The 72,089-nt window shown below is 34.9% G+C and overlaps 1 long non-coding RNA gene across 1 annotated transcript; it reads right to left on the bottom strand.

The window, feature by feature from the left end:
* Positions 1–23,718: 23,718 nt before the first annotated feature.
* On the bottom strand, positions 23,719–55,667 carry LOC139362591 (uncharacterized). The gene is made up of 3 exons (XR_011621740.1): positions 55,062–55,667; positions 25,477–25,577; positions 23,719–23,845 (listed from the first exon to the last, which is right to left on the bottom strand). It is a non-coding gene; the product is annotated as an uncharacterized lncRNA (long non-coding RNA).
* Positions 55,668–72,089: the final 16,422 nt, after the last annotated feature.

The raw sequence follows: 72,089 nt of genomic DNA, 5'->3' as shown, positions 1-72,089 counted from the left end.
CGTGTGGGTTTTGTTTTAGTTGTTTTTATGCAATGGATAACATTTATTGTTTTGTACGTGTTGAACCACACTTGCATCCCAGGGATAAAGCCTACTTGATCATGGTGGATTGGCTTTTTGGTGTGTTCCTGGATTTGGCTTGCTAGTATTTTGTTGAGGATTTTTTGAATCTATGTTTATCAAGGATATTTGCCTGAAATTTTCTTTTTTTGTTGTTGTGCCTCTGCCAGGTGTTGGTATCAGAATGATGCTGGCCTCATAGAATGAGTTAGGGAGGAGTCCTTCATCTTCAAGTTTTTGGAATACTTTCTGTAGGAATGGCACCTGCTCTTCTTTTAAATCTGGTGAAATTCAGTTGTGAATCTGTGTGGTCCTGGGCCTTTTCTGGTTAGTGTGCTTTTTGCTACTGGATCAGTTTTATAACTCATTCAATCCCTTTTCAGGGATTCAGTGTCTCCTGTTTCAGTCTTAGGAGGTTGTATATTTCCAGGAACTTATGCATTTCTTCTAGGTTTTCTAGATTATATGCATAGAGGTGTTCATAGTAGTCTTTGAGGTGTTTTTTATTTCTATGAAGTCATCTTTGACATTTCTGATTTTGTTTATTTGGATCTTCTCTCTTTTCTTTATTATTCTAGTGGTCTATCAATCTTATTTATACTTTTAAAAAACAGCCTGGATTTTTTTTATTTTTGGTTGTTTTTTAGATCTCAGTTTCATTCAGTTGAGCTCTGATGCTTTGTTATTCCTTGTCTTCTCATAGCTTTGGGGTGGGTTTGCTTTTGTTTCTCTAGTTCTACTAGGTGTCATGTTAGGCTGTTAATTTGATATGTTTCTAACTTTTTGATGTGAGCTTTTAGTGCTAAAAACTTTTCTCTTAACCCTGCTTTAGCTGTATCCTGGTAAGTTGTATTTTTGTTCTCATTAGTTTCAAAGAATTTCTTGTTTTCTATCTTAATTTCATTGTTTACACCAAAGTCATTAAGGAACAGGTTGTTTAATTTCGTGTAATTGTATGGTTTTGATGTTCTTAGTATTCCTTCTATTTCTATTGTGCTGTGATCTGAGTGGGTGGTTGGTATGTTTTTTGTTTTTTTTTTTAATTTGCTGAGAATTGTTTCATGGCCAATTGTGTGGTCGATTTCAGAGTATGTATTATGTGAACATGAGAAGACTATATATTCTGCTGTTCTTAGGTGGAGAGTTCTATATGTGTATGTTAAGTACATTTGGTCAAGTGCTGAGTTCAGCTTCCAAATATCTTTGACAGTTTTCTGCCTCAGTGATCTAAGACTGTAACTGCAATGTTGAAGAGCATGATCATCTTCTTTTGTTCTTTCATGGATGGATTCTTTGCATTTCTTCTACGTGCTAGATAATTTTAAATTTTCATATTTATAATATATTTAAAGAATTTGTATTATGCTTAACATAATCCACTTTGAACAAACAATCTATTATTGAATTAATTTTCTTTTACTATCATTGCATTATATTTAATGGAGTTTGATTCCCTCTAGTTACAGGTTGACAGTTTTATTTACTTTTCTGTAGCCTGAATGTTGTGAGTAACTCAACTATATTTGTGTCAATACTTCTTGGAATATTTTGCTACTGTTCCTCATCTGTTAATTTGTTACATTTCCTTCACAAAGCGTCTTTTTTATCCAGATAGTAGAGAAATATTTGTATGCCTTTTTTCTTCAGATTTTTTCCCTGTTTACATGAAATCCTGGTGTGTTTTTCTTGCTCTGTCTCTATTCTTTCAGTTTCAGCAGTAAATCATTCCACCCAATTATCAGAAGAGGAAAAAGACACCCCCTGACAAAAAAACAAAACAAACAAATAAAAAGTTCCCTGAGGTTAGCAACAGATTTGAGGATAGTAGTGAATCCTTGAAATCTGTTGAACTCATCAGTGGATCCCATTTTAATGTCATGTGTCAGGAGTCTTTTGTAATAGTCATTCTGGATTTCGTCTTCCCCTCTTTTGTCCGATTTATCACTGCTTTTTATTTTATTCACATTAAAGTTGATTTTCTGCTGATCATTAAAAAATTGCTTACCTGTATTCATGTAACTTTACTTGGGTATCCATGTATCACTTTTGAGATTAAGAAAATAATAAAATTAACACACAAGTAACCATGTCTATGATAAGTACTAGATAGATGTTAACTGCCTTATTTTTAGTGGAAATGCATAAAAGCAAAAATTACACTTCTTACAATTTTGATTATCTATTTATCCTAAGGATAAGGTTTTCATAAAAAACTAAAAATAAATGTATTATTTTTACAATATTGAGCATTCCATATGATAAACTTTAGATTTAAATGTCAATGCAAATTCATGCAAAGTTTAGAATTTAGAATTCACACACAAAAGTAAAAAAATTTCAATTTATACCACTATTAAAGTATGCATACACAATACATATATAAATCATTAATTTGAGATTAAAAACTGTCATTCCAGAACAAAACTGTGCAATTTCTTCTATTAAAGCTTAGTTATTCATTATGATAACTAAATGTGAGTTCCAAAAACACCTACTTAAACTAATTATAGAAAAAAAATAAAATCTTAAATCAGGATTAACTTGAAAGAAAATTGAAATAAAACTCACTTTTTAAATTCAAATGTTATAATTGGCTGAGTTATCCTTGGCAACATGGAGTCTTTTCCCATTAATCAGAAAAGCTCAACTATCCAGTAGAAAGAGCCAATGAAACTTTAAACTGTTAATGATATTGAATTATTCAAATAACAACTTGCAAGAGGCATTTCTAGGTCACAATATATTCACCAATGTTTCATTACTCATTTTCATTGCAAAATGAAAGACAGAAATTTATAATCATAACCTAGTATCTTCTGAATATTCACTGATATATGAAAAAATACATTTATTTATAAATTCTTATTTGCATTGCAATTATTTAAAATTAGAGGTATGTGTGCTACAGATACTGTCTCTATTAGAATATTTAATTATTAGAATATATACTTAGTCAAATATTGTAGAGGAACTGAACAAAGAACATGAGAAATTTGAGCACCATAACCTATTGACTTTATTCCTGTAGTAATAAGCTGAATTTCTGACAAATATAGTAGATGTTTAATTAATGTTGCTCAAGGCTGGGCATGGTGGCTCATCCCTGTAATCCCAGCACTTTGGGAAGCCAAGGTGGGTGGATCAACTGAGGTCAGGAGTTCAACATGATGAAACCCCGTCTCCACCAAAATACAGGAATTAGCCGAGCGTGGTGGTGAGTGCCTGTAGTCCCAGCTACTCGGGTGGCTGAGGCAAGAGAATTGCTTGAAACTGGGAGGTAGAGGTTGCAGTGAGCGGAGATCACGCCATTGCACTCCAGACTGGGCAACAAGAGCGAGACTCCATTTCAACAAATAAATAAATAAATACATACATAAATAAATAAATGTCACTCAATAGATGCTAGTTAATGACACCTTCAACTAACAAAGACTTAAAAGTAATAAACTAGTAATAACTGTAGCAACTATGTATTAAATTCATATGATACTCTAAACTCTAGCTAAGGGTTATAAATACGAACTATGTTTTTAATCTATCATCTATTACCTATGATATATGTTCTGCTACCAATCTTGAGAGAATGTTATAATCCATATTTTTAAATGAAAAAAATGAGGCTCAAAGAGGTTAAGTTAATGCTACATGACCCCACATTTTTATGTATTAGAATCAGATATCTAATTCAGATCTATTTGATCACAATGTGTATATTCTTCCTGTGCGCTATCTTATATTTATTTCTAATTGCTCTTATGTTTCCTGGTAATCTTAGTAGAGAGTTTATTTATTATTAATGCTACCATTTGTTAGTAAATGCTGTAGTTGTTTTACTTATTAAGATGCATACTCTCTAAAAATTATGAAAAATACGAAATCCAGTTTCTGAGGGGTTAAAATATAAACATATGCACACACTCATGCATACATATACTTGTATATATACATTATACTGGTTGACTTTGAGTAACTCTTCTCTTTAGTTCTAGATGCCGGGCTATGTAATTATCACTCTAGTTAGACTGTGATTTGAATATGAAGTGGACACTGGGTTATGTAATTATCACTCTAGTTAGATTGTGATTTGAATATGAAGTGAAATTCAACTCTGTAATCCTAATCTTAAATGCATTATATTGCCACAGCATGCTATGTTGAAAGCGCTGCTGTATTGAAATTTTAGGCACTTCATCTTTCTGGTTTTCAAAGTGAACTTTCTTGTTGTCAAACAAACGTTTGGCTAAAAAAAGAAAAAAAAGTTTCACATCAACAAAAATCTTCATGCTAACCTTCAAACTCAAATTCATGATTAGGTTTTAGAATAGGTTAGCAGAAAAAAGTTAAACATGTCAAGATAGATGATATTTATGAATTACATATAAATGTATATACACACATGCACACGCATATTTGGGTTTTTATAAAGTATTCAGAATAGTTATAAAAATAATAATCAATGAGATAAAATGACATTCCATCTCAAATTACAGTTTCAATAAAGCAGAGAAATAAGTAATGCTGATTTTTCTTTCGAGCAAGCATGGATGAAAACAAATTAAACCCAAAGATAGTAGGCTTGTATCATTCAGAGAAGTATACTGTTATGATTCGTGGTATGAAGTATACATTTAATTCCCAAATATTAATTTTAAACATTAATAAGCTATAGTCATGCACTACATAAGGATGCTTTGGTCAACAATAGACCACATATATGACAGTGATCCCACAAGATTATAGTATTGTATTTTACTGTACCTTTTCTATGTTCAGATATGTTTAGATGCAAAAATACTTACCAGTGTGCTACAATTGCTTGAGAATTTAGTACGATAACAAGCCGTCAAGGTCTGTAACCTAGGAGCGGTAAGTTGTACCATACAGCCTAAGTGTGTAGTAAGCTATATTATCTTGTTTTGTGTAAGCACACTCTGTGATGTTCACACAATGATGAAGTCCTCTACTGACACATTTCTTTGAACATATCTCCATTTTTAAACAATGCATGGCTGCATATCTAAAACAAATGTATATATATGTGAACTTGGCAACAAAATTACTCTCATATCTCTTATCAAAGATATATGAAGAAAATATCTACTTCATCTGGTTCCCCAGATCTAGCTTGATCATTCAGCCTGCTGCCATACACAATGTTTTCATCCTTAAAGGAACAAAGAATATTAATAATGGTGTAACTTTGGGAAAAGCTAGTAGGCCACACCCCCTCTCTCCTTCTGGTAGTTTTGGAGTCTTGTTCACACTGAGTGATAATAATCACATATACATCACCCTGTGAAGAACTGCCTGAAATACTTCTCCTTGTTTATCATCAAGGATTTTCATGATCATGGTCTCTTCCCTCTGGTTTGCTATTCATCTCTAAATACATTCAAATTAGTGCAGTGTTCTTTTCTTTTCTTTTTATTAACTTACAAACTGTCACACTGCCTCATATCTATAGTGATTGCTACAACATTCATAAAATTTGGAAATAATAAAATTTTAGAAAAATTTTCTAAGAATGAGTGCTTGTTTCTTTTAGTATTATAAATACTTCTGGAATAGTAGAGGGAACAACAGGAGATCTAATCCATAGCTTTTCATCGGTCTGGTTTCTTTGGTAGAGAATGGCTTCAGTATTATATTATACATTTTAAGGCACCTAGAATCAAATGTCACATATCAGTAAAATAACACCTTTAAAATACAGATCACTGGATAATGTAGAATTTCCAGTTGTTCATATTTTAAATGATAAAGCAATAATTAATAAAACATTGAAGTTTTGAATCAAATGTGAATTTCATTTCAACGACTTTGAATTCTTTTCTTAATGTGACTTGCATAGCTACAGGCCTACTGACAGTGACTAATTTTTTAAAAGTTCACATATATTTGGTCTAGATAATGTTTCTTGAACTTTTCCTGCAGCCTCTGTTTTGCTAAGATGTTACCATCATGTTTAGCCAAAATCAGGTTGTAATTTTTTTTAGCACATATCATATATGATATAGGTTAAAATATGGAAACTAATCTATTTCTTGCAGTGAGAGCAGTGATCAACTTGAATAACACCTTTAGATTATTATTATTATTATTTATTTAACTATTTATTTATTTATTTTTGAGACCATCTCTCTGTCACCCAGGTTGGAGAGTAGTGGTGCAATCTCAACTCACTGCAACCTCCACCTTTGGGTTCAAGCAGTTCTCCAGCCTCAGCTTCCTGAGTAGCTGGGACTACAGGCATCTGCTACCACGCCTGGATAATTTTTGTATTTTTCGTACAGCCAGGATCTCGCCATATTGGCCAGGCTGGTCTCCAACTCTGGACCTTGTGATCCACTTGCCTTGGCCTCCCAAAGTTTTGGGATTGCAGGTGTGAGCCACCACGCCTGGCCCACCTTAGATTATTGTATCCAACTTATTAATTAAAATATTTGATGACAACCTTTGCAGTACAAGAAAAGTGAATACATTTAAGCGAGTTTCTTGATAACATTTTGCATAATAAGCACTTTTCTTTTACAGAAGGGTTTGCTAGAAATTTTTGAATAAAATGTCAAGCATTTAGCAACCTCATACTTTTTAGTTCTTCATTTTAATTTTCATCTAAGGAAATGACTAACATTAATAAAATTCAAGTATCCTAAAACCAATTCTATATTTATATATCACCATAAATCTAAAAAAATACTACAACATAATTACACATTTTTTAGAAAAATATATTTTGAACAAAACGAGTAATATTTACCCAGATACTTTATTTGTGTCTTGCAGGTGAAGTGAAACAAGGAAAGAAAATGATATCTTTTTTTCCCCATTTCCTACAACTTTCTTTACAAACTTTCAGAATAACTAAATGCAACTGCTTGGACACTATGCACAGGACTAGGAGGTAGGACTAAGTCTCACAGGAAATAAATGAGAGAAAAGCGTAAAGAAGGCAATTCAGTGGACAGGATACAATAGTGTGCATAGCATTCTGAAGCAGTTTTTTACTCTCTGAAAAACTGGAAGGAAATAAATCTTACCAGAAAAGAACTAAAATGCTTTCTCCCTATATTCTACTTTATATCAAACCCTGATTTGATTCATCATTCTCTTTGTCCACTGTTCTTCAGCCAACTGTCGCTTTCACTCAGAAGCAGAATTCTAGGTCTGTAACTTTCAGATATCCAGCCAGCTTTATAATGTAATATTTCCAGCATCACATGGATGTCAGCTCTTCACTGTGTTTGTTCTTTCCCCTTTTATCACTAGAACAGCTCAGATGCTGACTTTACCAGCAGAAATGCAATGCATACACCATGTGTTCAGTCCTGATAATGACTATCAATGTTTAATTATATTTTAAATTCATAATGGAAAGAAATTATTAATGAATTGTGATCAACATGCTATGTAAAATCTGTAACAACTTGGTGCTGACAAGTTTGTTGAATTTTATGACAAAGTTACCAGATTGAAAATCAGTCATGCATGCCCAGAAAATTTACACAGTTCTTTGCCCAACATAAAAGAGGTTAGTCATTTTTTCACATTTGCATATGATTCCTTGCTCTGCCCTAGATTAGCTTCCTGACCTTGTTCAAGTCATTTATCTTCTCTAGAACCTCAGTTTTCTGTTTTAAAATTAATATAAGATTAGATTGTATGATTTCTAAAGTGTCTTTGAAGTGTATTATCATGTGTTTCTATGACTGAATAAAGATACATCCTTCAGAAGGGTGTGATGAAACAGACATAAAATAGACACGCTATACACATGTCAATATTTGACATAAATGTCTTTGTTTTACTACTGATCTTAAGTGTTTATAGGCCAAATTTGTATAAGGGATCACTGTGAGGATTACAAATAACAATAAATGGGAGATTTATGCAAGGCACAATGTGTCATAAAATACTCCTTTTATTATTGACAGGCATATTTTCAATAAAGAACAGTGAGAAAATTTGCCCTGTGTTTGCTATTTCTTCAAATCTTCATTTTAATTGAAAAAATTGACTTCCAAAACTCTTATTGCCACTAATTAAATTTAAAATCTGATTTATCTCTGATATCAAAAAGTGGAAAATGTAATACTGAATAGAAACCGTAATTTAATTTTTCATGATTATAATGCAATTAATAATTGCATACTCTATGGTAATTTCTGTTTTTAACAGTTGCATTTAGAAAGTTTATTTGTGTTTTTCTGATACTTTATGCATTTGTTCAAAATAAACTGAGTATGTAAACTAATATGTTCTTAAAATAGCAATATCACAATGATTTAAATGATGGTTGGCCCTAATGGAATTATGTATTCTAAATTTCAAGATAAACACTGATAAAATACATTTATTCAGTCAACAAATGCTTAGTTAGCACATCTAAGACCTCTTACTAAGAAAAATAATTACATTACTGTCATTACTGTCTTGTTTAGCAAAATAATTCAAAGCAATATGTAATTATTTTATATTCAAATAATCCTGAAACCAGTCCCCTATGGATATCAAAAGATGACTGTAATCAATTAAATTAAATAAATGACTTGGATTTTAATTGTATTCACCTCCAAAACTTTAATGAAATTTTTATTTTGTATAGTTAAACAATATAAATATTTTTGAAAAAAATTCCTATTGGATAAATAACTTTCTTCCCAAAAGAATTTTATGCCACTATGTTTCAAGGACAATTTGAAGCATCTGCTTCCAGTGTTATTGATTGTATTCTCATTTTAATATTGAAAAAATGCTCTTTTTCTTTCTATGCCATTATTTAAGATCTACAAAGATTTTAAATACTTCCTACTTCACTGTTCAACATGGAATACTGAAAGCATATATTTATTTACCTTTCTTCTTGAAATCTAAGGCATACAAAAATAATCAAAAGTAGTTCTTAAACTTGTGTGAAGAATGGGATAACAATGAGCCAGGCTCATTTTTGAAAGGTCTAAGGCAATAGGGCTCATATTGAGTGAGTGATACATTACAGCATTAATTAGACCCATCAGGAACCCAGAATTGGGCAAGTCAGTGGAGGTAGAATTTCTTCCTTCCCGTTGAGCCCTGGAAATGATTGAAGTCAGCAGGTCCAGTAAGTGGGAATGAACTAGTTAAATTTCTGAATTTTAATAGAAAAAGTGGCACTAAAGACATGGGTGTACAGGTTAAAGCAGGGGAATCCAGTCTAAAGACCCCAAGTAAGGTTGAACTCCTAGTGTAGATATTGATGGTTTAGAATTAAGCCACATTTATTTTGGGAGGACAGGATGGACAGTGGAGGAAGCATAAATCTGTGCTCCCAGCCCAAATATCCTGAAGTAAAACCAGTAGGTTGGTATATTTCACAGAAGTCAAGATCAAGCTTTACATTTAAGGAAGAGGCCAAATGCTGAAACAGAGTTTCACAAGGAATAGCAATTCCAATCAAGCTTTTATGGCAACCAAGCCACTGTTTTTATATTTTTAAACATAAAAACACAAATAAGAAATGTATGCCTATGAGGAAATTTAACAACTCAAAAGATAACTAACATTAGAAGAGCCTAAAATAATCCAGGGACCTAATACAATTAGATAATTCTAATTAGTATTTTAGAAAGATTCATGAAAAGGTAATATCTATCAAATAATAGGTTAGTCTGAGAAAACAAAATCAGAGAATATGACTGTACTTTTGGAAGTTAAGATAGTTTTATTACTGTGAGATAGCAAGTTAAAAGCTTGATGTAAAACTCTAGAAACGAAGAGTTGGGGGGAATTTACAACATTTGGAAAAAATGTTTCATAGTGGAATACTGTATTAGTCCATTTTCACACTGCTAAAAAGACATACTTGGGACTGGTAATTTATAAAGAAAATAGGTTTAATTGACTCAGATTTCTGCAGGCTATATAGGAAACATGGCTAGGGAGGCCTTAGGAAACTTACAATCATGGCAGAAGATGAAGGGGAAGCAAGCACATTTTCACATGGCAGGTGAGAGAGAAGGGGGAGATACTACACAGTTTTAAACAACTAGATCCCATGAGATTTCATTCACTATTATGAGAACAGCAAGGGTGTAGTCTGCTCACGTGATTCAATCACCTTCCACTAGGCCCCTCCTCCAACATATGGGGATTACAATTCAACATGAGATTTGGGTGGGGACACAGAGCCAAACCATATCATTCTGCCCCAGGCCCTCCCAAATCTCATATCCTTCTCACATTTCAAAACACAATCATACCTTCCCAACATTCCCCTAAAGTCGTAACTCATTCCAGGATTAACTCAAAAGTCCAAGTTCAAAGTCTTATCTGAGATAAAGCAAGTCCCTTCTGCCTATGAGCCTGCACAATCAAAAACAAGTTCATTACTTTCAAGGTACAGTGGGAGTGCTGGCATTGGGCAAATGCTCCCATTCCAAAAGGGATAAATTGGCCAAAACAAAGGGGCTACAGACCCCATGCAAGTCTGAAATCCAGCAGGATAATCATTACATCTTACAGCTCCAAAATAATCTGCTTTGCTGCTATGTCTCACATTTAGGCCACACTGATGGAAGGGGCAGGATCCTAAGGCCTTGGGCAGCTCCACCCCTGTGGCTCTGCAAGGTACAGCCCCCAAGACTGCTTTCATGGGTTGGCATTGAGTATCTGCAGCTTTTCTAGGTGCATGAAGGAAGCTGTTGTGTTTACCATTCTGAGGTCTGGTGGATGGTGGTCCTCTTCTCACAGTTCCAATAGGCAGTGCTCCAATGGGGACTCTGTGTGGGGACTCCAACCCTACATTTCCCCTCCACACTGCCCTAGTAGAGATTCTCCATGAGAGCTCTGCCCCTGCAGCAGACTTCTGCTTGGACATCCAGGCCTTTCCATACATTTTCTGATATCTAGATGGAGGCTCCCAAGCCTCATTTCTCACCTTCTGCACACCCACAGGATTAACACCATGTGGAAGCCACCAAGGCTTGGGATTTGCAACTGTGAAGCAATGGCCTGAGCTGTACTTTGGCCCATTTTAGCTATGGATAGAGCTAGAGTGGCTTGGACACAGGGCACCATGTCCCGTGGCTGCACAGAGTAGCAGGGTTGTGGGCCTGGCCCACAAAACCATTTTTTTCTTCTTCTTCACTTTCAGCCCTGTGATGTGAGAGGCTGCTGTGAATGTCTCTGAAATGCCCTGGATGCATTTTCCCCATTGTCTTGGCTATTGACATTTGTCTTCTCTTTACTCATGCAAATGTTTACAGTTGGGTCGAATTTCTTTCCTGAAAATGGGTTTTTCTTTTCTACCACATGGCTGTGATGCAAATTTTCCAAACTTTTATGCTCTGCTTCCTTTTTAAATTTAAGTTCCGGTTTCAGATTATCTCTTTGCTCATGAGCATGAGCAAATGCTCTTAGGAGCAGCCAGGTGACACTTGAACGCTTTGCAACTCAGAAATTTCTTCTGGGGGCTGGGCACAGTGGCTCACGCCTGTAATCCCAGCACTATAGGAGGCCAAGGTGGGCAGATCATGTGGTCAGGGGATTGAGACCATCCTGGCTAACACGGTGAAACCCCATCTCTACCAAAAATACAAAAAAAATTTACTAAGTGTGGTGGCGGGTGCCCATAGACCCAGCTACTTGGGAGACTGAGGCAGGAGAATGGTGTGAACCCTGGAGGCAGAGGCTGCAGTAAGCCAAACTTGTGCCACTGAACTCTAGCCTGGGTGATAGAGTGAGACTGTCTCAAAAAAAAAAAAAAAAAAAAAAAAAGAAAAATTTATTCTGCCAGATATCCTAAATTATCTATCTCAGGTCAAAGTTCAACAGACCTTAGGGTAGGGGCACAATGTCACCAATATATTTGTTAAAGCATATCAAGAGTGACCTTTACTCCAGTTCTCAATAAGGTCCTCATCTCCATCTGAGACCTCATTAGCCTGACCATCTCTGTCCATATCACTATCAGCATTTTGGGCAAAACCATTTAACAAGTCTCTAAGACGTTAAAAACCTTTCCTCATCTTCCTGTCTTCTTCTGAGCCCTCCAAACTCTTCCAACCTCTGCCCATTACCCAGTTTCAAAGCTGCTTACACATTTTCAGGTATCTTTATAGCAATGGCCCACTTCTCTGCTACTAATTTTCTGTATTAGTCCATTATCACACTGCTATAAAGACACACTTGAGATTAGGTAATTTATAAATAAAATAGGCTTAACTGACTAAGAGTTCCACGGGCTGTACAGGAAGCATGGCCGGGTGGTGGAGTGCCTGGTGGGGAGTGCTTAGAAAACAAATAACTATGGTGGAAGGCGAAAGTGAAACAAGCACATCTTCACATGGCCAGTGAGAGACAGAGAAGGCAGAGGTGCTACACACTTTTAAACAACCAGACCTTGTGAGAACTCATTCACTGTTACAAGAACAGCAAGGGGGAAGTCTGCCAGTATGATTCAGTCACCTCCTATCAGGCCCCTCCTCCAACATGTGGGGATCACAATACAGCATGAGATTTGGGTGGGGACACAGAGACAAACCATTTCAAATATCGATGAAGTTTGCAATTTGTCTAAACAAATATTACAGAAAAAGAGAGAAAGAGGGACATGGAAGAAATAATAATAAAAATAAATAAATAAATAAAAATTAAAAGTTTGCGGAGTGAAGGAAAAATTCCAAAGCTTCAGATTGAAAGATCTTACTGAATTTTAAATATCATGATTCATAAAAAATGGATGGCATTTTTTATACATCTTTTTCAGAAAATTTAGAAAACAAAGTTAAAAATTTTTTAGAGCAACAGTTCATCTACAAAAGATAAAACTCAGAAATTCTAACATGTTTTTCATCAGCAACACTATTTTTGGGAAAATGTTTGTGAAAACATGATATTTAACCAAAATCCATACATTCTCAGCAATTACTCAAAACCTGAGAGCAAAAGAAAGATATTTTCAAATATAACCAATTCATTTTGAGACAAAAAAATGAGAGAGAAAAGAATGTATTCTGTAAAATGAAAATCAAATTCAAGAAAGAGATTTATAATTCAGGAATATCAGGAAAGAAAAGTCTTAAGAAACATGGCTCTAAATAAGAACAAGAAGTCCCAGATTGGGAGAAAACCATGTTGAAGAAGAGAACAGGTGCATTGTTATTGCTGTTGCCTCTGGGCAGTATCACTGGGGATAAAGGTGACATAAAGCCTATATAACACTTCTTTTGTATTATGTCCATGCATTTATGTTAAAATAAAATGCAACCATTCATTGCTTATTGACACGATTGTATTCTGAGAAGTGCATTATGAGGCGATTTCATTATTGTACAAACATCATAGAGTGTACTTACAGAAAACTAGATTAATAGAATGTTTGAGAAACATTAATAGAATGTTTCTCAGACATTGCTATTACTCCTCTTAGTTTCTTCTTTGTTTCTCTCATAATAATATTTTACTTCTAGCACATGATAATCAAGCAAATAACTATAGTTATTGACTTTCTTGCAACAAGTTGTGTTCATATAATGTCTGTTGTCTTAACATCTTAAATAAGTTGACACTGAAATTACTGAAGCTATATTACATATGTAACTTCCTTGTGGTATACTTGAAAGGCAAGGTTCATACCCTCTTCTCCCACACCCATCCCAACAACTAGAATGTGGATATTATAGCAGCTGGTACAACTAACTACATTAGACTGCAAGATGCAAGCCTAACTATGACCATAGAAGACAAGTCCAAAAAGAGTCCAAGTTGCCAAAACAATGGAGTTAGCACATTAGTCCTCTTTTCTTAGGAATAAACTATTAGTTGCTGTGCATTGCTTATGTGATGTTAAGAAACTGGATGTTAGCAATATGATAAGGGCATATGATTCTTCTGTCAACAGGAAAGAAAAAAATAGATATTTCAGGAAAATATATGTTCAAAAATCATGGTGCAAATGCAAACAAAAATATGGACTGATATTGAAACATATGGAATGCAACAATGTGACAGGAGGATCTGTTCTTCACATTTAGAAATGATCCTAATTTACATCTAAGAACACATTTGAATAAAAAATGATTATATAATGTTATTTTCTACAGGTCCAAGTATACTAGTCATTTCTGTAATGCATAATGATTTTAAGTTATTTCTGTTTTCTTGTCTAGATGTAAAATAAAAATACAGCTTAGGGACAAGATATTTTTTAATACATAAAAGTTATACAGCTTGTCAAGGTAAAAGCAAAACCAAAACAACACAACTAGAAGGATTTGAAAGTTAGAGAAACATACTAGAGATGGAGAAAAGTTTAAGAATTAAAATGTGCTCATCTTACTTAGCCAAAATGTACTGCTGTGCAGTTTATTAAGAGAAATGGGTGTAAATATATTACACAACAAAGTAAAGCAATAAATAGTGGAATTAAGAAAAATCTTATGGATATTATTAAGAAAAAGAAATAGAGTTTATTTATAATTCATTTACAGTTCTTTTTCCATAATAGTCAATGCTCTTTTGTGGATAGTTAATCGAAACTGTCCAAAGTTAAAGTATCAACAAATGGAATATATGTACATAGGCCTACACACACAAATATATATATATAATATATAATATTGTTATATATAAATTTATGTATATATGTGTATCTATATGTAAAACAATATAGGTAATCTACAGATGAACCAAGAAAATAAGGAAGTTAAAACTTGTTGCCTCTGGGCAGTATCACTGGGGATAAAGGTGACATAAAGCCTTTGTAACATTTCTTTTGTATTATGTCCATGCATTTATGTTAAAATAAAATGCAACCATTCATTGCTTATTGACACGATTGTATTCTGAGAAGTGCATTATGAGGCGATTTCATTATTGTACAAACATCATAGAGTGTACTTACAGAAAACTAGATAATATATATTTATATATATATAATATATATTTAAATTTATGTATGTATATTTTAAGATGAAAATGAAATGTCCAAGCACCACTGCTTAATATAAATTATTGTCCCTAACTTGATCTGCAATGCTAATAGCAAGTCCCATATATCAGGTTTCTCTATATGCTTCATTATAATCTTATGGGACTATTGTCATTCTTCAGTATCCCTAGGGGATCAGATCTAGGCCGCTCTCAGATACTAAAATCTATGGATGCTTAAGTCCCTGTTATAAAATGGCATTGTACTTGCATATAACATATGTACATCCTCTCATATACTTTAAATTATTTCTAGATTACTTATAACAGCTAATACAAAGTAAATGTTAGGTAAATACTTTTTGTACTGTATGGCTTAGGAAATGATGGCAAGTAAGATCTATTTACAAGTTCAGTACAGACACAATATTTTTCTTCTCCTCTCTTTTCTTTTCTTTTTTTGAGACAGAATTTTGCTCTCGTTGCCCAGGCTGGAGTGTAATGGCACGATCTTGGCTCACCGCGACCCCTGTCTCCCAGGTTCAAGTGATTCTCCTGCCTCAGCCTCCCGAGTAGCTGGGATTACAAGCACGTGCCACCACACCCAGCTAAAGTTTTTTTTGTATTTTTAGTAGAGACGGTGTTTTTCCATGTTGGTCAGGCTGGTCTTGAACTCCTGGCCTCAGGTGATCCACCCACCTCAGCCTCCCAAAGTGCTGGAATTACAGGAGTGAGTCACCACGCCCAGCCAGACACATTTTTTTTTCTGTATTTTTGATCTACATTTGGTTGAACCCATGGATATAGAAATCCTGGATACAGGGAGCCAAATGTATTTATCTTGAAGCTCAAATTATCCTAAATTTCTCTAATGGTAGCTTTTTTCAAACTGACATCTGTGTCCTTTCAACATGCCCCATAAGTTTTTTTTAACACATTTGACTTTCTGATACAAATGGTGTTTCCAGTATCACTATGAACTTTTGCTTAGAATCAGCCATTTCTCTGAGGACTCTTTTATTTAGTTGAAAATGATATATGGAAGCTAAGATGTGGCAAGAGAAGGTGGACTCAGTGCTATTAGACTTTTGCTGCTCTCAGACCCTCTCCTGGTACAGTAAGGACTATATGTATATGTATATGTATGTGTATATGTATATGTATGAACACACAGATTTAAAACCATATGTGTGTGTGTTTATCCACAAGTCTATACAGATACCTCCAATTTGATTAAGTCTACATATGATATATAGGTGTTCTGAAATTTCACATGAACACCAGTCAAATCCTGTAATTGTTTTGTGAAAATATTTGAATTTTTATTTGTTCAAGATAGAAAAAAATTATAATAAACATTGAATGAATGCACACAAATTTCAGGAGGTAACTAATTTGTTCATATGTATCACCATTTCCATAATCATAGCTTTTAAATATATTTATACAAGTATAAGGTGTTATAATTTAGTTATTTTGTTATCAATTTTATCTGTATATTCTTACTCATACAGAATCAGTAGAGTATATTATGCTTGACTCGTTTTATAATGACTTGGTATAAAAAGCCACAAAGACAACATATACAATGATAGAAAATTCCAGCATCAATTGTTTTCTGCGCCTTCATCATATGAAGCTTCTCCCACTTTGCTTGCTTGTTGAAGAAAGAATATACAACTTTATATAATGTTTGTTTAATTTTACATAGATACTGTGTTCAACAAAGGAGCTGATTATTTTTTCTACTTTTCTGTAATTTTTAAAAAACATATCCAATGTTTTAAAACTATAATGATATTCTAACATGATTTAAATAAAGCAATCTGAATGTAGTTTTTATTTCTTCCCTTAGGGATGATAAAAAGCAAAAAGAAGTCTTTAGTAATGACATCGTTCCCAGCGCTATTGTATTCATAGTTCAATATAACATTCTGTCTCATTGTGATTTTATACAACATGGTGTTTTAAAATATCAGAAATAATATTGATAATTATCTTCAATTATTTAAACATCTATTCAGAATGGTACTTTAAAAAATACAGAATGCTAATGCCAATAGAAAGCCAAATGCTAAAATAAACTTAGAACTCTGATATACCTGCCCTAATCCTTAACATTTGAGGAACTGTAGTGATGCATCTCTTGTGGATTTTATGAACTTGTGACACTGATTTATATATGTGTAATATTCAAGGACAATTTAAATTTACATATTCTTTTCAAATCTTTAGGTGCTTTTCAAAATTATTTAAAATATTTTACTGCTGCCAGAATACTAAAATACTTGATTTCATGCATTTATTCACCTCTTTATTTATTCCTGCCTTCATTTATTCACATTATGCTTTTTTACTGGCTACTTCTTTGCTTCAGATACTGTGCTTTTGCTGGGTATATGAAGGTAATGGAAGGTTATTTATCCCATAGGAATAACTCATGAAAAAATAAAAACTATAAATAGTAACTGATTTTGTGCAAAGACCACTCATCATCGTTCATAAAGTAGCTACACCTCTCATAACAGCCCTTGATTTCTAATATTCCTACAAAGTTGGACAGTCCAGTTTTTCCAGGAAAAGGTCTTGCTGTCCTCTGTTTATCATATTCCCATCTACCTTTTGGAGTTTGCCAATGTGTTTCTCAACCTGGTTAATCCATCTTGCTGATCTTCATCTGCAAAAATTTTACTCTTTAACAATGCCTTTTTTAAAAAAAAATTTATTTACTTTGGAAATATTTGGTGATCTCTCATATTTGAACTAATTTGCAATAACTCATAGTTTAGCAATCAGTTACTCTCTAATGAGATGGGCATTTAGTATATGAGAACGTGTACCATCTTGCATTCGTCAGGGATTTTTAATTTTATCATTCATTGCCTTAACGGAACCTCATAACTTGGGTTTTCAGAAAATTTATTATACTGTGTCTTTGCCCAGTATTAAGGAAGAGAATACAGACTTCAAAGAAGTTTGAATGAGGATTTGCTTGGCTGGAAGTAGAAACAAAGCATAATGAAATCTCTGTAAGTATCCTTATTCCACTGCCTCTTCTACTTATAGAAAGCAACCTCTGCAAAGGAACAGAAACAGCCACCCTGAAATATTTACATCAATTCCAAATAGAAGCACATATTTCTATTCAAATAGAAAGCAAAATATTTTCAGGCTGTGGTTTAAATAATTCCATAGTACATTTCTCCGTAATCACAAAATTCTCAAAACTATGACTTCTTGACATCTGTAGTAAATAGAAATTAGACTAAAAAATAACAGGTAAATAGAAGAGATGGTAAGAAATTAGATGTAAAAAGAATCAGTTTTCTATTGTATTTTTGATGTTTGAGAGAACGAGGAATGCTAATTTTCATGAATGAATGCTGAACTTATCATACACACTCTGAGATAAGATATAAAGTGATCAACATAACTATCTTCACTATTTCAATAAAAAGAATTGAAATATGTGAGAAAGACATAAACTTTATTCAGAAAACAACATTGCAAATTGAAGTAACAAAAAATTACAGTACAATGTGAACTACGTTTCTTTTTTATTCTATTTTAAATAGATACACAATATACGACATATTTGTTGGGTACCCGTGATGTTTTGTTACATGCATATAATGTATAATGATTAAGTTGGGGTATCTGGAGTATCCATCACCTTGAGTACTTCTCATTTCTATGTGTTGGGAATATTTCAAGTTATTTTTTCTAACTACTTTGAAATATGAAATATATTGTTGCTAGCTACATTCGCCCTATTATTGCCATCACACATTAGGACTTATACCTTCTATCTAACTGTATGTTTGAACACATTGACCAACCTCTCTTCATCCTCCACTCTCACCCCTACACACTTCTAAGCCTTAAGTGTCTATCATTCTACTTTCTACTTCCATGAGATAACCCTTTTAGCTCCCAGGGATGAGTGAGAACATGCAATATTTGTTTTGTGTGTCTTTCTTTGTCTCTCTGTATTTCACTTAATATAATGAAATGAAATTCTATTTTGAACTACATTTCTTTACATTATATGTGCTATTATAACAAATAGATTCTGGGGAAAGGGAGTTTGTGTGTGTGTGTATATGCATCTGTGCTTGTGTGTGTGTGTGTGTGAGAGAGAGAGAGAGAGAGAGATGGTTTTGTGTAATTTATTTTCCAAATGATATTTAACATCTCCAATCCAAATTTTAGGATAAGTTTAACGTCTGTTATTCATATGGCAATTGAAATAGAATTACCATGATGGCCTTAAAATGCGAGCATTCATTTATTTCCCATTTTCTCTTCATCCACTTGGAACAGCAGTGCAAACTGGATGTCATTTTAAAACCCATAATTGTAAAGCTAAATTTTCAACCATCTCAGTATTTGAATACATATGGAGAAAATGTAATTAAGAAATAAGAAATTTTTAAAGAGATCATGTACTCTTTAAATATCTTGGTCTAATTTTATAATTTATACTATAATACATTAATGGGGTAGATCAACTGGTGTAAATTTTCAATATATATCAACTGATGTCCTTAGACATAATTAAATATATAGAAATATAATTTTTTGATTATCCCTATGTAGCTTTCACTATTATGGAAAATAGAGTTAAAATAACATCAGTACTTAGTATCATTCATAATATGTGTCATTTCAACTTGAATTCAATAATTTTTGATCAAGTAACCTTTAAAAGTTTTCTAATTTTATTCTGACATTTACTAAATAATTCGTAAATGTGCTAAAAGTATTTATATGTAAGCAAACTTCGATATTCCTTGGCTATGGTTTGTGAATATTTGAAAAGAACAAATATTTTCAAGGTTTATATGACTAAAGAAAATAAATGTAAAGAAAAGAAAACAGAGGTAAGGCCAATATTTTAGTTATATGTACTTATAAGAACACACTATTTTGCCCAAAAGTAAGGATTACATCTTGTTTTCGAAATCTAAAAAAGAGGAATAATTTCTTGTTGCTAAATAATTTACTTTTATTACTCTCTATTGTGGTATTGACAAATTTTACTTTATGACATAAAATATATGTTTCTGTTAAGGTTCTTGCAAAAACTAGAGTGTTTCAGTTTGCATATGCTAAAATAGCTATGTATTTGTTAACATGTCACGCTGTCCTGTAGTCCTTACATTTGCAGAAACTCTTCCCTCTGAAACTTCATCACAGTAGGAATGGGCACTCAGACATATGTGTTGATCCCTTCTCCAATAAAAAAATACAATACATAAATTGTAATTTCAGAGAACTCCTATGATTCTTCAAGATTTCTCTCACGAGCCTCTTTATACATGTATGTGGATATGGTGTCCCTTTTGCAGATGACATCATTCTACTTGTTATATATTTTCTATAGGTCATGACAATTTTAATTTTGGCTTTTCCAAAATGTTTCTCTCTCTACAACCCATTTTGGTTCTTTTGAGAATTGTTCTACATGGATATGGTTGAGAATCAGAGAACACTCCATCGATACTTTATGGTAATTTGTTCCAGAATTCTTTGGATAGAGCCTTGGTTCACTGTTATCATCTGCCCAAAAACAAATCTGTACTGATCTTTCTTAAAAGTTTATTTTGAACCCAGCATTTGTATCAGTGACTTATTTGTATAAGTGATTATTTGTATACTTGGAATCCAAGCAGGTACATATTAGCAAATAGATAATGTTTGCTGGCATTTAGAGTCAGGTCAATAACAACAGAAAGAAAATGAGAAATAATCAGATTTCAGATACAGAACTAGAGCTCTGACAACATCATGTGAGTCTATGGAAAAGGCTGACTGAAGCCAGACATACTCATGTACCATCCAGTTACATAAGCTAATAACTCTTTCTCATAGATACTTGAGATCATTATAATTTGGAATAAAAAAGCATCTCCAGTATTTTATTTTGAAGCTTACTCCAATTATCTTTCCATATAATTATTTCATAAAACATTATTGGCTTTGTATTACAGTTCTCCAGAGAAACAGGACCTATCGATAGATAGAGATAGATAGATAGATAAATACATACATACATACATACATGCATATATACACAGATTTATTATAAGCTATTGGATTCACAGTTATGGAGGCAAAAAAAAAGTTGCATGATATGCTGTCTGTAAGCTGGAAACCCAAGAAGACTACCAGTGGTGTAGTTCAAAGGCTTGAGAACTGGAATGCCCATGGTTACAGATTTCACTACAAGGCTGAAGGCTGAAAACCAGAAGCGCCAAGGGCAAGGGAAAATTAATATTTCAGTTCAAATAGAGAGAGAGAGAGAATGAAAATCCAACACTCCTCTGCATTTTTGTTCTATTAATGCCCTCAACAGATTATATGTTGCCCTAGGGAGGGTTATCTGCCTTACTCAGTTCACCAATTTAAATGCTAGTCAACAAATACTCTCACCAGCACACCTGGAAATAATGTATAAGCAGATATCTGGGCATCCTATGCCTCAGTCAAGTTAACACATACTATTGACAATCACAGGACTCTACTGTGATTAATGCAATAATTGTGCCATATTGGGAACTTATTATGTGTTCAAAGGAAAAAGTAAACTCATTATTATAAGAACCATTTTAATTAAGATGTAAGGTTTCTTTATATATTTCAAAAGTGGAGTGTAATAAAAACAGATAAGTATAATTAATAAACAGAGCTTTTAAAATTGGCCACAAAAAGTTTGTTTTTAATATTAAAGATGAATATAATAGAACACTGTACATAAGTATTTGCTTATAAATTCAAATATATGCATATATAAATTATAGCAAAATTTAATGTGCCAAATTTGGGTGAAGAAGAGATAGAAAAATTAAACAAATAACCACTGAAGCCATTCAAATACAATTAAAAAAAAAACACCAAGACCAACAATTTTATAAAATAAGTTTTATAAAAGAATTTTAAACCATCTGAGAACAAACGATCCCCAAATTAAATAAACTATTTGAAGGAGTAAATGGACCAATAAACAACAAAAACTTAAAGCTATTAATTAAATCCATAACCTTAATGCCTAAGAGCATCACAGTATATAAAATGTAAACTATAAACTAATCTTACAAGCATTAAATTAGCAATGTTAAATATAACTTTAAAGCATAGTTTTTTGTAGTAATTTGAAAAATTATGACCAAGAAGGGTTAGTCCCAGGAATGTAAGAATAGCTCAATATTAGAATATCAATTAGTATAAAATGTCATTTTAAATGAATAGAGAGAAATGACCAAAGCATGAAAATAGTAAGAAATAAAAAATGTTCTACTAAGCCACAATTATGATAAAAATAAACTATCACAAAATTGGAATAAATGTATCTGGACAAATTACAAAAGTATAAACCATAAAGGAAGAGAACCTAAGACTACTCTCCCTGCTTATAGGGCCCCTATAAGTAGCAAATATCGTAGCTAAATTGGTTCATATTTGCTACTGTCAATATGGCTGCTAATAGTTATCGTCTTTATTTACTTTTTCCTTTGAACATAAAATAAGTTCGTAATATAGGACTGGTATTGCATTAATCACAATAAAGATCTGTGATGGTTAATTTTATGTGTCAACTTGACTGGGACCCACGATACCCAGATATTTGATTAAATGGCTTGATTATATTGCAATGAAAATATTTAGAAAAACAAAAAGGAAAAGAAAACAAATATAAATGAATACATCACAGACTGGGAGAGATTATTGTCAATTTCCAATTAGAAAATATACACAGAATAATACACTTCAAATCAGTAGCAATAAAATAAATAGGCCAACAGAAAGATGGACAAAAGAATTGGACAATTTAGAGAAGAGTTAATGCAAACGATAAAATAAAGTATATGCAATACTGAGCCTCAGAAAGTGCAAGGAATTTTGAAAGAAAAAAAAAATCATTTCAATCTCTTCAAAGCTACAAAATGTTAGGCCATAAACAATATCAAATGTAATTAAAGACATGCAACAATGAGAATCCACATGCCCTTCTAGAAAGCGGAGTTCTATACAATTGCATTGGAGTTATAGATCTATCGTATTTAATTTCTTTAAAAATTTGATGTGAATTTCTCATAAGATTGAGATTTGGTAAAGCTGGCAAGTGGAAATATGATTGTTTCCCATTTTTTACAATAAATAAAACATTGCAAAATAAATAAAAAGGAAAACTGATTTCAGAGTAAGACTGGCATTAATATCCATAGGGCCATTTTAGGAGATGAGGTCATTGTAGGAGTCTCTACATAGCTACCTTTCCAGAAGTCAGTCAAGCACTGAATTTCAAGCGGTGAAAAGAGAGGGATCACATCCAAAGAATGGAGAGGTGGCTAAATTAAAGACTCAGGAACATAACCTGGGACTACTGTTCCTGGTTACAGGGCCCCAGGTTGTTCCATCTGCTACTGGTGATAAGGCTGCTGGCAGTCCTGTGCTGCTTAACGGCATTTCAGTCAATGGTGGACCACATATCTGGCAATGGTCCCGTGAAATTGTAATACCATATTTGTAATGTACCTATTTGAAGTTGAGATATGTTCAGATACACACATACTCGCCATCATGTTAAGATTGCTCCCAGTATTCAAGACAGTAACATGCTGTGCGAGTCAGTGACCTAGGATTAATAAGCTATACCATAAACCCTAGGTATGTAGGAGGCTACGTTATCTAGGTTTATATAAGTACATTCTATGATGTTCGCACTCAACAATGAAATCACCTAAGAAAGCATTTTCAGAATTTATTCTTATCTATGAGTGGCACATGACTAATTATACCCAGGCTTGGATATAATGGTTCAAGAGTAAGGAAGGATGTCTATAAGTCAACTCTTCTTAGACTTCACAGGTCGGCACTACAGTTAGAAATTTAGAGAAACAAAAGATACTGTGCTGATTCATGGAAAAAATAATAATTGAGTTCATATAAAAGCTAATTACAATTAAAATATTTATATTGCTGACAATTACTTTGATAAATGGAAATTAATACTTTAAGTTGTATATGTTTAAAGTGCTAGTATTTTAATCCAAGTATTATGAACCGTGAAGAGAAATAAAAATTGTATAATTTTGTGGGGTATTTTTTGAGATGGAGTTTCACTCTCGTGACCCAGGCTGGAGTGCAATGGCGTGATCTGCACTCACTGCAACCTCCGCCTCCCGGGTTCAAGCAATTCTCCTGTCTCAGCCGCCCGAGTAAGTGCGATTACAGGTATGTGTCACCACGCCCGGCTAAAAATTTTGTATTTTTATTAGAGATGGGGTTTCTCCATGTTGGTCAGGCTGATCTCAAACTCCTGACCTCAGATGATCTGCCCGTCTCAGCCTCCCAAAGTGCTTGGATTACAGGCGGGAGCCACTGCGCCCAGCCAAAAATGGTACAATTTTTAAATATGTATCTGTGTATGCCAATGAACAACTGTAAACCATATTTTTATTTAGGTCATGCATCTCATATTTTCCATAAAAATATATTATATCATAATGCTTCCAAATAAAATAGCTTCAGATTGCCCCATCTTCTATAGACATTCAGTTTTTTTTCTACCTCTGAAGAAACAGCAAGGAGTATTTTATTCTTTGATTTGTGAGTCAAAGAATTATAAATTAATTCAAAACCGGCTTTGCCTGAAATGCCTTTGAAATAATGTTATTAAAATCATATGACATATAATATAGATGAATTGAACAGATCAGATATAATACTGTTTTATATTTCTAAAATTCCAGTATATATATAAACCAAGTTCAATGTGGTAAAACTTTAAAAAATCACCTACAGCAATAAGTCTAATAGATTTTAGATTTTACAGGATTATTTTTTAATATAATATAATTTCTAAAACTGGAAGCTTTCCACTGAAATCTATTTGCCTGTCTTATTCTAATGTAATGTTCATTTCTGTGATACTTTGAACTTCTGCATAGCACTCATTTCACTGGATGATTTAGCTTATTCTTTTCATAAACTACGTGTTCTTGACATGCCTTTGATTAATTCAACTAACACATGGTCAGGCGTATAAGTTAATGACGTGTGTGTGTGTGTGTGTGTGTGCATATGCATTTATGTGCACTCACCGATATGTTAAAATATCTAAAATAAGCGTTATGAGAAATTGTATGTCTCACTATACATACACGTATTTCATAGTATAAATATGTAACTATTTTGTATTGTATTCAGGCAAGGGGAACCTTTCATGAGTTGAATTGTGTCCTCTCAAAGAAAGGCATATTAGAGTCCTAGTCTCCAGAATATAACCTACTGGAGACAGGATATTTATAAAGGGAATCAAGTGAAAAAAGGTCATTAATTTGGACCCCAAACCAATATGACTAGTATTCTTATAAATAGGGGCAATTTAGACATAGACACCCATCATAGAGGAAAAACTATGTGAACAGAGGCCAGGAACACAACCACCTACAAGCCAAGGGCCCTGGAACAGACCTTCCTTCATAGCCACCAGAAGCAACCAACCTTGCTGACACCTTGATTTCAGACTTCTAGCCTCCGGAGCTGTAAGACATCACATTTCAGTTCTCAAAGCCACTCTCTTCGTGGTACTTTTTATGGCAGCCCTAGCAAATGAATACAGAAACTTACAAAAACAAAACAAAATATTATTTGTTCCTGTTCTTTATATCTAGAACCTCTAAGATTTTCATACACATGGAAAATGGAATAGCTATTTTTTCATAATCATAGCATGTATATAAAATCATTGTATTTACATTATTTTATTGCCCAGCAAGAAGTTGAGAAATTAGACACATAAAACACATTAATTAAATGTAAATATGGCACTAGAGTAGTTCATTTTGGGGCAAAATTATTCCCTAAGAACATGATTTGTAATCCACAGAAGAATGGGATCTCCTCAATATTTTCTCCCTGTAATATGTACTCATATAATATCTGTTATTCATTACATCACTATGAAAATACAGTCTAGATGTATATGGGCAATCTCAAATTTAGTCCATGGTGAGAATTTAAGAACTGACCAGTTTTTCTTCTTTGATATATTCTTACAAATCTTTCCAGAATTATTGCCTTTATAATCAAAGAAAAAACTTTAAAAATTATTTTCATACATCAAATGTGGTTATTAATAATTACGTATATTTATGTGATGTGTACAACTACAGTCTTGACTCTATAATGAACCATGTCTTTATATTTCTATTACATTTTACTGAATAGTAAAATCCAGTATGGTGTGGGAATAGGAGCAGAATTCTTAGCCTCTCAATATTTAAAATATAATTGTGACCCTTCATTGTTATTTCAAAACTTCAACAAAATACTGTAGATGGAAGAAATCTTAACCAAGTTGTACTTGTTCCACCATGACGATGAGAATGCTTAAAACTCTTTAAAAAGTGAACACTAAAGGTTTGCACAGGGTTGTTTGGCTGCTTCTTGATTGTGGGCACATTAAATTTGACATGGTTGTAGTAATAACATAGCACTGCAGTTTAATGAGTATATTAAAAAATAAACATTTCTCAAAATGTAATTGCACAAAAGTGAAATCAGCTCTTATAGAGACCTGCCTTTCAAGAATTGTCATAATATTTTGTCATAAATGTCATCATTGAATATATAACTATCTATCTTCGCAGACTTTAAGAATATTTAGAGCATGGGTCCAAGAATTTTTACATATTCTAATTACATTCAAAATTAAAATGTACCTATATTATCTAAAATTTCTTCAAAAATAAGAGAAAATAAAAAAGCTTCTCATTTAACCTTTATGGAGAAATTTTATTTCACATGAGTATTCCTGTCCTTGGCCTTAGAGATAACAGCCCTTTTCAGCCTATTTATTTATTTTCAGCATTTGCAATATTTTTAGGATAATAGCCCTTGTGGAATAAAATCTCAAGCTACTATTGAATAATATATTATTCTTTAATAGTTATTGAATATTCCATTGGAATAGCTGATAACACACTGAGAAAAGAATTAGAGAGTAAGTATGTGTTTATAGTTTTAAATGATAATTCTAGCATGTAAAAATGGAAAGAACTGTAAAAGTTATTATTTGCAAACAAAAAGCTGGGTTATCAGTAACAAATTAATTAATTTGAAGCCAGATACTTTTTATATATTGCCTTAGATTTTATGTTGAAATACATTTCCATTTGAATATATAGCAAATTCTCATTTATCCTTAATGGAAAGAGAGTAGTTTTTTGTTTTTAAATCAAAGATACTGATTATTTTAGGCTTACTTTCAGAGGAGGATACACTAACAAACAAAGTTAGTTTCAGTGTTTCTTACTTGGTCAGGCTTCTAGGAGTTACAGAATATTCTAGATGAGAAGGGAAGTAGGTTGCAGCCAGAAAGCATTTCTATGCTAGCATTTCTGCCAAATTGTAATCATTTGATGTGGTGTGCATTTATTTTAAATAAATACTTTATTTACTAAAAGTTTAATTTTATAATTTTATATCTTTATTCCTTAAATAAATCATCCCCAAAGTATGTAAGTTTCATGCTCCACTAACTGGATCTATACTGGGTACCTGGTATTCACATTAAAAAAAAATAATTTGATTGAAAAATATTTTAATACTTAACTACTCTAGTAAACAGATTTGAATTATATATAATTACTTTTTAGTATTGTAAAACTTTCCATACCATTTGGTTACCGTTGTGAATATCACTATCATAGTAACATACTGAAAATTTTTAAAAAGGTGAAAACATTTTGGTGATCTGTGATAAATTCATAGTTAAGAACTTGAAAACACATATACACATACACACACAATAACAATTAATTTAATTAAGCTTTTCATATACTGGTATAAAATAAAATTATGAAATTATTTTAATTCTAACATTATAATGAAAGGGAATTTGCATGTGGTGGGACAGGCAACAATAGGTCAACATGCAGTAATCAAAGTGAGGAGCTCAACTTAAACAAAATTGTGCTGTAATTTGTCATTGGAAGTGACATAATTACATTTGCTAATGAGCATTACAAACCTAAAAGAAAAATGAACAACTGGAAAAGAAGTCTTTTATCCAGTTTTGCAGATTCTGTAAGAAAGAAAGTATCAATTGCACAGGTAAGCACTTGCTGTGCTACACCTAACATACATTTATCTGGAAGCACTTCAGCCAATTATTTCATTTTTGGTCATGATGGCCCCAGTGCTGAATATAAACAGGTAAGCCGAACAGTTGGTTAATTGTTTGGTAATTAAATGTTCACAAATATTTGTATGTGTGTATATATGTGTACCTATGTGCACATATGCGGTTTATGTACATTTTCATCTATGCAGATACTTACCGACTCATGGAATTTCCCTCAAGCTGACATTTTTAAAAAAGGCAAAATCATGAACATATTACATTGTGTTCATTTTTAGTTTTCATTTCCCAAGGCAAATTGCTTTGATTATAGCAGTAAGAAGTTTAAGCGGTTTTCTGTTTCATAATACTTGCATTTTATTCCAAGAGTTTTGGCTCAGCAAGAAACTATTTGCAGAAATAGAGTGGAAAAAATATGCAATTTGCTCATCAGTTACAGATGAATTATCATTGTATATTTTGGATATGATAGCCACTCTCTCTTTCTTTCATACTGGCAGTATGACAGCCATTTCCTTTCTTTCTTACTGGCAAAGCCTAAATTTGTTTTGGTATCTACAACACATGCATGCGATTCATGGGCAAATCCTAATTTTTTAAGTCAGTTATATGGTGGTTCTGTTCCCTTGAAGGTACATGCTTACAAGATGGAGTTGTTATCATTTTCTGACATGAGATATGTGATGGAGGTCTGCGAGGGGTGGTATGTCTTCTTAAAATGTCTCTCACCACTTAAAAAATACAGGAACATATAATCTTTTTCTTATCCCAGAATAATGTCTTGATGTGGCATGTTGCAAACATAAAGGAAAATAGCCTGAAGATCAAACCAATGCACTGAACATAAGACACTACAAAGATGAAAAGCTCTTCTGATTATAGCATGATGTTGACAAAATGCCTAATTAGTAGACTGAATAATATAAATATTCTAGAGCTTCTTGTTATATTGTTGGAACCGAACTGTCGATTCCCTCCTGGGCAGGGGTCGCCGCGAAGGATCACCGACACGAGATTCACAGCAGAGAGTTATTTATTACTAGCGCGCTAGGGTCCCAAGCTCTAAGTTGGCCCTGGGACCCCGAGTGCTTGTTACAGGTTGTTTATATAGGCAAACACAAGTTCAAACACAGCTTAGGGCGCGAAATTCAAACAAAGCTTTAGGCGCGTGGTAATTGGGTCTAGCTATGGCCTGAGCAAGGTGTCTTGTTCTAATTGGTTAGAGCAGGACCTTATGAGGTTTTTTCCTGGAGTTGTTGATTCCAGGAACTTCGAGGCAGGGTGGGACCCCCGGAATTGGCAGGGTGGGACCCCATGAGGTTGTTTCCCGGAATTGGCAGGATGGGACCCTATCAGGGTGGGACCCTATCCAGAGCCACCTGGTGTTAATTTTTTTTTTTTTTTTATGAGGCCTAGTTTCATTCCCTCCTCGTTTTGTGTCAGAGGCTCAATCTTGAGCCTCTTCTTCAGTCCTGAGGGTCTGGTATTGTTGGGTCAGAACCATAGCATGTACTATGTTTAATCTATTTTTAATAAGGGTGAGTAAACGGTTAAGTATGCACGGCCCGAAAGTCAAGATGAGCGTGAGCAGGATGAGGGGTCCTAAGATGGTGGAGATTAGGGTGCTGAACCAAGGGGATCGGTTGTATCAATTTTCAAACCAACTTTGCTGAGATTTTCTCTCTTTTTTTCTCTTGTCTAATCTTTCTCTTAGTTTTGCCATAGAATCTTTAACTACTCCTGAATGATCTGCATAAAAACAACATTGCTCTTTCAGGGCTGCACAGAGCCCGCCCTCTTTCAGAAAGACAATTTCTAGTCCTCGTCGGTTTTGTAATACAACTTCAGACAGAGAAGTCAAGGATTCTTCAAGTTTTGTGATAGATTGTTTTATGGCTCTAAGGTCTTCATCTATGGCTACTCTAAGTTGTTGCAGATGATGGTTACCATGCACTAGGGCTGCTGTCCCGGTCCCAACTCCAGCCGCTACCCCAATTCTTAACATGACGGCGAGGGTGAGGGAGATAGGTTCTCTCTTTGGTCTAGTATGAATTTTTTGCTCATACCAGAGATCAAAGGAGTCTCCAGAGTGATAGTATACTCGGGGAACAACTTGTACCAATACGCAATAGTGGGTGCCGCTGCTAAAAACGGCTGTGGATACACAGGGGGTGAGCCCGGTGTTGCAAGCCTACCAGTCCGTCTCGGAGGGGACCAAATAGTGACTGGAGCTGGGTACTGTCAAGGTTACATTACAAAGATGCTGATGACTGGGGGGCACTTGGCCTATGCAGGTTCCTGACCTAGAAACCTCAGCCAGGGTTAGTTTTCTTTGTTGTTCCCACACGCATCCAGTAGGATTGGCAGAGTTAGTGAAATTATTAGTGGAGGCGATGCCTTCATAGTAAGGGGGGCCTGTTGCCAGACATAGCCAGCAAGAGGAGGTAAATTCTGGCTTTGTCTGGTTTAAAGCGAAATAGGAGCCCTTTATGAGATTTAGGAGCCTGTTACCTATTCCCAGGTCAAGGGGCCTGCGGGTGACGTTTTGGGCTGAGGGTGTGTATTTAGAGGAGGTGGAGATTAAGGGCGGGGAAGTGCTTTTAGGAGCTCTTGGTTGGGGCTCTCTCAGTGCAGGAACCAGGGGCTTCCTTGTTTCTGATAAAACTTGGTTTGGTCCTACTGCGACAGGGGCTGTGATAGGGTTGACTATTAATTTGATTTGGATAGGGATTCCATACAGTGGCTTTTGGTATAAATATAGGCCCCATGTTAACCCGGATATCCAACGGTTATCAGATTTTGCTGCATCTTCAAACTTGATGCGGACCAGATTGCAAGTTTTTGAATATCGGGTTCTGGTGCAGCGCTGGACAAAGGACATGGTTATGTACCAGGGTTTCGTGGTCCATTTCCATTTTTCATCATTAGTAGTTATACAGGACCAACTAGCGCAAAACAGTGCATCTATTTCTCCACAAGTTTTTCTCATTTCTCCTGTCCTGAATCCGGGACAGGCATAGAACCCGTTCCGGCTTACGGACACCTTTCTAGCCTGTTTTCTCCATTTTCCCCCTTCTATGTCATCTATCCTTGCTATTTTGTCTAGGTTGAAATAGAGGTCAGGGAACCAAGTCCTCATAGGAGCAATTTTTGAGGTTTTACCTAAGACCTCATGAGTACTAAAATCAGTTACCTGCCAGGTCAGGTTATATGGCCGGTGGGGGTTATTACTGCCAGCGATGCAGGGAAGGAGGGCTAGTAATAAGCAAGGGGCTAGATACGAGAGAGTCTTATCTTGAGCGGGTCCACGGAGCGTCGGAGTCTCCATGTCTCAGGTGGTGTTGGTCTGGGCGTCCCTGGAGCGACCTTGGCGTGGGATGCGTGGATCCAAGTGGAGATTCCGTCAACCTTTATGGCTGTGGGCGTGGTCAGGAGAACAATGTAGGGTCCTTTCCATCGAGGCTCTAGTCCTTGAGTGCGGTGCCGTCTAACGTAGAGTCTCCCACCTGGAAGGGGTGACTGGTCTGTGGATGTCCTGGTTGGTACAGTTCTGCCAAGGGGGCCTAGATTTGGGCCTGTACTGCTTGGAGTCCTTTTAGCCAGGCCTGTAGGTCAGTCTTAGGATCGGAGGGGGAGAAGGAGTTAAGCAAGGTTGACAAAGGGGGAGGTCCTCCGTAGAGGATTTCATATGGAGTGAGCCTAAAACGGTTAGGCGTATTTCGGGCCCTTAACAGAGCTAAGGATAGGAGGCGTCTCCAATCTTTTAAACCAGTCTCTAAGGTCAATTTAGTAAGGGTCTCTTTTATTGTTCTATTCATTCTTTCTACCTGTCCTGAGCTCTGGGGTCTATAGGCACAATGTAATTTCCAATTAATCCCCAATATCCTGGCGAGCCCCTGACTTACCTGAGAAACGAAGGCCGGCCCGTTATCTGACCCAATTACCTTGGGAAGTCCGAATCTAGGAAAGATTTCTTCCAGAATTTTCTTGGCTACTATGTGTGCCGTTTCTTGCCGGGTGGGGTAGGCTTCTACCTATCCTGAAAAGGTATCTACAAACACCAGTAAGTACTTATATCCAGCATAGTGAGGTTTTACTTCAGTGAAGTCTATTTCCTAATAGACTCCTGGGCGGTTACCATGAGTTCGTTTCCCTTCTGGCACTCAGGTAGCCCCAGCGTTTACCTGCTGACAGACCTTACAGGCAGATGTCACTTGTTCTACGAGGGTACTTGCCTTTGGGATTAGAAAGTCAGTTTTTTCAATCAGTAATTTTAGCTTTCAGTTACTCAAGTGTGTCCAGGCATGCATCTGCTGGATCACTGCCAGGGCCTCCTTTTTGGGGAAGGACTATTTTTCCTCCTTTTTCTCAGTTTTTAGTGTCTTTGTTTTCTATAGCCCTTATGGCTTTTGCTTCTTCCTGGTCTTCTTGGGTATAAGTATGTTCAATAGTTATATGGCTGGTTTCGTCAGGTTCTGTGGCTAGGGTCAGTACTTCCGCCATGGCGGCTTGCCTGGCCACTTGGTCGGCCTGTCTGTTTCCTACTGCGACTGGATCCTGTCCTTTCTGATGCCCGGGGCAGTGAATTATAGCCACTTCTTGAGGAAGAAAAAGGGCTTTCAATAAGGCAATTATTTCAGCTTTGTTCTTGGCTTCCTTTTCTTCTGAGGTTAGGAGACCTCTTCTTTCATAAATATTTTCATGAGTATGAGCCGTTGCAAAGGCATACCGGCTATCAGTATAAATGTTAGCTTTCTTTCCCTTGGACAGCTCTAGGGCCTTGGTTAGTGCTATTAACTCAGCCTTCTGTGCAGACATGCCAGGAGGTAGTGATTGTGCCCAAATGGTGTTGTGGCCATCTACTACCGCCGCTCCCGCCCTCCGGGTACCTGAGTCAAGGTAACTGCTGCCGTCTGTGTACCAGGTGTGATCCGCGTCTGGGAGTTCTTGGTCTTTAAGGTCTTCCCGTGTTCCATGGGTCTCAGCCAGTACTTGCCGACAATCGTGTGGGCTTGGTTGGTCTTCTGGTACCGGCAGCAGTGTAGCAGGGTTTAGGGTGACCGGAGGGCCAAACTGGACGCGGTCCGTGTCCAGTAGGAGGGCCTGGTAGTGGGTTAGGTGTGCGTTGGTTATCCACCGGTCTGGGGGCTGCCGCACTATGGCCTCTAGAGCATGTGGGGTAATAACAGTCAGTGGCTGCCCAAGGGTTAATTTAGCAGAGTCCTTGACCAGCATAGCGGTGCTGCCATGATACGAAGACACGGGGGCCAGCCGGCCGCCACAGGGTCCAGCTTTTTAGACAGGTATGCTACTGGTCTTTTCCAAGGCCCTAATTTTTGGGTCAAGACCCCTTTGGCAATCCCTTGCCTCTCGTCCAGGAAGAGGGTAAAGGGCTTTGAGGTGTCCGGTAACCCAAAGGCCAGGGCAGACAAGAGTGCTTGTTTTAGTGCCTCAAAAGCCAATTGATGCTCTGTCTGCCAGGTGAAAGGGGTGCTCTCCTTGGTGAGTGCATAAAGGGGGGCGGCCAGTTCAGCAAAACCGGGTATCTACAAGCAACAGAACCTAGCAGTTCCTAAGAATTCACGTACCTCCCTGGGATTTCGTGGTGGTGGAAGGCGAGCCACTGTCTCTATGTGCCCAGGGGTGAGCCACCTTTTCCCTTCACTCAGGATATACCCCAGATATGTTACCTTGGTCTGACAGAGCTGTGCCTTCTTGGCGGATGCCCGGTATCCTTTTTCACCCAGTGCCTGGAGTAGATGCCTGGTACCTTGTATACAGATTTCCTTTGTAGGAGCAGCCAAGAGGAGGTCATCCACATACTGGAGTAGAGTCACTTCTGGATTTTGGGTCCGGAAGTCGGTCAGGTCTCGATGAAGAGCCTCATCGAAGAGAGTGGGAGAGTTCTTGAATCCTTGGGGAAGCCAGGTCCAGGTAAATTGGCCCGAAATTCCTTTCTCAGGATCCTTCCACTCAAAGGCAAAGAGTTCTTGGCTTTGGGGGGCCAGAGGTAAACAGAAGAAAGCATCTTTTAAATCTAATACTGTATACCAGTTATAGCCTGGTTTTAAGGTGCTGAGTAAGTTGTAAGGATTGGGGACCATGGGATGGATGTCCATGGTTCTTTTGTTAATTTCTCTCAAGTCTTGGACAGGCCTGTAATCCTGAGTACCGGGCTTTTTTACTGGCAGAAGAGGAGTGTTCCAGGGTGAGCGACAAGGTTGCAACACTCCGAGTTCTAGAAATTTGTTAATGTGCTGCCGAATTCCTATATGAGCCTCTCGGCTCATGGGATATTGCTTGATAGACACGGGCACCACCGTGGGCTTTAAATCAATTATGATTGGGGCTTGATACTTAGCCAGCCCGAGTCCTCCCGTTTCCGCCCAAGCTTGGGGAAAATCTTGCAACCAAACATCAGGGAGGCTAGTGATGACCGGAGCGTTGAAAAGCTGATACTCATCTTGCAGAGACACAGTTAAGATTTGGATGGGCTGACCGTCCCGATTTAATACCTGGGCCCCTGTCTCGGAGAAATGGATTTGGACTCCGAGCTTGGTCAGAAGATCTCGCCCTAGGAGGGGGTACGGGCATTCAGGTACCACCAAGAAGGAATGTGTCACCATTCCTCGTCCAAGATTAACCGTCCGGTGGTTAGTCCACTTGTGCAATTTTCCCCGTTGCCCCCTGGACCCAGGATGTGCGGGAAGACAGGGGCCCGTCTGCCTTTGTCAAAACTGAATGTTGGGCCCCTGTGTCCACCAAGAAAGTGGTGGGGTGCCCCCCTACAGAGAGAGTTAGCCGGGGCTCGGGGGGGGGCTCCAGAGCCTTGACACCCCTATTTGCTATCTTCACCTAGGGTGAGGACAGCGGCAGGTTTCTTTTGGTCTTTAGGACGCTTGGGGCACTCTTTGATCCAATGTCCCCGTTCTTTGCAGTAGGCACACTGGTCTTTTTCCACTTTTGGCCGCCTCCGCTTCTCTCCCTCTCTCCCTGGTCCTTTCTCTCTCACAACTGTCGCCAGGATTTTTGTTAAATGCTTATCCCTCACTCGGTCCCTACGATCCTCTCGCTCCATCTGTTCCTTCGCTAACCTGGCTTCCCTTTCCTCAGGGGTTTCTCTCTTATTTTACACTTTTTCTGCCTCCCTAACCAATTCCTGTAATCCATAGGTTTGGATCCCATCTAGCCTTTGGAGTCTTCCTTTGATATCTAATGCAGCTTGGTCTATGAATGCCATAGCTACGGTAGCCTTATGTTCTAGGGCCTCTGGATCGAATGGGATATACATTCGGAACCCTTCCAGAAGCCTTTCCATGAAGGCTGCCGGGCTTTCGTCCCTTTCCTGAGTTATGGTCCTTACCTTGGCCAAATTTGTGGGGCGCTTTCCTGCCCCTTTGAGACCCACCAACAGAGCCTGGCGATAGATTTGGAGACTCTCCCTACCTGGTGCCGTTTCATAGTCCCAGTCTGGGCGGGTGAGGGGAAATCCCTCATCTATTTCATTGGGAAGTTGGGTTGGGAGGCCTCCTGGTCCTGGCACATTTTTCCAGGCCTCCAGGAGGACTTGCTGCCTTTCTTCAGTGGTTAGGAGGACCTGCAAGAGTTGCTGGCAATCATCCCAAGTGGGCTGGTGAGTGAGGAGAATGGATTCTATCAACGAGGTTAGGGCCTGGGGGTCTTGGGAAAAGGAAGGGTTATGGGTTTTCCAGTTGTAGAGGTCAGAGGCAGAGAAGGGCCAGTACTGGACTGTGCGATTGACAGTATGGAGGGGAAAAAGGGAGGATTGCCAAGTGGAAGGGCCATCTGGGTCCTCAGTCTGCCGCAAGTGGAGACGAGGAGGTGTATCTTTTTAAAATCAGAAAAAAATGATATATATTTGGCTTCATGACATTTTTAGACCTAAAAATAAATATTGAACAAAACCATGTTAATAATACCAAATAATAAATTTTTTCCCTATGGACCAATCTTTTAACTTACTCCCAAGCTCTAAAGAAAGATACCCTATGCCAAAGTTATATAATCTATTAATCTTTCAGAAGACTTTAATAAGAATTCCCAAAAGAAATTTTATTTTTTTAATTTCTTGTATCACTTCTAGAGTAATAGTACCTTAATAACTACAAACACGTTTTATCTATCTTGTGAAATAGTTTCTTTTTCTGTGGCCATATCATCAAGAACATTTATTTTCAATACTTTTTTTTTATTTTGAGACAGAATCTGGCTCTGTTGCCCAGTCTGGAGTGCAGTGACATGATCTTGGCTCATTGCAACCTCCGCCTCTCGGATTCAAGCACTTTTCCTGCCTCAGTCTCCCAAGTAACTAGGACTACAGGCGTGCACCACCACGCCCAGCTAATTTTTGTATTTTCAGTAGAGATGGAATGTCACCATGTTGGCCAGGCTGGTCTTGAAGTCTTGGCCTCAAGTGATCTGCCCTCCTCGGCATCCCAAAGTTCTGGGATTACAGGCATGAGCCACCACACCAGGTCTATTCCCAAGACTTCTATAATTTGAATTTACCTGGCCTAGTGAATTCATTTACATGATAGTACATTTTTAGAGTAACAACCCTAGATGCTATACAAACTAACGTAAGATATCATCTATAGCACCCATTGTCTAAGGAGCATGCATACTGTATTTGAATATATTCAGTAATGGGATACTATGTCCTTATTATAATGCCATTTCTAATGTTTCACTCTATGTTATTACTTTTACTGGAAACTAAATTGCATGTAATTCTTATCCAGTTGTTTTGATTTTTCCCTTTGGCACCATCCATAGCAACATAATCTTTTTCACATGTTAATACCAAGTTTTATATTTCTTCTTAATCTTATCTTTCCAGAAAAACTATAAATATTGTAACTAAAAATTATTTCACAGAAAAAGGGAATATAATTTTAACTTTCAAAAAAATTGCCTTATCTTTGATTTATTCCACATAATATCTAGATTTTCTTCATGATCCTGATAACAAAAAGTTTACATTTTCTTTGTAAGTCTTCAAATATGAAATTAAAAGAAAATATGAAAGTATAAAATATATAACATAGTTGACAAATAGCACATATGAGCTGGCTCTAGCAGGATGCCTAGAGTCCCAGCTATTTGGGAGGCTGCGGCAGAAGAATCAAGTCAAGCCTGGGCAAACATAGTGACCCTGTCTCTAAATAATTTAAAATAATTTTTAAAAACTACAGCCTAGTAGTGCTATGTCTCATACTGGCTTCCACTTCATTTATTCAAGTGGCTTTCATTTCTGTTACTTACAAATTAATTCTTTATCTACCTCAGGAAGTTTACTTATTCTCTTTACCAAACTGGAAGCAATTTATCTTTGCTCTCCAATTAAGCCAATTCTATATATCCTTAAAACTGGACTCAAGTCATATTTCCTCTGTCAGCATTTCCTCTTTACTATACCTAGATGAAAATTCTCCTTTTCTGAAGACCTATTAAGCTTGAATTACAAAATTTTTACTATTTGTATTCAATACTTTTCTCTCTTTTCCCTTCTCATCTCTACCCTCTGTCTCTTTTTTCCATCTCTCTCAATGTTTGTCTTTCTCTTTACCTCTACTTCTATCTATCATCCTTTTCTGGAAGTTTTTTTTTATTTTAAAAAGTAGGAGCAGCCTCATGCATCTTTGACCTACTCCATTTTCAATGACACAGCCCTAGGCCTTCGCCATGTACTCAACAGTATCAGTTACTCTAACAATAACTAAAACATATTTGTATTTCTGGATCAAAGACAGTGTGATTCGGAAACAAGGAACATGAAAGAAAATTTACTTTTTTCAAGGTCCTAGTCTGCTAAAAACCTGACATTTAAAGAATTCATTTATTGAACAAAACAGAATTACCTAATGCTTTGTAGCACAGTGATTAAACTCCAGCGTCTCTACAAGCTGTAAGGTAAGACCTTTCTTCCTGACCTGAATGTAGGGCAATCGATAAACATGATGCCTAGGGACAAAGATCACTAGCCTTAAGTACCCCTTCCCATTTACGCCATCATTTATGCAAGGAAACCTACTCTAATTTGCTAGATGGACCCAGTTAACTCTATCTTGAAGTATAGCTGAAGAGCCAATTTTCCTAACCATGAGGAAAAATCAATTTATATTCATAGAACAGGATCAGCTAATAAAGTATTTTCTGCCTGGGAGATGTCATGAGTTAAGTACTACATTACGTGTACCTCATTAAGTGCCACCATCTCAAATGTCATTTAGGTAAGTAGTGATATTGGAAACCCTCCAGAGTGTAAAATAGCTGTATGTGTCTCATAAGCTCTGTCTGGGAAATGCTAACATCTGTGCTGAATCTGCAAAAATGCCGATGCATTTGATCTAATTTTAAAGAAAAAAAAAAAAGTTTCCTATCTGTGTTTTAGTTGTAGTTCTACTCAGCAGAGTGACGAGTTAAATGATTATGTAAGAGCACTCTTCCTTTGATTTTAGAAATTTGCTTCATTGTTTCTAAAATGCATACTTATGCTATTTCCAGAATTTCAGTCTAAAAGGAACCAATGAAAGATTCGTCTTGCTGGAAGAATGAGAGTATATAAAAACACAATTGTCCATATATTTCTATATCATTTAGAGACTGCTTGTTATGAGTATGTTTTTATATATATTCAAATTAAATGTGAAGAGAGACAATAACCTGGAATATTAAACTTTATTTTCCAAACCATGTAGCTTGTAGGTAACCTTTTCCTGATTCACTACAGGGCTAGACAAGAAGAAGGGAGCATGGCATGATGGGAAATATATGAACCTTGGAGTTAGAGCAAATCAGTCAGCGATGCCCACATTACCTGCAGAAGGATCATTAAAGCTGGAACCTAAAGGAGACATAAAAACTGCTGTCTAGGTTTTGACTTGCAAGAGAAACTGCTGGGAATTAAAAGGGATGAACTGAAAGAAACAAGCATTCAGTTTATGTTACAAAAGTAGAATTGTAAATAAAATATAAAACGAGCTAGACTTTCTGGTTTCAGGGAAATAAATGATGGACTCTTTAGGTATAGGTCTGCTTTAGAATTTGAAGCCAGAGACAAGATGACTATACCTGGAAACACCATAAACACTTCATCTGACCAGTGCCTCCAAGTATAATAATGGTCTATCATTAGAACCCACGTTCACTGCGGGATGTGTGTCTTCCATCAATGGTTTTCTGTAATTTGATTTAAAATTTTTTAACAGAATAATGTCTGTCAGTGCCCCAGAAGCTGACTGAAACCCATCTGAAATGCTGTAACTAGACATGTATTTTTAATAACCCAGTCACTGAAATCTTTACACTTAATTTAATACAGATTAAATGCTTAGCTACCTGATACACAGAAGATCAAAGGCAGTGGAGAAGGGAAGGCTTGCCATTAATACTGAGTGGAATTCCATGATGGCAAATCCTTTCCCCTGATAAAATATGTTTCCCCAACATATTTGCATTCATAATTTTTACCTTAAAATATGTTTATTTTTTAACCTTTTAAAATACTATTGTTAACATTAAAAAATGATGAAACATTTCAAAAAGTAAATATTGAGTTCTTTCACTCAAAATCACTTTTGTGCATTTACAACAAAATTAGCTTTATTACTAAGGCATTTATCATTCAAAATGAATTTTTTGAGTTAATGCTTTCAACCTCACCCCTATCTCCAAATACATTGTAATGATAGACAAGAAAGTATATCTGAATGGAAAATCAAAATTTAACTTCTTCTGAAATAAGAAACAAAGATTGGGAGCTTAAACTACTAACTTGCTGAATATATGGTTCAGAGACCATTCTAATTTGATTTGCTAGTAAATAAAAATTAAAACTAGTCTGGAAAAAGGGTCCCAGAAAAGACATGCATTCTCAAGATTATAAACTGAGAACAGGCACAATGGCTTAAGCCTATAATCCCACAACTTTGGGAGACTGAGGAAGGAGGATTGCTTGAGGCCAGGAGTTAAAGACCAGACTGGGCAACATAGTGAGACCTCATCTCCACAAAACAATTAGCCAGGCAGGGTGGCACACCCCTGTAATCCCAGCTACTCAGGAGGCTGAAGTGGGAGAATCATTTGAGCCTAGGAGTCTGAGGCTACAGTGGACTGTGACAATGCCACTGCACACCAGCCTGAGTGACAAAGTGAAAGCTTGTCTCTAAAATAGTAATACTCTTAATTAAGTTAAAAATAAATAAAATATTTTACATTCAGTTCTAGATGTGTAGTCATAATACTAACGTACATTAATAAGGAAACATTAAAAACATGAGAATGATAAAAAGCATATTACTTAAAATCAACCTCAACATACAAACAGAATGAAATGTAACTATCCTCAGCCTTCAGTGGAAGAACTACAGAATGTTATATGCCAGCGAAAGTGAATCCAAAGGAAAAAAAATTGCAAAGCAGGAAAAAAGAATAATTGTAGCCATTGAGAAATGCCTTTGTAATCTTAGATATTAGTTCTTATATCTATATATCTTTATATATTTTTTTCTATACATAGTTCTTATATCTATAGATAATATTTCTGGGAAGAGATTTTAAAGTGTTTTAGAACAAAGCGGCCTGTCAATGTTGGGTCAGCACAAATTCACCAGTGTGGAAGCAGCAGTGACTGAGAAATGTTGTCCTGCATATTAAGGAATGTCAAAGATTTGTGAGTTCCCTGGTGTCCTCACCAATCCCCCAAAAGAAAAAAAAAAAAATAGACCAAAAACCTTATGTCCAAACCACCAATAGCAGAGACATATGATTCCATAATTGTACATCCATTCCACTAGAAAAGAATAAGCTAACCATTGGAAAGCTATAAACTCGTGTGCTATTTGTAATTTTATTTGAAATTTCTACTAGAAAAAGGTGTAGATTATTTTCTTGCATTCCTTGTCATCCATTCCCCAAATTTATCAGAGTTTCACTTCGGTGTCACAGTCTCATCTTTCTTCAAAGGACCTATCAAAATCAGGTTTTAAAACCCACAATTACATTTGCTGAGGAAATGTGGTTGAGTCCATTGAGCTTTATGTCATAGATTGTCTCTGATGTAAGGTCCTCGAAAGAAAAACAAATCAGAAATTATTCCAGGAAAGCTTCGTGTCCCCCAGAGGAACACAGTGTTCTTACTCTATAAGCAATGACATTATTATTATTGCTTTTGTTAATCTTTTTATTTAGGCTGCCAGTAAGCTAAGATTCAAGTATGTGACTCAGCCATGGTGCCTTTGTCTCCCTCTCTGTCTCTTCAGGTGTGTAACTCCTATTACAATCTGTGCTTTGTGCCTTGTTTTGCTCTCTATGCATTCATTTTTATTCTTTCTATATAAACTCTTTAAATCATTTGAGACATGAAATTAGGGTAGTGATTAGTTCGTTTGCTTCTTAATTCATTTAACTAGAGAGTAGGAGATAATTAAAATTCTTATGTCAAAATGGAGTTTTCTTGAGGAGGAGGAGCTCAAGATGTGATTCAGCAGCCTCGGATGGTAGGACTTCGCAGGTGCCACAACCTCAGAAGCATAGTGAGTTGGTTGTTGTAGCTGCTGCTGGGTGAATCAAGTCAAGAAAACTCTAGATACAGGCAAGACCTGGAGAATCTGAGGCATCCCGTAAGTGTGGTTATATACAACATCCAAACAGTGACACATAAAATATTTTTTAATTGAAGTATATTTTATCCCCCACGAATGATTTTTCCTTCCTTTTATTTACTTAAGTTTGGCAATTCTATATCAAATTCTATTCCTGTTTTTTTCCCTCTGTCTCCCCTCCATTGTTCTTTTACAGCATCTCATACCCTGTTTGGCTTCAACACAATCACCACATCTGCAAGTACAAATATTCTGCTTCCCCACCAGATTATTGCAATAGCCCTGTAACAAGTCTCTCACCCTTAATCTCCTCCAGCTCGGCTTCACACTATATATCACTTCCAGAGCCATCTTTTAAAAAGACAAAACAAACAAACTCCAAATTATTTCCATGAAACTCTGGAGGTTTTCAGTGTCAATCCATTGAATCTAGTCAGAATTCTTCAATGTTTCGGTCAAGGCCCTCTCCCATGAGGTCGTAAATCACTTTATAACGGCATCTCCTACCACTCTTCTTCCCCCCACATACTCTTTCTGTTCCTCATATAGGGGCCTTCTTCCTGTTTCTAAAATAAATTAAATTTGCTCTTGGCCCATCCTACAGCAGATCTTTGCATATTATCTTTCTTCTCTTAGAAGATTATTCCCTCAGAGATCAGCACAGATCCATCTTTCACATTTTTTTCAGATATGTCCTTAAAATATGTTATCTGAAGGGTACCTTCCTTACCTACTCAATCTTTCCTTCCAGGCTTTAGTTTTCCACAACATTTGCCACCAACTGATAGGTTATATACTTTTGTATTTGTTTATTTTCTGGGTGCACCCATTGGAACTTTGCGTCCACGGTTCTTCATTATGCTTAATAAATTGAAGTTACTAATGCTATTGTGTCCTGGCTTATTTCTTTCTGTCCCCCTTTATACCATTTATTTTCAGGAAAATCTACATACTCTGTTTGTTCTCATTTAAATAGGCCATATGCTTTCTTACATCTATACCTTTGTCATATTTTATTTATGATTTTTGCCGAGACCAGCTCGGCTGGGGAGACCCTAACCCAGAGGCGCTGGAGGAATTAAGGACACACACACAGAAAAAGAGAGGTGTGAAGTGGGATATCAGGGGTCTCACAGCCTTCAGAGCTGAGAGCCCGGAACAGAGATTTACCCACATATTTTTTAACAGCAAACCAGTCATTAACATTGTTTCTATAGATATCAAATTAACTAAAAGTATCCCTTGAGGGAAGGGAAGGGATGGGCCGAATTAATTGCAGCAGGAACACGCCCTTAAGACACAGATCGCTCAGGCTTTTGTTTGTGGCTTAAGCGGTTTTCTGCCCTGGGCAGGCCATGTGTTCCCGGCCCTCATTCCCGTAAACCCACAACCTTCCAGCTTGGGCGATATGGCCATTATGGACATGATAAAATGCTGCAGAGATTTTATTTATGGCCAGTTTTAGGGCCAGTTTATGGCCAGACTAGGGGGCTTGCTCCCAACATGGTTTCTTCCACAGGCATAACATATAATTGAAATTATTTTAATACTTCAAGTCTCGTTTCTTTACGAAAGTTTCTCTGATTCTTTCTACCACTGTCACTATATATTTTCATAATTTTCAATAGGCATAAATCTTTTCATGACATATCATATTACTTATTATTTCATAGTGATTTCTGACCTTCCTTTATGCCATTAAGTAGATTATACATTTTGTAGTAACAATGCCAAGTATGTATTAAATTTGGTTATAATTCTTGAAGCTTCTAAGACAAATAATAGGACTAAAAGGAATCTAAAATATTTGGGCATATGTTAGAAACAATATAGTTCTTTAATTGGCAACATTATTTTAAACATACTAGGATATATTACATTGCTATTTCCATGTTAAACTGAGGATTCATCAAAGTTGACTATTTAAAATGTATAAAGCACGTATTAATTCACACTGAATCTGAGCCAGGGATTGTGAAAAAATATATATGCATACGCTCACAAATTCATAACCTTAGTGGTAGGCAGGATAATGTATCCCCCCACACCCAAAAGAAACCATGTCTAAATTCTAAATTCTAATCCGTGGAGATTTGGAATATGTTATATTACACGGCAAAATGGACTTCAGAGATACAATGAGGGTTGTAGAACTTAAAATAGAAGATTCTGGACTACTGGGGTGGGCCCAAACATGAACTCAAAAGAAGAGAATTTTCTCTAGCTGGAAGTGGTAGACATGAGGCAGAAGAAGAGGTCTGAAAGACTTAAAACATAAGAGGAACTCAAGCCACCAAGCTGGCATTGATTGAAGATGAAAGTGGTTGTGATTCAGGAAATTAAAGAAGCTTCTGGAAATGAAAAAATACCCTCCGCTGACAACTACCAAAGGCAAAGAACCCTCGGTCTGACAGCGGCATGCAACTGAAATCTTCCCACAACCTGAACATGTTTGAAAGCAGGTACGTACATATCCAGAGTCTCCAGAAAGAAAGGCAACCTTGCTGGCACCTTGATTTCTGCCTCATTAGACTCTAAGCAGAAGACACAGCAGATCTACGCTACCCCTGGACTTCTGACCTACAAAAACTGACATAACAAATCTGTGGTGCTTTAAGTTGATAATTGTGTGGTAATTTGTTATAGCAGTGACACAAAACTAGTACACCTTATAGGTTTTACATTCTAATGGAAGAGAGAAAAGCATATTACCTACTTTTTTAGGTAGCAAATAAGCAAAACACAGATAGATGTGAGTCAGTACTATGGAGAAAAAGAAAGGAAAAAAAAAGGTATAGAGAGCAATGAGTATGGGGAGTGGTCAAGTACAGAGTTCAATTAGAGCAAAGAATGGTGCAGGAGTTCGGGGAAAGCCTATGTGAATATTTTCAGGGGAGGGTTCCCAGAAAATTTGCAGCTGGTGAAAGCCTTGATATAGGAATGCAGCTGGCATATTCAAGAATCTATTCCAAGGCCACTGTGACTAAAATAACATGAGTGATGGAAAGAGTAGTGGTGTATGAGCTCCAGAAATGAAGAGGAGGCAAATCGGTTTAAAAACTTTGGTTTTGACTGTGAGTTTGAATGTAGCAGAGGGTTAAAAGAAAAGGAATGATTTCCATTTTCCGGGCTTACTGTGGACACTGGGGTCAGAATAATTGAAGGAGAAAAAGAAAAAAGGGGAGATCAGCTGTAAGGTAATTGTGTGATATAGTAAAGAGATAACAGAAGCTAGCAGCAGGCTGGAGGCAGTCAAAGAAGCAATAGGTGGTGAGATTCTGTAAAAGCCTCCCTAGTATTTATGGAGAGATGATGTATGGGGTGGGAGAGAATGGAGTCAATGATGACTCTAATATGTCTGGTCTAAGACACTGGCAAAACTGCCTTTTGATTAACTGAGAAAAGGAGCACTATGGTAAGGGAGTAATTTGTCGGGAGAAGGATTAGAAGCTGACTTTTGGACATGCCAAGTTAGCTATTATTTATTAAAATGGATATGGAATACACAATGAGATATATTACTGGTATACAATGGAGATGTCAGAGCAGCAGAGAAAACTTGAGAATCACCAATGTAGGCAGAATACATAAAGCCACTAAATGCGGTAAAACATCAATAGAGTGAGAATACATAGAAACAGGAGAGGTTGGTGGGCTGTCCCTTAGAGCAGTTGGGTGTTATGAGGACAGGATGTGAGGAAGAGCCAATACGAGAGAGCAAGAAAGATTGGCCTGAAGGGTGTGTTTCAATTCAGAAAATGATCAATTGTGCTGACTTTTTTTCTTTCATTTTCATGAGTCTTTAAAATGAATATGTATTATTCTTCACATATTTTTAAAAGTAATGCACTTATTTACTTATTACCAAAACCAAATTCAGTAGATTTTTTTTTTCTTGATTGGAAAATGTTGGGACTTCTGAAAATGGTATTTGATTGGTTTACAGAATATTAATGTATTTGAAAAAAAATCAAAGCCAGGGAAATTTACCTAAAGAGTAAACAATTCCGAATAAGGAAATTTCTCCCCTTAAAAATGACTGTGCTTCCTCAGTGACTGACAGCAAGCAGTGAGAACTTTTGTTTTCAGAACCTGAAGCCAATGCCTTCCATATGAGCCCTAGCTCCTTTTAATCCACATGAAGATTTCCAAGCAAGGGAAGAGATATCATATCATAACAACAGTATTTTGTATGTGGTTAGTGATCAATTGGTTATTCTGAAAATAGTTATTTTGATTGCTGATTTGATTGTTACCTACTTTTTTTTATGACCCCAAACCACCCTCTAATCTAACTAAGTTTGAGTTTTTCTGATCAGTGTTGTCTTCTTGAAAACATCTCATGTAAGAAATTCCATGACTCCACTTTCTCCTGGCTTCACCCCTGAATTTTTGGCTCATTCTACTTGAACTCTGTATTTTCCAATTTTATTTGTTCTCATTCTAGGTTTACTCTGAAGCATTCTATATTGCTGGTAACACTCTTGTTTTGATTTCATTGATGTTTGACAACCGCATTCACGACAACCATTTCTCTATCTTTTTTCCAAAATCACTGCCTCTTTTTCTTCTACTGCATTCTGTAAATTCTAATTTCCAATTAGCCTTATTTATATTTGTTATGATATTTGTTTTTATTGAGAATTACTCCCCAATTATCTACCTCATTTGTGCTTTATTACCTGAAGTACAGTTCACTCTTTAACTACAAATGAGACATTTTAATGGTTTAATTTCTATTGTTTTAAGCTGAACATATATACCTGATGTTATCATGTTCTGTAATATTAAAAAACATATTAAAGAAGTACTTGCTGCCATTTCTCTTTCAGTTTCTATCTTTATTACCAAAAAAATTATTACCATTATTTTATGATGATTATGATTACTGCTTTAGATGGGGATCTCAATATGTTGCCCAGGCTGGTCTCAAACTCCCAAGCTCAAGAACCTGCTCCTGCCTCCGGAGTAGCTGAGATTACAAGCAAAAACCATAGCACCTGGTTAAAAATCACTATTCCTGAAGGTATCTTTCAAGTGTATTACTTTTTTTTTTAAACACTATGGTAGCTCTAAGAATCTTATGCAATAGTATGGCTGGTCTCTTCTGTTTCCAGGCATTATTTATTTCCCCAATTATTTTCTCTTAAAAAAGCTGGATATGTTCTCAAATCATGGTTTTAATCATAAAACGTTGTTGCTGAGAGACCTGCTGTGGTTTCAGAATATTTATGTTCTTAAATGCAAATACATCTTACAGTTTTTAAATGCCCCTCACACTCTGGTTTCAAATTTTAAATCATTTCTTTTCAATAAACACTAACACTGAAGTGATAGGGATTTTTATTAAACTCCCAACATGCCATTCACACATGGATCTGGGAAGTCTAAGATCAAGGTGCCTGCGTCTGGTGTGGGCCTTCTTACTGTATCCTCACCGGGCAGTAGGTGAGGAGAAAGCAGTGGGAGAGAGAAAGACCAACTCCCTCAGTCAAGTCCCTTTTTAAGGATGCCTAATCCCATTCATGACGGAGGATCCCTCATGGTTTCCTCACTTCTTCAAGGTCTCACTTCTCTTCTTAATACCTTCACAATGGCAATACCTGAATTTTGGGGGGCAAACATTCAACCCATAGCATTGTGTCTCAGTCTTTAGGAACGGGACACATTTTTCTGAAGGTCATGTGGAGGGACTAATTAATTCCACATCAGCAGTTTTATGTCCACAAATTACTACTCTCTAATTTTAAAATATTAGAAACACTGATTTTATTTTGTGAGAGTAAAGTAAGGCATCCAAATTTATATATTATTATATTAATTTTGTTTTTCAACTTGCTGAGACTTATGCACATTTTGTTTTATTTTCTTGAAATTTAATTTAAAAGGCTTAGACTCATTTTATAAATCTCTGTGAAATAGGTTCCTCAATTTTAATACCATTATTCAGAAGGAAACTTTATTAGAAAATATTGAAATTATTTGACTAGATCAAACATTAAATAGCATAGACAAAGGTGGCCTCTTAATGATGCCTGAATGGGAATTGGTATTATCAATAGCTCCTTTAGTTAATCACTGAAGAAAAGCAGAATTGATAATTCTGCTCTTTTTATCATCTTGATACAGATAAATATCTATTTGGCATGTATAGCTGATCTGAGAAAAAGATAAATACAGAAGAGTAGAAGTTTTCTTCTTGGGAAAGATGACATTTATTCTTGCCATTTGCTGATGCTGAAAACGGATTTGATCAATCAGAGTGATTACTGTCAATGACTCCAAGTTAGTTTACATTTTATTTTCAAAGCATGTGATATTTTATACTTGGAATAGAACCCAAACTAATGTTTAGGAGTAAAAGAAATACTGAGCACCACAAAGTTATGCGAACAAAATTTTCAAAGTGATTGTCTCTTTTTGTTCTCTCTCACACACACATGCACATCTCATGTCATAATCACAAAAAGGACACAAATTATACCCATAGATGATCTCACATTTGGGATCAATATCATGCCTTGATTTTGTGTCAGATGAAGTCAGTTTTTACCTCATTAATCATAGATTGTAGAGTACTTTTTAAATAGTGTACTTTTTTTTTTCATTTAAGTGCCTCAATTTTCTAAAGCAAATCATTTGCAACATTTCAAAATCCCTATGAGAGACAGATTTAGCAATTGAGTTAATGACAGTGAGTATACAGAAATCCCTTCCTAAGTTATTCCTTTTAAGTATCTATAATAGAAATGATGTCACTATACTAGTACAGATAAAATGTGCATAGCAGATTTTAAGCAACAAAACCATGGAAGAAATTAATTAACTATCAATAGCAGAATTGCTAGATCTTAAGATATCAAAGTGTATGAATCTATCTATATAAATCTGCATCAGCATTTCTATAACTGATGCATAGAAACAGGAATAAAACACAACACAGCAACCTGTGCTAAGAGTAATGACTTTGAATAAAAATGGGTTGCAGAAAGAGTATTATCTTTTTGCAGTACTTGAAAATTTTCAAAAGTGATATTCATTCTATTCAAATGTTTTGCAATTGCTTTGAGTGACACTTACAAGGCAAAGCATGAGAAGTGAATTTATCTTTAGTTTCCATTATTTATTTTAATTTTTCCTTTTTAAATAGCCTTTCATTAATCTGCCTCTCCCTCTATCCATTGTAGAATTTCAGAATTTCAAGTTGTCCTAATAATATTTGGCCAGACATCAATGATAGTGGGGCCCTGTCCCTCACTTCTTTTATGTTTCTTGTAGCTGCTTTGATATGTAAGAAAACCTAAATGATAATTCCCAAGGCATTGTTTCTGAACTCAGGTTCTGGCTCTGTTCCTCTCTTACAGCTTTTATCTGGTGTGTACCTCAAGTGAGAAAAAATTCTGGCATTCATTATATTCTATCACTTAAATATACTTACAGTGATCATGGAGAAATCATGCTCCAATAACACTGAAGCTTGTAATTAAGTTAAAGAATAAATGTGTATTTTATTAGAGATTGGAAACGAAAACAAACAAACAAAAAAAGTTTTTACAACCCTTGCTGGATGGTCTGCAAAACAAATTCACTCTCTCTGTTTAAATAAAGTTGGATTTTACTTTCACCATCATTTTCTGGTGCAGCAGCTGAGACTTTGGGAAACTGAGTCTTCGTTCACAACTACATTTACCTTTTTACTCTGCGACCTTCGACATATTACATTTTTGCTCACTATAAGAAGTCCATTTAATACCTCATTAGGTTGTTTTGAGAAGTATTACATTTATTTAACCCTTGTTGTCATGGCATATAAAAATGGAATTGCTAAGTTGAAATAATTTTCAACACATCAATGAGTGATCTTAGTATAAAAAATTGTAGCAAATTAACATATTCAGTGAAATACTTCACATATTTTTCTTTCAGAAACTAACAACTTCAGACAATGGGGTTTTAGAAATCCTTTTATACATTTGGAACAAGCCATGAAAACCCTAGCATGTAGGAAAAAAATATAAGACATGCTACTAAACATCAAATAAAATACTCTTACATTCCTTTTGTATCAGCTACAATCCAGTCCACAAAGCTTGGTGCTGTGATGTGATTGTATTCCATAATAAACTCAAACTCTATTGAATTAACTATAATTCAATAAGTATAAGTTTGTGTAGAATATAAACTCACTAATGAACCACAGCAGAAACAGGACATTTCAAACAGGTAAAAGTGATCTACAGTAGAAAGATATCAAAATACTTGGTAGGAGTCAAAAGAAAAAAATAAGAACATGGCAACAATAAAATAGCTGACATCAAGTACTATTATTTTTTCCTCCAGGATAATATGTTCACCATGATTTTTATTTGTTTTAAAATTCTATTATTTAAACTGAAAAGAGTTGAAGTTTGCGCTTAATATATGCACAATAGCTGCCATACACATTTTGTCTTACCTACTTTTCCATATAACTTTGGCATATATAAATGCAATAACTTTGATGTGTTCTATCTTAGACATTTTTGTTCTTTTTTAGACTAGACACAGCAGAGAAACATTCAAACTAGTTTGTTATGGGAAACATTAGATTTTGCATTATAATAGTGGCTTAACAATATGATACTTCTGCCCCAATTATCATGAAATACTTTAACATACCTAGACAGACTGTAATTTATGTCAGACAAGAAGATATGTTAATATACAAAGCTTTTCATGTGTAACATAAATATATATCACATAACAGAATCAGATGGTAGCAAAAAATGCTCTAGACTACAAATGGTACCAGAAAAAACAGATATCCTCATGCAAAAGAATGAAGCGAGGTCCTTACTTCATACTCTAAACAAAAATTAATTCCAAATGAATCATAGACCTGAATATAAGAGCTAAAACTATGAAACTCTTAGAAGAAAATATGGGAGTAAAACTTTGTCACCAAAAATTAAACAAACGCAATTGACAAAAAAGTCAATTAAAATAAACTTTTATGCTGCAGAGAACATCAATAAAGTGAAAATAAACAGACCATACAGTGCAAGAAAATATTTGCAAATGATATATTTGATAGGAGACTTGAATCCAGAATATACAAGAAATATATAAAGAACAATGCAAAAAAATTTAAATGTAGTTTAAGAATGTACAAAAGACTTGAATAGGCAATGGGATTTGAATATATATCCCAAAATAAATATATGCCCAAACACAAATTCATACATGAATGTTTATAGCTATACTATTCATCATAGCCAGAAAGTTGAAAAAAAACAAATGTCCCTTAAGCAATTACTGGAAGAGACAAGAGGTAGCATACTCATGCAATAGAAAATTATCCAGCAAAAAAAGGAATGAAATACATTCTGCACCATAAAGGAACCTTGAAAACATCATGCCAAGTGAAAGAAGCCAGGCACATAAGTTTACATATTGCATCATTCTGTTTGTATAAAATGTTCATACTAGGTAATTCCATAGGAACAGAAAGTTGATTAGTGGTTTCCAGGGTCTGGGTCAAGAGAGGGGGAGAGATCAAGAATGACTCCTCATAAGTATGAGTTTTTATTTTTTAGTGTTAAGTACGTATTCTAAAATCTGATATTGATGATTGCACATTTGTGTGATATACTAAACACCACCAGGATATACATTTAAACCAGTGAATTGTATAGTATGAAAATTATATTTCAGTGAAACTGTTACTAAAAATAGTATCTAAGTCAGAGATCACCAACCCTTTAAAATAAATGACCATAAAGTAAATATTTTAGACTTTATGGGCTACGTATGGTGTCTATTACATATTTTTCTCTTCTGTTTTATTTTTTACACATCAAAACAGTCTAAAAATCATTCTTTGCTTGGTAAGCATACTAAAACAGGCTGTAGGATAGATTTGGCCTGCAGGCTGTAGTTACTCTACTCTTGATTTTTTAGACAATTGATTTTCAAACATTGTTGGGCACGAGAATCCCCAAATCACCTAATAACTTAAAAGTACAGGTGCTGGAAGCTTACCCAGATATTCTCAACTAAGATGTGAAAAGATAGCCCTTGAGGGATCTTTATTTTAACACTATTTCTATAGAGTTGTTAAACACATATACAAAAAGAGGACTAGGAAAAAATTAATCTAGTACAACTATTACATTTATTATATTTCCAAGGGCTCAATTCATTTAAGTCCTGTCCAAGATTCCTTTCTTAACTAATGATACAAGGGATGTTAGAATTATGGCCTCCTGTATGTTATCCATATCACGTAATAGAAAGTGTTTGATATTTGTATTACAATATGTCAGTATATTTAAGTGCCTTTACTATTTTCCTTATTTTTAGTGAAAACCACACTTTCCTGATTTTTTTTTTTTTTTTTTTTTTGCCATTAGCATTCTTCAAAATGGGAACTAGAGCTAGTCATATGAGGTATTGTAAATTTGTTTAGAAAATGTGAAATACTGTTTTTTCAACTGTCTACTTTCAATACCCATTAGCAAATTAGGATATTTTTGTCTTTCTTGCGGAAAAAAATCTACTTAACTTTAACACCCGGTTTTCTACATTTCTGCAACCCCCCACCCCAACTGCCCTGCCATCCAAGGGCATCTCACTTTTTAAACACTTGTTAGTGTCTAAGTCATATACTTTGAGAACTCTTTTATTAAGTTATTTTATTAGTGATTTTCTATGCTAATCTATCTGTCATTAGCAAGTATGGATGCTATTAAGACAAAAGTTGTTACTTAGTATTAATGAAAATGTGTGCTGAAAGCAAGAAGAGATTAATAGGGGAAAAGCACATTCATACATTAAAATATGAATATTAAAACTCTAAGGTCAGATCCAATTCATTTGTATCTCGATAGGAATCTATGAATTTAAGAGGAAACTAAATATTTTCTGCATCGTTGAATAAGGACAGTTTCTGCATCAAGACAATAATATGGAACTGAAATCTTAGTATATCTCATCTTATTAAAGCAAAACACAATCAGTGAAATTCTCTCAGGGATACTTCCTTATAAAGTGTGTTACTGCTTGAATACTTCCAATTTCAGATAAAAATAATAGAGAAATTATATCTAAATTTGGAACAATGCAAACCATGAAATAAACAGGACAGTGCTATGAAACTTAAACAAATAAGTAACCCTTAGGATTTTTGGAGGCCAGATTTGCATTTTCAATAACTCTAAATTAGTAAGGTACATAGTTAAAAAATGTATTTTGAAACCCAGAAAATAGAGAAATGTATCTGTCTTAATGTTATGGTGCCATTTTATTGACTTTTTCCCACATTTGTAGTATAAGAAGCTTTTTTTTTGACATTTATTAGTAAAAATGACAACTATTTCAAATCAAGTGTTTTGCCACATATAATTCACTAGAGTGTTAACTAAATATAATATAATTAATCTAAAGGTACTTTAAAAGTTAACACAACTAGCACAGTGATGCACGTCTGTAGTCTCAGATACTAGAGAGGCCAAGATGTAAGGATAACTTGAGCCCAGGAGTTTTAGGCCAACCTGGGCAAATAGTGAAACCCTGTCTCTAAAAAATAAATAAGCTACATGTAGAAATAGAAACCCTGATAACACATATTTATTTCAAGTTAGTAATCATTCATAATTATTCATTCTGTAGTAAATAATTTCACTACTGAAGTAGTGAAATGGATATCACTTATTATCAGATAGTTTAGAATGAAAAGATCCTTTTCTGTAGTTGAGGTATTGAAGACTTAGAAATTTTTATAACTTGTTGTCATACTTATTTAAGGGATTATATAGCCTACAGAAATTTTGAAGATGAAATTTTTTCTCCTTTCTTTACTAGCTATCATAGTTACCTACTGTTTCATCAAGAGTTGGAAACCCAGCATATTTATAGGAATCATATCTGACTTATTATTTATTTCCCACAGTATGTGGCATACAATTCACTCCATAAATATGATTTATATAGTTTCTTAAGAGTATGGCAAACTAACATGGACTACTGGGTTTTCCTTCATAATCTAAGTCTGCAAAATCAAAATAGAGGCAAGGACCTGAAAAAATAGTTAAAATATTGCTTATGACGTTCCCTTACCAGTTAATACAATTGGCACCAGGCTGTTGGTTGGGTGGGTCGCAAGGGCTCTGCATATTAACAGTTAATAACTCCACGATAAAATGACTTCTTTGAGGAAAATTACCGGTCAGTAGGCTACTTGTAACATATAAACAAAATTAACAAACCAAACAATAAAAGTAAAAAGCCATCATAACTTAAAGCATTCAAAGATATGTGAATAATGTAAAGCACGAAGGCATTTGTAAAGGAAAGCCAATTGAAGATACTACACGTGAGAAATATGTTATAATAAAAATACAATAGTTGAGATAAATTCCAAAATGATTTTAGCCAAACAGCATTTTCTCTAACTCTTCCTGTATTTATTAATTTAAAGTGTAGTAAAGAAATAGATTTAAAATTAAGCAACTTACTATATAATTTAGAAATCAAACTAATCGCTATGGTCTGAATGTTTGTATCACCCCAACATTCATAGCTTGAAATCCTAACCTTTAAGGTGATTGTATTAGCTAGTGGGGACTTTGGGGGATAATTTGCCTGACAGCAGAGTCCTTATGAATGTGACTGGTGTCCTTTTAAGAAGAGATCTCAGGGAGCTCTCTCACACTTTCTGACATGTGAAGACGCAGTGAAAAGATGGCTGTCTACGAACCAGGAAGTGAGCCCTCACCTTCACCCAATTTGTCAGTGCCTCCATCTTAGAATTTCCAGCCTCAAGAATTGTGAGACATATATTTATGTTGTTTATAATCCATCCAGTTTATGATATATTGTTATATAAGCCTGAATGTACTAAGACAACCTATAGTCATAAAATGCAAAATTGTGTTTGTTTATAGGTTGTAGGAAACGACTGACAAGGACGTAAGTGAATTTTCGGGTAAAAGAAATTTTCTGTATCTTAATTACATTTGTGGATACATAGGTGCACTTATTTACTTTAACTCATTTAATTAGAAACTTCAGATTTGTGTGTTTATGTGTATTTTAACTTGATTTAATACAAATTAAAAACTCAAAACAAAATAGATAAATTCATGAGGTAATTAGAGAAATGAGACAAAATTAAATACAATATATATAATTTTCAAGAGACAAGTAAATGAAAAATATGAACGTGATCTTATAAGGAATGATAAATTGTAAGAAATCATACAAGTCTACCTGGGCTTACGAAAGAGTGGGAGAATGAGACAGACGCACACTAGAAGAAAAAAATGATGAAGAATTGTTACCGGGGGTCCTTGCTCCCAGAGCTCCCAAGATGGTGGTGGGCCGCTTCCAAGATGATGGTAGGCCTCTTCAAAAACACCGCGGGCCACTTCCAAGATGGTGGCAAGCCTCGCGTTCTCTGACCTGTGTTCTTGGCCTCACAGATTCCAAGGAATGGAATCATGGGCCATACAGTGAATGTTATAACGCTATTAGAAGCTGTGGGTCATGGAAGAGAACCATGGAACCCAGTGACTAGTGTTCAGCTCCATTAGGACGAACCCAGGCACTTAGCCACGCAGGAACAAACGGCAAGACTTTAGCCCGATGGGGAGTGGCAATGGGCGCCTCCTTGGTCAGGAGCACAGTAAACACCCTGCTGGATCCGGAGGGATGGAAGTCAGCGGCGGGTCTGCAAGGGCAGCAAACGGCAGTGGTGGAGGCCAGCGAAAGTTCAGCTGGAGCGGTAACAAAACACGGACCAGAAGAGTGCAGTTCCGGGATTTAATAGAGTGAAATACAGTGAAGACAGAGCTCCCATATAAGGGGAGGGGACGCAAAGGGGGTTGGCATTGCCGGCTCCAATGCCTGGTCTTTGTACCTCCCGCTGTGCTCTCAGGCAATAGATGATTGGCTATTTCTTTACCTCTTGTTTTTGCCTAATTAGCATTTTAGTGAGCTGTCTGATTGGTCCGGTGTGGGCTAAGTTGCAATCCCCCTGTTTAAAGGTGGATGTGGTCAGCTTCCCAGCTAGGCTTCGGGATTCTTAGTCGGCCTAGGAAATTCCAGCAACTCCTGTCTCTCAGAATGTTTAAAAATTTCCATTCAAATACCTAAGAATACCTATAAATCCTGATCAGGGTAATTAAAGTAAAACATGTAAGGTAAAATTGTTGAAAACCTAAAGACTATATTGAGTTTTAGAAAGAATGTAAAGAAGAATATAAAAGTGTGAAAAAGGAAACGTTAGTTTACCTTTAATGATAAATTATACTAATATTTCAAAATCAAAAATAAAATTAGAAAAATGGAATTTTATTTTCTGTAATAAAAATGTCTAGCTAGAATTCTGTACCCAATGCAAATATATCTTAAGAATATTAGCTAGACATTTTTACCAAAGGAAAATAGAAATAATTTTCTCTTAGCAAAATCTCACTAAATAGAAATGAATTAAATAAATAAATAAAGACTTTAAGAAAAAAAATTATTTCATATGGAAGGTCAGATTGAAGAAGAAAATAATAGAAAAAATGTACAGATGACATAAATAATCATTTTTAAATGACATTAATAATGATTTTGATATTAAAAATAAATTGAAATTAAAATACACAGCAAAAAATATTATATGCATTAACAAGGGGTGAGTGGGATTAAAGTACTTTACTATTTTTGTGTTAATCAGAAAATTAGTGGGAATACTAGCAGATCCAAAGCCACTTATCCACAAATATCAAAATAAGTGAACTCTAAAAACACATATTTTTAACATTTTGTTAATGGTGGCCATTAACAAAATTAGTGCCACCTCATTTGGTGTAAAATCCTGAGCTAAACTGATATAAAGCTAATAATAATGTTTATCTACCTAATATAGTTGCATTGCTAGAGATTTCACTAGATATTAATGGATTTTAGAATTTTATATCTTACTCGAGAGGTTAGAACTGTTAGAGTTAAGCTGATGCTCACCAGTGTTGTTTTTGTTTTCCTTATGAAGCTGGATGTCTTTTCCACTTCTAGAATTGGCCATAGAGTTGGGCTCACCTTAGCAGACAAACTATGCTGGAGAAAGGAAAAAACAAAAAGCAATGATGCTTTTTAAATAATCAAAATGTTACAATTTGAGGAGCATCATCCACATGCCTAGATATCACCAGAAAATATTATCTGAATCTTGGGACTGTGCAGGAGGCTAAAGAGCAAGAAAGAGCCTTTCTAAAGGTGGAATAAAATTTCCTCCATTGTGCTCAAGGAATAAAGCAGTGGTTTCACCTACAGAGATATGCCAGTATTTATTCTGCACTGGATTAGGAGATTAGACATATAAACTAGGAAAATATCAAAGGATAACAATGATATTCTGTAGTTTTTCAGGGTTGAGCTTGCAAACATCAGATAGCCTCTCTCAATCAAAAGCCCAGGAGCCCATGCTTAAAGAACAGGAATGAAGCAGAGTATACCAAGTATTCCTCAAATTTCAGTCTAGTACTCATCCAACTCTATCCATGTTTGGAGAGAAATGATCATGCTCTCACTCTAGCTGCATAACAGAGGAATAAAAGAGCCTTTTCTAGTGAAAGAAAATATTTAAAGTCTCTGCAGTATAAAATTTAGAAGTTGCATAAAATTACTAGAAACTCAAATAGAACAAAATATGACAGAAAATTTTGAGAAAAATAATACTGTGAAAATTGTCAAGAGATTGGAGTAGCAAGAAAAAAACTGACTATAACTGTGCCAAATATGGTGAAAATATAGATAATGACTAGTGGCTAAAATAGACAAAAGAAAGAAGAATCTTTCCAGAAATTTAACAGCTTTAAAATAATCAGCCATATTATAGAATGGAAAAATACAGTATCTGGAATTAGCTAGTGTATAGAATTAACTGTAAGTGGGCACATAAAAAATATAAATTGACAGGCTAAAAATTTCCCAACCTAAAGAAGCAAGAGAAAAAATAAAAAAAAAAATTATGATGAAAGAGCATTCAAAAAGGTAATAGATGAGAAAAACAATTGATTCAGGATCAGTAAACATACTATAGAATGAATTATTTAAAAAAAAAAACCACTTAAATTTTCTCAAAGAGTTTCAGTGAGTCAAGATTTCACCACTCACTCCAGCCCGAGCAGCGAATGAGACCCTGTCAAACAAACACCAAAAAATTAATGAAAAATCAAAGTTTTGGCCAGGCGTGGTGGCTCACGCCTGTAATCCCAGCACTTTGGGAGGCCTAGGAGGGTGGATTACCTGAGGTCAGGAGTTTGAGACCAGTCTGGCCAACATGAGGAAACCCCATCTCTACTAAAAATACAAAAATTAACCAGGCGTGGTGGTACATGCCTGTAGTCCCAGCTACTCAGGAGGCTGAGGCAGGAGAATTGCTTGAACCTGGGGAGCGGAGGCTGCAGTGAGCCAAGATTGTGCCACTGCACTCCAACCTGAGTGACAGAATGAGACTCTGTCTCAAAAAAGAAGGAAGGAAGGAAGGAAGGAAGGAAGGAAGGAAGGAAGGAAGGAAGGAAGGAAGGGAGGGAGGGAGGGAGGGAGGGAGGGAGGGAGGAAGGTTTGTTTTTTGTTTTTTTTTTAAATCATAAAAATACCCAAAAGAAAAGATGTGTTTTCACCTATGGCTGACTTCTTAAGAGAAACAACGTGCAGACAAGACACGATGGAAACTGTTCTTTTTCTTTCCCCTACAACTTTTATTTTAGGTTTAGGAGGTACACGTGCAGGTTTGTTACATGGGTAAATTGTGTGTCATGTGGTTTTGTGTTTGTATTATTTCATCATCCAGCTAATGAACAGAGTACCTGATAGTAGTTTTTCATTCCTCACCCTCCTCCCACCCTCCACCCTTATGTATGGCCTAGCATCTACTGTTACCTTCTTAATGTCCCCATGTACTCAATGTTTAGCTCCCACTTATGAGGGAGAATAGATGGTATTTGGTTTTCTGTTCCTGCACTAATTTGCTCTGGATAATGACCACCAACTGCATCCAAATTGCTGAAAAGAACATGATTTTGTTCTTTTTTATTGCTGTGTATTATTTTATGGTGTATGTGTGCCAGTTTCTTTATCCAGTCCACCACTGATGGGCATCTAGATTGATTCCAGGTCTTTGTTACTGTGAATAGTGCTGCAATGAACATACTTGCACATGTGTCTTTATGGCAGAACAAATTATATTCCTTTGGGTATATATCCAGTAATTAGCTTGCTGAGTCAAATGGTAGTTCTGTTTTAATTTCTTTGAGAAATCTCCAAACTGCTTTCCACCGTGAATGAACTAACTTACCTTCCCACCAACAGCATATAAGCTTTTCATTTTCTCTACAGCCACGCCAGCATCTGTTATTTTTTGGCTTTTTAATAATAACCTTTTTGACTGGTGTGAGATGGTATCTTTGTGGTATTGATTTGCATTTATTTAATGATTAGTGATATTGAGAATTTTTTTCATATGCTTGTAGGCCACTTGTGTGTCTTCTTTTGAAAAGTGTCCATGTTCTTTTCCATGTTTAATGGGCATTTTATATTTTTTTAATGCTTAATTTTTGCTTGTTAATTTGTTTAAGTTTCTTACAGATTCTGGATATTAGACTTTATCAGATGCATAGTTTGCAAATATTTTCCCTAATTTTGTAAGTTTTTTATTTCCTTGATAGTTTCTTTTGCTGTGCAGAAGTCCCTTAGTTTAATTAGGTCCCAAGTTTGTTTATGTTGCAATTTCTTTTGGCATCTTCATCACAAAATCTTTCCCAGAATCTATGTCTAGAATGGCATTTTGTAGGTTTTCTTTAAGGTTTTGTATAAATTTAGGATTTACATTTAAGAGATAATGGAAAATATTTTTAAATATCAGGAGTGGGGGAAAAAAGGCACATTTAAAGTTGCTGCAGATATTTGAAAGATAAATGATACTTTAAAATTATATGCCAATAAATGTAATAAGCCCCTCGAATCAAAAAGAAAAACAATGCATTAGAGCACAAAAAGTGAAAAGTACAAAAATACAATAATTGATAAACTAAGTATTTATGATTATTAATATCTTAACATGTGTTACATAAAGAGAGAGCAAAATTTAAAAGACCAGCTACAAATTGAGGGAAAATATATCCAACTATTACGCCACATAAATAACTAGTAACAAAAGAAACTTATACAGTTGATAGATCGAATACCACAGGAATAAAATAAGCTAAAAATTGGAACAGTCATGTGACAAAACTGGTCACATAAATGGTTCATAAATGTATAAAAACTTTTCCAAACGTTTTAATGACCAGGGAACTGATAATTAAAACCACATTCATTAGATTATAAGGAAAAATGCAAAAGTTAAAAAAATAAAAATGGATCAGTCTAGGTTTTCGTCTAGTTTGAATTTTGGAATTCTCATCTGTTGGGAATAAAAATTGGAACTATCATTTTGGATTGTCTGGCATATTATAACCATCTAACATCTCATCACTCTGCAATTAAATTATAATACAATACATATAAATGTAAATACTATATTGAAAGACATTCAAATATGCTCATGGACATGCATTGCTTATAAAACCATAAAAAGTGAAAACGGCTCATATGACACAAAATAGAAATTACTAAAATAAAAGATATAAATGCATTGTTATATTCTAACCCTCTAAACTTTGAATAGGTGCTGAATGAATGGGATAAGAAAGCTTTTCATGTATCTTGGGGAAAAGACTTCCAAGCAGAAGGATTAAGTAAAATAAAGACACAAGTGAGTGACTACATTTAGTAAATCAGAAGATCTAGAATTGGTCACAGAACTTCAGCACAGTGTGAAGAACAAAACAGTGGAAAAGAAGGTTCACAGTGGTAGTGAGAGAGAGATATTTCACACAAATCTATGTTGCTTATTTTAAGAAGAGAATTCACTGTATAATTTTGAGCAGGAGTGTGACATTATCTGACAAGTTTTAATAGAATCATTTCAAAACAAAACTATGATAGGAGAAAGGATGTAAGTGTGTTTTCAAGGGAAATATTTCTGCAGAACTGAAGCAATCCTATTGAGTCATAACAGGGGCTTAGAACAGGATGGCCTCTTACAACAGAGAAGTTGTAAAAATAGCTGAATTATGAATATAGTTAATAAATGAATATGCAGTACAGATAACTAAGATGGTTCAATATATTTGAGATGCATGATGATTCTATTTTCTGAAACAAATTCTAGCAATATCAAGGACATAACATTTGTACATTTCTTGCACACATATTTATCCGCTCTGTATTTTCTTGGTGAGGAAAACCTCGTTCAAGAAGAGAATGAGGAGTCCCACCTCTTTCTATATTATGGCTCTTCCTTTTCTGCATGTGGCTTCCAAGTTTGACCTAGGATGGCCTCCATCCCCATCACAAGAGCAGAAAGGAATAAGGAGGACTGCAAGTAGTGTTTATTTCCAGGATAGGACTTAAAGTGATACACATCACTCCTGTACACATTCTAGTGGCTAGAATTAGTAACATGTCCTCAACTACCACGGTGGAAATTGTGGTGTATTTTCCGCAAGAGGATATTGTTTAGTCAGATGGCCAGTTTCTACCACAGCTTAGTAACTGAATGCAAGTGTAATTTACCAAGAAGAATGCCAAAGGAACTGGTTAGTGTGAGAAAAAAAAATTAGGACTTTCATTTTGAGCATGTAAAGCTTGAGAAACCTATTAGATGTCCAAGTGGACATTTTGAAAAGCCACTTGATGCATATGTCTTCAATTAAGGAAGAAAGCTAGGCAACTCATAAAATTGAGGACAAACTCATTTTGAGCATGTAAAGCTTGAGAAACCTATTAGATGTCCAAGTGGACATTTTGAAAAGCCACTTGATGCATATGTCTTCAATTAAGGAAGAAAGCTAGGCAACTCATAAAATTGAGGACAAACTAGCATCCAAATGATACTTAAAATCATCTACCCAAGGCGCATTGGAAGGGATGAAGGCTGAAGATGGCTCCATGTTATGCTCCAATGTTTGAATCCTGAGAAATAAAGGTAAATCAACAAAGAAATCTGTGATTGTAAAGGGTTGGTGGGGTCATTCACAATTTTTTTCTTATTCTTTTAAATCTTGTCGGTGAAACAGGAAGGCCAGTCATCAGCTGGGAACAAGGCTCAGGGTGGAAGCATTTGAAAAGGAGAGAGGAGCATATAGGAGAATGGAAGGGTAAATGGGCTTGCAGAAATACAGTAAAATTAACAAGAATAGTTGATACCAATCAATTAGCAAAGGCATAATTGGTGTTACAATTTCTAAATTCAAAATAAGGCTACTCAACAAGTTTTTAGATTTTATTCACTCACATTTAACTGCCCTGCTGTGGACATGAATTAGGATTTTTCAAACCTGCATCATTAAAAGAGTGATTTGTGGCAAGATAGTTGTACTGTTATGTAAAGTTTCAGAATTATGAAATATCGGATCCAAACTGGTGAGTGGAAAATTCAGATGTTGAAGGAACTATTGCATAAAACAGTAAGTTAATATGACTGGTAAATTTAAAACTTCATTGCTATACATAGAAGATGATGAATAAATGAAGAGTTTTAATTCTTCACTGATGAGATGATTTAGCAATATATTATTTTTATTTTTTCACATCAATCAGCATATTAAATGCAATAATTTATGTATATTCAAACTATTTACTAAAATCCTAGATTCTTGTAATGGCAGAGTATCCATAAGAATTGACATAATTTGCAAATGCACCTGTAGTGCAAATATATTTTCCTTACAACACAACTGCGTTAGATTTATTATTTTGTCCTTCTCTAACATTAAAAATAAAAAAAAATTTAACATGTTTCAAAAGATTTTCTAAGATCATCTTTCGAGCTGTTATTCTATTATCTCTTATGTGTTTTTAAAAGAAAGCACTTTTCCTTTAAAATTTTATTTAATAATGAGATAGTAAGAGTCTGAGGCAGAGAATGAGAGAAGTATATTCTGTGAACTCATATTTAAAATCAAATTTCTTTAAATCTTTAGTTTTATACTGTAACAATTCCTTGCAAAACACTGGATTTAATATGAATTTACAAAATCAGTAAATTTGGATACACTAGTGTAGATTGTATTCCTAGCAATTTTAAACTACTCCCATGAATACAAATATATTTTTTCTTCTATACAGTAAGTAAAATTTTAACAATATTTACATAGGTAGATTTACAGTGTATATGTATACACACACATTATATATATTCATATATTCTGGTGTATGTGTTTTTGCTTAGAATTACCCTAAATAATGAAAGTTAGCTGGCATTTTTCTTTTCCACTTTCAAATAGCTTTTTGTCTTGTCTTGAACTTGAATTTAGAAATGGCAGAATCTCAATAGAGGTAGAGGATAATTTCCCACAAGACCTGGCTAATTTATAGCTTTCAACACACCAATGACCCCTGCAATTTGGCAGTTGCTTCATTAATTCCTCTACACCTGCTCCATTTATCTTATAAAAGAAAAGACAGATAAAAGGCACAATTCTCTTTCACTGCAGCTACTGTGAAGAACAGTTCTTCTTGTCTTTCTGAAGTAAATTGTAACCAGCCTTATGAAGAAGAAAAAGACAGTTGTGTCAGATGGATGTTACCAGTTTGTCACTGAGATGGAGAAGACTTTGAAAAGCCACATGGTTCTTGGAAGAACATTTTTCTATCCTTTGAAATGTTATGCCTTTCCAGAAAGACTGTAGTTCTCAACAGGGACTGCCATCTCATTCACACAATTTTAGAATTTAAAAAAAATGGTTTTAAATAGAGATTTTTAAATAATGTTTTCTCATACATAATAATAAATTGTATAGGCACCTTGATGATTATCTGTATTTGTATCTATCTAAAATAGGTAATCTAAACACAGTTTTAGACTACTTATATTTTATATATTTAGAATACCGAGCAATTTATTTCCATAAAATATTAGCTGCAATTTTAGTACTTGTAGTAGGATGAAAAACATACTTCTATCAATAAGGAGTTAGATTAACTAAAAACAAAACATTTTTCTGTCAAATTTAGTAAACAATTTATTTAGCTGGTTGACTGTGCAAACATTTTTTTACTTGTGGTATTTTTTTGTAGTTAGTTCTATCTTCATAGACTGTAGATTCCAAGAAAATAAATTTGCGATTTTGATCCTCTTTTATGACAAACAGCTTGAATTATTGGTGTCTAGTAGGTGAGAATTACATTTTTGAAAAATAAATAAAATATTTATAAAACTGAACTTTTAAAAACTTTTAAGAATTTGCATTTATTGTCATATATTAAAAGTGGATAAAAGCTTAACTCATATATACATTTCCTCTCTGATATTCTTATTTATTTAATATAGATCATTGAGGATTGGTGATCATTACAGACTATGAGTAGCTAATTCATTGATAAGGTTTCCATGTCAATGTTGCCAGGAAAAAAAGTTTAACTTACAAAGAAGCTATTTGCTTTCTTGTGTTACCAGAATATAGTATGCAGGAAGCTCATAAATTCATGCCATTGCTATCAGCAGAGACTGAGTAAGACAATTTAAGTAAGTCACATCACATCCATAATCATTAAAATAAGAACAATTAAGAACACATCCTCCAAATTGATACACCGTTGAGATTTTTGTATATTTTAGTCTATATTACTCTGTTATAAGCATCATAAAAACATAAATAACATGTTTCAGATGCTACTAAATATTGCTTATGTGATTTTAAAAATAATTCATAAGTTTTAGTAAATCACAAAGGAAAAGTTTTAAACATAATATATATGCGTGTCAATAATGCATTACTCTACTGTCTATTAATACAATTTCCTTATTTAAATTAAAATACACTATTAATTGTGGTGGATATCAACAGAAATAGAAACAAAGACCGAGAATACTTCTTTCATATGCAAAGTAGAATAAGACATTGATACAGCTATTGGCAAGATAGTGTTTCATTTTATGATTTAGATAAATCATTTTATTATTAAGGAAATTGTAATTTATATAAATGGAAACTGGTTGATGGGAAAATTGTCTTTTGCTGTGTGAGACTAGATGCTTTTTCAGAAATAATTACCATCAAATTATTGCTTTTGAAATAATTAAAATTTCAAATAGTTATTTCCAAATGTATGGAGGTTCTATTAAAATGTTCATAAAATATTTTCTGCTGCAATAAAGTATATAGTTAGGCCAAGAAATTCCATTGGCCTAATATTATTCCTAGAGGTTACTTTAGGTGTAGTGATTGTATAAAGAGAAATAATATCCAAAACAAACAGCTGAACTAGTGGACAGGAATGAAGACTAGAATCTTGAGAACAAGGATGAGAATCTTAGAGGATAAGTTATCTATTGCCGTATAATAAATTATCCTACAATTTAATGGCGACATAACCCATTGACAAGTCTCCCTCAATTTTTTTTTTTTTTTTTTTTTTTTTGAGACCAAGTCTCGCTCTGTCGCCCAGGCCAGAGTGCAGTGGTGCAATCTTGGCTCTCTGAAACATCCGCCTCTATGGTTCAAGGGATTCTCCTGCCTCAGTCTCCCGAGTAGAGGGGACGACAGGTGCACACCAACACGCCTGGCTAATAATTCTTTTTAGAATTGCCTTAACACTTTTGGAAACTTTATGTTTCCATGTTGAATTTAAAGTCTGTTTGTTTTAATTTTTGTTAAGATAATCGAATGTGATTTGTTCTCCTTCTATTTTGTTTAATTTGTTTCTGCTTTCATGATGGTTACCTTCCTTACATGCCTTGAATTTTTTTATGTAACAGTTCACTTTCTGCTAGGTTCTCTTCCCGAAGGTTTGCCAGTGAGACTGCACAAACATTTTCCATGACTTGGCTCTTCATCGTTCACAGCTTTTAAGCTGGTTTTGTGTTAGCAGCTAAGCTCTGGGCTCTGAATCATACACTCAGTTCATTTTCAGCCTTGAATTAACAAGAGACAAAGATCCAGTTTTGGATTTTGTAGTAACTGTTTTTCCCTAAAATTGTGAGGAATCAGCTTATTTCCAAATTCAGACATAGGCGAGTACAATTGTCCCAGCCACCTAGAAACAGATGTAGGACCCTGTTTATCAGGATTATTAGAATTGGACCACATTGATTCTCTGCTCGGTGAGTTGTAATATTTTAGGCTTTGTTCCTCATGAGTTTTCCCTTTGTGGACCACGAATGGAAATATTAATCTACATCTGTATATCTATCTATCTATCTATCTATCTATCTATCTATCTATCTATCTATCTCTCTCTCTCTCTCTATCTAAGCTATCTACCTATATGTGCTCTCACTTTTCAATGCATTTTCTCAAAAGGTAGAGGATCTTCTCTTTGAAGACGGTTCAAAACAGGTCTTGTAATAAAGAAGTCACTTGATGTGGGTTCCCATTCATTTATTACTAGATAAATATTTGTGAGCTTACAATAGGCTTGGTGCAAGTGTACAAACACTGGTTAGAAAATTCTTTACTTTAAAAATTCTTTAGTTCTATTTTTCCGGAAGTAAACAGTAGTTTTCCAACGCATCTTTGGAAACAAATCTGTTGAAAAAAATAAAAATTACTATACAATTCAGATGGCTAAATTAGGATTACATAATAGATTGCTTATTGCCATACTGTTTTTTGTTTGTTTTTCTTGTAATAGGGATTGATTCATAAATATGTAAATCAGAAACATAATGGAAGTTATTTAAGTAGTTTAGAAAAGGAATAATGAGATATTTCCTTTTATTGGAAAATGAAAAGAATTTTCTAGGAGCCAAGATAATTGTGATCTCAAAAATTCTTACTCAAATATATTTGTTGCATTATGAATCACAGGAAATTATTACCGTCAACTAAACTTGGTTCAGTGATAGCTTATACAGTTAGGTTATGGAACTATATGTTACTCATTATAAATAGCCTAATGATAAAAATGATTGAAGAAAAAACTTGAGTAGACTATACACTAAAGTGCCTCATGGATGGCTGCCAACATTTTCAGATTCCGTTTCTAGAAAGTATAGTGCAATAATTTAATGAGATCTATAAATATTACAAAACTTTTTCATGGGGAAAATGTATCTAATGTTCTAAAGTTCAAAATATCAGTGATAGAATACAAGATTCTAATACATGAAATGTTCAGCAAGTTCATGAACTTAAATGAATTCTTTTTGAAGTTAAAATACAGAATGTAAAGTAAAAATGGTATTCTGATGAGTTATTTTTCCTTCATTATAGTAGGAATTGTTCTATACACTTTAGTCACAAGTTTTAACTTAGTGTCATAAAATGCTTATTAAAATATTATAAATTTAAATAGCAAATTAGGAAACATTTTAATACGTAGAATGATGAAAGCTAATTTACTTAATACCAATAATAAGAACACTTAAACACTGTTTTTGGGAGTGTAAATTTGTTCAACCATTGTGGAGGACAGTGTAATGATTCCTCAAAGACTTAAAGATAGAAATATCATTCAACTCAGCAATCTCATTACTGGGTATATACCCAAAGTAACGTAAATCATTCTATTAGAAAGACATATTCACAATAACAAAGACATGGAACCAACATAAATGTCCATCAGTGACACACTGGATAAAGAAAATATGGTACAGATACAACGTAGAATACCATGCAGCCACAAAAAAGAAAGAAATCCCATCCGTGGCAGGCATTTGGATGGACCTTGGAGGCCATTCTCCTCAGCAAACTACCACAGGAACAGAAAACCAAATACTGAATGTTTTCACTTATAAGTGAGAGCTAAGTGATGAGAATACATGGATACATAGAGTGGAAAAACACATACTGAGGCCTCCCAGAGGGTGAAGGGTGGAAGGAGGGAGAGGATCAGGAAAAATAGCAGATGGGTACTAGGTTTAATACCTGGGATACAAAACAATCTGTATCGTGAATCCCCAACAGAAGTTTACCTATGTAACAAACCAAACAAACGAATGTACTGCTGAACTTAAAAGAAAAATTAAAAAAAAAAAGAAAACAGAGAAATAAACGTCAGTCTAATCAAACTATGGAAAAATATAAGGGCTTTTTTAACACAAAAATAAGAAAGGTTGAGACAATTTAATGTATAAATATATCTCCAGCTCCATTAGTAATTAAAAATCATTGAATTTAAGTTACAATTAGTAGGTATTAAGAGTTTTAAGACTACTTTAGATAAAGAAAACTCCTAGTCTTACGGTTTCTGAAATTTTGATGAATAAACTAGAATAATTATTAATTTCTAAAATATTACCTTTATTACTGTTAAAGTTGTGTGTTGTAGATAAAAGAAAAATACAAAGTGACTTGCAAGCTTATCTCTCCTCAATGTCTTCCTTGGGACTGCTCTTTAAAACAAGCATGAGTTCACAGTTCGGGCCAATCTACTCAGTTTCTGTCTCCTTTGCTCAACAGAGCAAAAACATACATAGAAATGACGTGAAAGTTTTCTAGATTAGATCCACTCAGCCAACCTACAGGGACTAACATCAACATGAATTTGCTTGGGAAAAATTACTTCTCAAGGAATCTGAATAAAATAAATGTGTCACTGTCATGCTTGCCAAAAAATAAAAGCTGATAATGCATGGTGCAGGGGGAAACAAAATGCACTCTTATGCATTTCTGGTAAGTCTACTACCTATTTGGGGGTAATATTTATAGTATCAAACTCAAATATGAATGTATTCAATGACACTAATTATCCTACCAATAGATTGTATATGTATTTATCCATTAGATATACAATTCTTATGGACAAAATGCTTGAGCTTGCTTTTTAAAGAAACCAAACTTTTAGAATACACTGTGATAGAGAAAATTGTCTCTAACAATTTGTCTCTATTTAATTGTCACAAATAGAGACAGTTAATATATATTTAAGTGTAAAATTGTACTTTCTATCATTGGTCTGGGATAGACAAACATCTTAATAGCTAACTTTATAAAAAAGTCCTTTATAGCATTGTTTGCCTATTTCAATTTTTCTTATTGTTATACACAGTTAAGTAGTTTCAGATACATACCAACTTTTGCCCATTTTGATTATTTGATATATAAAGAATTTATTCAAGTAATATCGAAGACCTCACGTTTGGTTTATTATGCAAACCAAAATAATAAAATGTAGCTAACAGAATGAGATCCAATGACTAGTTTAAGAGTTTCAGAATCAATAGAAAAATTTCAGTTCATTGAAGCAAACTGTGAATTCTAGAATTTTGACTTTAACTTTTGCTACACTCTTATCTTTGTAAGTATCCAGCTGAGCTGATCAGAGGATAAACTTTAAAAATGACTGTACATTCAGAAAAACTCCACAGGGAAGGAAGGTTGATGAAATGTGATTTCCTAATGTTCGAACTTTGAGCCATACATACAAAATTGTACTCAAAGAAATGTGATTATCCAGAATATCCAAAAACTTTTAAATTCTATAAAGGTCTTCTGCTTATTTATAAAAAATGCAAAAACATATGGCTAAGAAATAAATTTCAACCTTAATAAAAAGTTTCGGCTGGGCGTGGTGGCTCACGCCTGTAATCCCAGCACTTTGGGAGGCTGAGGCCGGCGGATCACAAGGTCAGGAGATGGAGACCATCCTGGCTAACATAGTGAAACCCCGTCTCTACTAAAAAAAAAAAAAAAAAAAAAAAAAAAAAAAAAAAATACAAAAAATTAGCCGGGCGTGGTGGCGGGCGTCTGTAGTCCCAGCTGCTCGGGAGGCTGAGGCAAGAGAATGGTGTGAACCCTGGAGGTGGAGCTTGCAGTGAGCCGAGATTGCACCACTGCACTCCAGCCTGGGAGACAGAGAGAGACTCTGCCTCAAAAAATAAAAAAAAAATAATAAAATAATAATAAAAAGTTTCACTAATTTTCAGAAAATTTCTATTCTTTTGCAACCAAGAATGTGCAAAAATGGTGCCAAATATTAGAAAAGAATAGTTTGAATTATAAATGAGACATACTAATGTATTCCATTTTTCAGTTATCTTTTTAAAAAGTATTGTTACTTAAAATTACCAATGCATAATTGTTCTCTTTAAAGTGCAGTAATAAGGAGAAAATAATCAATCCCTATTTATTCTCATTTTCTCACCTATATTGTCTCTTTTACCAGTCCCATCACTCCCATTTCCTCTATAAATATTACACACGTCTCCTGATACCCCTTCAATTCACCAGTACTCCTTAATTCAATCTACATAATTAACTACTTTTCTATTATTCTATTTTTTTCTATTTAGATTGTATAATTGTTCAAAATTGTTGCTGCGTTTCCCTGTGGTAGAAATTTATATCTATACCCCATGGGTATATGGTGTGACCATATGAATTACAGTAAATAGGCTTTAATCTATTTGAAGCACTAAAATTTCAGTTATATCACACTTTATGTATCTGTTTTAATTTTTACATTTAAGGCATTTGGATTAAATAAAATTTTCTTTTGAGACCATAAAAGGTAAAATTTTTTTTTTTTTTTTTGAGACGGAGTCTCACGCTGTTGCCCAGGCTGGAGTGCAGTGGCGCAATCTCGGCTCACTGCAAGCTCCGCCTCCCGGGTTCCCGCCATTCTCCTGCCTCAGCCTCCTGAGTAGCTGAGACTACAGGCGCCCGCCACCGCGCCCGGCTAATTTTTTGTATTTTTAGTAGAGACGGGGTTTCACTGTGGTCTCGATCTCCTGACCTTGTGATCCGCCCACCTCGGCCTCCCAAAGTGCTGGGATTACAGGCTTGAGCCACCGCGCCCGGCCGGTAAAATATTTTTTTAAAAGACACTCAGCAAAAATGGGCAAATTCTAAGAAAAACACAGTTTTAATTAAACAGAAACATGTATTTCTATATCCAAAACTCCAACTTTAATGTCAGAAATAAAAATCAGGATTTTAGATAAGGCTGATTGGAGGAAAACAATTACAGATAAAAAAGGAAACCATATGGACAGGGCCAATAATTGGTTGGATTAAATAAAACTAACACCTGGTTCTTGTACCCAATTTCAGTAAGTTCATGGCTTCACTTGTAACATAAATATATTCACCAAATGATAGAATACAGTTGTAAACTGTGAATGATCAGTTTCAAAGGAGAGTAGATAATATAAAATATCTTTTACAGTCTTGCATAAGACTGTATACATGTCTTACACGTATACTGTCTTACAAAGACATGTATTACTGTATCATTCCAATACATGAGTAAATTTAAGTTTCAGAGGAGACAAACTTGTGAAGATTCATCCTAGCTTCAAGGCATGTATTCATTACATTTTGATGCCAAATGTCTTTACCTGCAATTTCATGAAGGAACCACCAACAAAAACAGTCGATGTTTTGTTACAACAGAGTTCTTTATGATTTTGGAATAAATGAAAAAAAAATTCCTAAGAAATGATTTATCTACAATGTTGGAAAAATCAACGTGTTTATTTGTTCCTCAGTTTTGCCATGGGAGAAAACGTGTTGGACTTTGTAAGATTATGATTTAGCAGAAGTTCACTTAAAGGAGACAGCAAGAGCAAATTACAAGCATGTGAAGTACTAGTTTTACTAGGTAACATTTTTACCTTTCTGATATCTTTTTTGTTTTATCTAAATCTACCAGTATGGACTACATATTTAGTAGTTTCTTCCTTTTAGAACAGTTTGAAATAGAAAAAAACTAATGAAAATGAAATTTACAAGTGGATAAATGCAAAAGTTATATGCAAAATTAAATTTATTATTTTTCAAGTTCATACTTCTTTGCAAATTTGGGTACAAAATTGTAAATTCTAAATAGAAGTACATAACAGAAATCTGAGAAAGTTAGTCTTATTTTCATTATGATCTAAGTGTATGCAAATTAAATCTGTTTCAATTAACTTGTGTGTCATGTTTTACGTTAATAAAAATGCACACACACACCCACTCACACACTCACCACATAAAAGTCAGGTTCTGTAAGTGCTAAATAAGAACTGGCAGTGACACTGAATGTGATTTAGAGATGACTAAATATTGTAATACTTCAAATTCAACTAAAAATACAAAAATATATGTTTTTAAGTGAAGAAACCTTTAGAATATGTATAGATCATTGTATAAGAAGACATGGATAATGATAATGTCAAATTAACAAGAGATTAATAATTTCAAAAAAACAATACCACAAAACCATATTTCTGACAGAGCATCTAGAACTTACAAATGTATATCTTAATTACAAGAATTTACTTCTTCAGAATTTTTTTTTTTTTACACCGAATGCCTTGAATTTTTGTCGTTTTTTTTTTTTTTTTT

This window comes from Macaca nemestrina, chromosome 4, assembly GCF_043159975.1.
Source record: "Macaca nemestrina isolate mMacNem1 chromosome 4, mMacNem.hap1, whole genome shotgun sequence".
Taxonomy (NCBI): Eukaryota; Metazoa; Chordata; class Mammalia; order Primates; family Cercopithecidae; genus Macaca; species Macaca nemestrina.
The sequence above is the reverse complement of the archived record's forward strand: the minus strand, read 5'-3'. Positions and strand labels throughout refer to the sequence as shown.